The sequence below is a fragment of the Hemiscyllium ocellatum genome, chromosome 47 (assembly GCF_020745735.1).
Source record: "Hemiscyllium ocellatum isolate sHemOce1 chromosome 47, sHemOce1.pat.X.cur, whole genome shotgun sequence".
Lineage (NCBI taxonomy): Eukaryota > Metazoa > Chordata > Chondrichthyes > Orectolobiformes > Hemiscylliidae > Hemiscyllium > Hemiscyllium ocellatum.
This window is the reverse complement of record NC_083447.1, coordinates 18,391,074-18,463,162: the sequence shown is the minus strand read 5'-3', so window position 1 is coordinate 18,463,162 and position 72,089 is coordinate 18,391,074. Positions and strand designations below refer to the sequence as shown.

General features: G+C 42.1%; 1 protein-coding gene across 1 annotated transcript; it reads left to right on the top strand.

Moving 5' to 3' along the window:
* Nucleotides 1–34,117: 34,117 nt before the first annotated feature.
* zgc:154093 (uncharacterized protein LOC777623 homolog) lies at nt 34,118–50,442 on the top strand. Its single transcript, XM_060856059.1, has 2 exons — nt 34,118–34,383; nt 47,879–50,442. Exon 2 carries the CDS (start codon nt 48,133–48,135, stop codon nt 48,868–48,870), a length of 738 nt encoding a protein of 245 aa, XP_060712042.1. The 5' UTR covers nt 34,118–34,383; nt 47,879–48,132; the 3' UTR covers nt 48,871–50,442.
* Nucleotides 50,443–72,089: the final 21,647 nt, after the last annotated feature.

Sequence of the window (72,089 nt, the reverse complement as noted above, 5' to 3'; positions counted from 1 at the left end):
TCTACAGACACCTCTTTCAGCACTCTGAGATCTAGGTCCAGGGGATTTCTCTCGAGTTTATCTTTACTAATATTAATATCTTGCAGTTCCTCATTTATTTTAGTCCCTAGATTCTCCATTATTTCTGGACAAAAGTATTTTCAATACTTTCATATGTCAAAGCAAACACAAAGTATTTGTTTGGTTTCTGTGCCATTTCCTTATTCCCCATCAAATGTTATCTTGAGCCACGTTAGGACAGACAAAAGCTTGGTCAAAGAGGTAATTTCTAAGGATCCTCTTAAAGGAGGAAAGAGGCAGAGAGATTTAGGGAGAGGTATTACAGAGCTTAGGATCTTGCAGCTGAAGGCTTACATATTAATGGTAAAGAAGTGAAAATCAGGGAGGGGCAAATTACACACTTATTCCTCCTTTACAAGCAGAAGCTGAAATGGAAGGGCCCTTCACAAAAAGAAATACAGTGCTGGTCCAAGACAGCAGAAGAGCATCTTCAGAACTGCTTGGAGTCAGTGGACTGGACCGTATTCAAGTATTCAGCGGAAAACCCAGCGAGTATGCCAACATCGTCACAGACTTTATTCATTAATGTATGGAGGCCTGCGTGCCAAAGAAGTTAATCTGGGTGTTCACCAACCGGAAACCTTGGATGAACTGAGAAATCCACTGCCTACTGAAGACCAGGCATGCAGCATTCAAGTCAGACAACCCAGACCTATGCAGAAAATCCAGATATAATCTCCTAAAAAAGTCATCAGGGATGCCAAGAGGCAGTCCGGACCAAGTTAAGAGGCACAAACCAACTATACAGACACCCACCACTTGTGGCAAAGCCTAAAGAACATAATAGGGTACAAAAAGAAGCAGAGCAAGATAGCAGACAAAGACACATCCCTCTCCGATGCACCCAGTGCTTTCTATGCTCGGTTCGAGCAGAATGCCAGTGGCGCAGTGTCACCTGACCTGACAATCCCAGACACACCTGTTCCCACCATCACCACTGCAGACGTCAGATTGGTGTTCCTGAGAATCAACCCAAGAAAAGCAGCGGGCCTGGCTGTGCATTTAGATCCTGTGCAGACCAGCTGATGGAGGTATTTACTGCCATCTTCAACCTCTCCCTCCCACAAGCTGTAATCCCCACCTGCTTTAAGACAGCCACCATCATCCCAATACCGAAGAAAGCATATGTAACATGCCTTAATAACTACCACCTAGTGGCTCTGACCTTCATAATGGTGAAGTGCTTTGAGATGCTGATCATGGCCCACATCAACTCTAGATTCTCAGCCTGCCTTGATCCCTACAATTTGTCTACCGACGCAACAGGTCCATAGCGGATGCCATGTCCTGAGCCTTACACTGATCCTTGGAACATCTGGACAACAAGGACACCTACGTCAGGCTCCTGCTCATCAACTACAGCTCCGCCTTCAAAACCATTAACCCTCTGGACTAATCTCAAAACTCCGAGACTAGGTCTCGGCTCTGCCCTCTGCAACTGGATCCTCAGCTTCCTGACCCATAGACCACAATCAGTGAACGTAGACAACTGTATCTCCTCCACAATAACCCTCAACACAAGAGCCCCAACAAGGATGCGTTCTCAGCCCCCTACTGTACTCTCAGAACTGTGTAGCCGAATTTCAAGCAAACACCATTTCCAGGTTTGCTGACGACACTACAATGGTAGGATGGATATTAGACAACAATGAGTCAGTATACAGAAAAGAGATAGAGAACTTGGTGACATGGTGCAACCTCTCTCAATGTCACCAAAGCAAAAGAACTGATCATTGACTTCAGAAAGAAAGGAGAATATGCCCCCATTTATATCAATGGAGTGGAGGTTGAGAGGTTTGAGGATGTCAAGTTCCTAGGAATGACGATAACTGACAACTTGTCCTGGACTTGCCATGTAGATGCGATGGTCAAGAAAGCACAACAATGCTTCTTCTTCCTCAGGTGGCTTAGTAAATTGGGTATGTCTAAAAAGACCCTCACTAACTCCTACAGATGCACCATAGAAAGCATACTATCCAGGTGTATAATGGCCTGGTACAGCAACTGCTGTGCCAGGGCCATAAGAAACTACCGAAGGTTGTGTGCACAGCCCAGACCATCAAGGATGCCAATCTTCCATCCATGGACTTCATTTACATCTCTCATTGCCATGGAAAGGCTGCCAACATCATCAAAGACCCATCCAATTCCACTAATACCCTCCTACAACTTCTTCCATCAGGCAGAAGATACGGACGCTTTAACTCATGCACCAATATGTTCAAGAGCAGCTTTTCCCTACTGTTATTGGGATGATGAATGGATTCTCTAAACTTCAAATAATGTTGATCTTATCAATGTTGATCTTGCTTCATGCATGTCCTGTGCAGTGTAAACTGTATGCCTCACGCTGTCCCAAGTTTTTTCACTCTTATGATCTGTATGTCCATGCTTACTATGATCTGCCTGTAAAGCTCGCAAACAAAGCTTTTCACTGTTCTTAGGTACACGTGACAATAAATCAAATCAAGATGCTAAAATTTGAGGAACACAGATTGCTCAGGGATTTGTACATCTAGAGGATGTTAAAATAAATTGAAATGGGTGAGGCTTTTGCATGATCAGAAACATTTATGGGTCAGCACACACCGGGGTGATGAAGTTGGATAGCCTAAGCTATAATGTTGGTGAACATCATTGATGCTTAAGAAGATTGGAGACCTGTGCTTACATGAAGGTAATACGAACTTCTGAATCTTATAATTGAATATTACTCACTTAATTTGAGCAACTTTAAATCATATTGAGTGTTATTTATAGTAGATTTGTTGAGGAGTTCAAATTACATTATTTTCTACACTGTTATAATATCCATACCTTAATGCTTCTGTTAAATGACAGTCAGAATCTTATGAATTTTAATGCGTCCGTTAGTAATACTACAGAACAGGATTTCAACACATGATGAAATTGAAAATGTATCTAACAGCTGCACAGCAGGATTTGTATGGAGGCAAAGTGATTTTGGTTTGTTGTGTAATTCAGGAATTAATCTGCTTTTAGCTGACTAGAGCACTTTGCTATCAGTTTGACAATGTTGTGCCTTCAGGAGGGGAGAAGATGAGAAAGGGGAAGCATGTGACCCTTGGGTCAGGGTATGTGGAGAGAACAAACAAATTTATGATCCAGATGTTTTTACCAAAATTGAAAGCACGTGACTGACATATATCAATATAATCAGGAAAAAAAAAGGGGAATACAGAGAAACCTCAATTATCCGAACGAGATGGGCAGGCACTATTTTGTTCAGATAATTGATCATTCGGTTAATTGATTTCCTCTGGGGCTCGGACTTTTCTGTGAAGTCTGCTCCCCGCTCGGGACACAAGGCAAAAGCACACTGCGTGCGAAAACCCACCCTTGTCCGCCCCCACCCCCCTCGCCCCCAACCCTGTCCCCTATCAATTATTGTAAACACCAATTGTTAAAGTTCACTTGAGAATGTAACTTTTTAAAAAAGTTTTGCAATTTACATATGAAAGAGCTGAAACCAACATGGTCATTCTAAAAGATGAGAGACTTAACAAACAATCCTGGTCTTTTTCGGTATATAATTTCAGTTACATCACACTGTAAACTTTTGCTATAAATTTTTGTGTCTTACAATCTTATTTTCCACAACCACATGATGAAAGAGCAGCACTCAGAAAGCTAGTGCTTCCAATTAAACCTGCTGGACTATAACCTGGTGTTGTGTGATTTTTAACTTTGTACACCCCAATCCAACATCGGCATCTACAAATTCTGCAGAGATTGTCATTTTAAAAAACATTTTAGGCAAAAGGATTGTTCTTGGAGGATAAAGTGTAGGACATTTCAAAATATGTGATATTCTGGTATATGCTGTCAAGACACTAATCATTTGTGGTTGTCTCTCGGGTCTTTGCAGACACAACTTGGTCAGGATATATAATACTAAGATGTTCCTTGAATCACTCATTCAGAAGAACAATAATCTACAAGCTGAACTCAAAAGGATTTTCTTTCTTTCAGAAATTTGAGTGATCGGCTGGATAACCCTGCCTCCCAAGCTTCTTAATTTCAATTGAAGACCAGTCACTGTTCATACAGCTCCAGCAGAGGACACAACAAAGCAAGCAGTATCACTGGTCATGCAATTTCTAGAAAGCCTTGTTTAAAACTTATCTCCAATATCCACAAAGACCTTCTAATTAATTCTTTTGAAGAGACCACTCCAGGTATTTCTGCATTTGAAATATATCCATTTTCCACAATGCTTCAAAATCTAAATCCTCCAAGAAATATTAGATATGAAATATTTTTGTAACTGATGGAACGCATTGCTACCAGTGTCCATCAGTGATGGAAGGAATATAGTATATATCTACATCTCCATCACTCATACTTATTTAATTGTTACTCATGATAATTTTAAACTTAAATGTACAATTATTTTAAGCTCTTTAAGAAAAGCTCCATGGTTTATTTGCCATTTAACCTTAATTAGGTTTGATGTTTTATCTCTCACAGCTGGTAAGTAATATACCTTTTCATTATCAAGTCACATGTCATAGTGATGACAACATCCAGATCCCACTGCTGCCACCATAATCTAATATCTTGGAGCCATTTCTTTATAAATAGCCACACTATTAACCCTAATCTGTTGTGTCTTCATCATCTGCTATAGATGCAGTCATGAACTTTTACCTTCAAGATATTTATATCTGATGAAGTAATACATATTTTAGCTACTGTGACATGAAACTAGATATGGGCCATATCGTGTATAGTATAGAAAGGTTCAGTCGACATTTATTAAGGTTCTGATATCTCAATCATGATTTGGAGATGCCGGTGTTGGATTGGAGTATACAAAGTTAAAATTCACACAACACCAGGTTATAGTCCAACAGGTTTAATGGGATGAACTAATTTTCAGACCGCTGCTCCTTCATAAGCCCTTCCTGATGAAGGGCTTATGGTCGAAATGTCAATTCTTCTGCTCCTCGGATGCTGACTGACCTGCTGTGCTTTTCCAGCACCACACTCTCGACTCTGATCTCCAGCATCTGCAGTCCTCACTTTCTTCTGATTACAGAGACTGCCATGTCCAGTCTAATACTCAACAAATTAGTCACAAACCACAGATTGCTTATCTCAACATATCGTGCTGCAAGTGGTCCCAGTAATGTGGAGACTGGGGACTTTTATTAGGTCATATGGTGATGTTATAATGAGCATGACTTTTAAAGCCATATTGCACACTAGCTGTGAGATGTAACACAAGAAGATGATATCCAAAGTTACAGTGATGACATCACTGAACTTATGTTAACTAAAAGCAAGAATGTCAACAAACAATTTCCACTAAAAGCAGAGTCATAGTTAATTAAAATGCCATAATCAACAAAATTCAGTCAAGCGTCCCTTTGAACAACCAGAATATAGTTAGTAATCTGCTATCAAGCCTCCTTCAAAATTAATGCAAGACAATTACAATAGGTTATATTAGAGCAGCATGAATTCCTCTGGATTAAAGGGGCACCACCAGTGTGTATATAACAATTGAGGAGGAAGACAAAAAGCTGAGTGTAGTGATGATTGCAAAGGCAAAATGAAACAAAATACTGGAAATACTCAGTAGGCCCGGCAATATCACACTAGTTTCTTCCATTCCTTCTGACTAACATAGTTTTTGTATTTTTGGTGTTTGTGTTCAATCCATATTCTAAGCTTAGAGTTTATTTGATTTTCAATATTTTGTAGAATGCCTTCTGAATCTGCAGGTTTCATCAACATACTAAATATTTGTGTTCTCAGCTCCAATTTTTATCCTTGAATTATATCTAATTTTCTGAATATTTGTTCTGTGTATAAATTGAAAAATACACAGCCATGTCGCACACCTGTCTTCACTTGGAATGTCTTATTGTCCCTCTGCTAGCCAGATTGTTGCTAATTGTTCCCAATATAGGCTGTGGATATATCTCCCATCTTTACTATTAATGTTATATTTCAGTACTATGTCTGAAACATTTAATGATAAACACAATTGAACTATTCTATTCACTCACAAAATGTGAGCATGCATTTATTGCCTGTCCCTAGTTGCCCTTAAGAAAGTTATGAGTTGCCCTCTTGAATCACCGCTGTCCATTTGGTGTATTACACCATATACTGTTACAGGGGCTGTATGTCTTGAAGATCGTTCTTGAGTTAAATATTCCCTCTCTTTGTTCTTGCTCCAGTTTCTAAATCCAGCCTCGAGATGGAATTTTCCCAGTCTATAAATGTTGTGGGCAATGGTGGGACAGTTAGAAATATATGACAAGAATGAAAAAAAATGAGATTCTCGACATCAAGATATAAAATCTGATTTTCCCCAAAAGCTTTGGACAGACAAAGGAGACTCCATCTCATGAGCAGGCCAAGGGCCTTTTACATTTGTTGACATTTAATTACTATATAAGCTTGCCTATTTACATGCAGATCACTATTTTCCCAGGTAACAGAAAGAAACTAAATGGTGCTAATTCCTGAAATGAAAATCAGAACAGTTACTTGGTGGCTGCAGCTTGCCAACATCTTCACCAGTATCACCACATCATAATCACACATCTCAGAGTCAATTATACGAGTCAATACTTTCAAACTGCACTTTGGATGTTACCGAAACCTTTCCTTGAAATACTGCTTTTAGACAGCTTTGTATTCAGAGAAAATTAACCATCTCCTCGATCAGATCAGGACTCTTAGCTTGCTTCTTAACATTCACTCATTTTGTACTTACTTGAATGCTCACAGCATCCCTGTGTTGCCTTGCTTTTTGCTACTTGCAACTCCATTCAGAGATCACAAGATCACAGTAATTCTGTCTTGTCTTACCTTTTAGGACAGGCAGAAAGTCAGGTAGTTTGTCAGGTTTGCCAGATGAAGGGATGGACATGTTGCTGTGCCAACATATACAGCAGTGCCACATCTACAGCATGTGGAATGGACTATGTTCAGGCCTGCAGGTCAAGTCCAATTAATCTAAGGTAATTGGTAGTTAGTCAAGGAGTTCAATAGAGATCAGTCAGGAGTCTGGTACATCTAACCCTAGTCCTATCGCAGGACTTCCAATCAAGGGAGTGGGCCACAATCAATCTTGGGAATCTATGCACTGAAACTCGAGAGTATTATCAGGAGCCACTGCTATGATGGCAATGTTGGTTAAGTCAAATGTGGAGATAGGATACAGCATGTTGGAATGCAGAGGAGGCAATTGCTGTGGAGACTGACAACTCAATACATAATCATAGGAGATGCTATAATGTGAGAGGACTCCAGGCATCTTGGGGTCATTTACCCTGGGTTTGATGGGAGAGACTTTGCATCACCATATTAAGTGCTACTATCCTGCGGGCCTGGGGCTCGGGGTAAAATGGAGAAGTCAAGTTTTAAACAAAAGAGTCGGACTGGAATGGGTTTTTGCCCAAAACGTCGATTTTATTGCTCCTTGGATGCTGCTTGAACAGCTGTGCTTTCCCAGCACCTCTAATCCAGAATCTGGTTTCCAGCATCTGCAGTCACTGTTTTACCCCTGGAATGTGAAGAGGTAGAAAGGAACATTTCAGGGGGCACTTAGAATAGCATGCAGAACCTGCAACTCACTTTCTGGAGCATTAGCTGTGTTGCCTTCATCTTCATCCAAATCACAAATGCATAATGAGAATGAAAAAAAAGTTGCTAGAACATCCTGGGTGAGGAGAGTAAGTGATTTTATTTGGCTGCAGGAGCAAGGTTCACTTGTGCGTGATGTATAATCACAGCATTTTACATGTATACCTCATATAGTGACTAGTTATATTGAATACAAATCCTGGGCACAAGTAATCCAGCCCATGATATTGATCATCACAAATTAATTCTAGTCCTATCCATGAAACAAAGTAACCTCAGGTGAGCTATCAATTGCCTCCGGCAGACAGCAATTCACAAACATTCGAAGATGTTGTAGTCTGTACAGGGGCCCTTAGCTTCTTTCTCCTCACACTGAACTGTAAATATTTTACAATTAAATGCAATATTGCCTTTCTTGGGCCATACAGGGGTGACTGTGGGGAGAGAAGGTGTCATTGATCCTACCCCATTTACTATCTCCAACTGTATGTGTACAACATAGCTTGTGTACCTGAATAAGGTGTACTGTGTGAAAAGTCCATGTGGAGACAATCCATTGCACTCCTTGTCTGAGTCCTCCATGTCCTACTGTATTGAGTATATGGTAAACTGTCAGTTGTATTTGCTGCAGCTACTGACTGATCACATTTTACTAAGGGGTTGCTTTGATTCTAAAATTCCTCACCCAGGATCATTGAATTGTTAGCAAAGAAAACCAGGTATTGCAGCCAGAATCACTGTTGTTGCCACTATATAACAAGTAGCCATATAAATTGAGGAATTTAAGTGTCCACAAGATTAGGATCAGCAGCAACCTACAGCGGCTGCAGAACATCCTCAAAATGAAGCACTCATATGAGAAGGACCCTTCATGAAGCGATGAAAGTGTAAGATGCCCACAGTTTTTTGCCTTTGATGGCAAATCCTCCACATGAGTCATTATGCTGCCACTAAATAAGGATGCCCGTGATACCAAACCAGAACTTTTTCATCTGCTGGAGCATTCCAGATTCAGGGCACTGTCGACTTTCTCAAATATAGTATTGAGAGTTCCATGTTGCAACACGACTAATTTGTGAAAGGTAAGTGTTTCAATTCGGCAATGTTCAACTCATTCATGATCCTTGCAACTGCATCTTAGACATTTGCGCCATGTATCCTGGAAGCTACTATGAAGCCTCTATCTTCGATAATTCTCAGGTTTCTGCTTCATTGCAAGAGCTGGATACCTTACTAGGATGGCTGCTGGGAAATAACAGCTACCCTCTTCAATCATGGCTAGTGACTCTATTAATGAAATACCTTGTCTGAGGCCACGCATAAATGTAGAGTAGCTATTTCTCTACCATGGACATCAAGTTAATGGGCCTTCTCAAGAGGTTGATGGGCCTTCTCAAGAGGTTCCCATGCAAAACAGGGTTCCTTCCACTCCACTACATTACACACACAGTGCACTATATAATCCTTACATGCTGTGCTCCGGACAACTACAGCAGTTGAAAAGGGATGCAGTAGATGCTGAGGAGCTATGAGAACAACAGCATTCTTCCCTTGAGGAATATGGATGTTAATCATGAGGCACATCACATTAACCATGACAGAGCGCAGCTAGACAGGACTTCATTGACAGGCCTTTCTTATGAAACTAAGTTGGGTGAAGTCATCATTGACTTAATGTCTTGATTCTGAAGAAGTAAGCAGCTTCTGTTTAGTTGCACAGGCTTTTTGGTTTGTTCTTTCTTCACTTTTCCTGTTGTGCAATAAAATTACATGATAATAATTCTTACTTGGATGCCACGGAATGGGTTTTGGCATTACCATGTGATCAGTCTTGATCCTCTCCCACTCAGTCAAGGATTCTCTCCTTGTAGTGGGTGAGAAGACAAATGCCAGCCACCTCATTACTTAATGTAACCCTTTCTACCCTACTGTGGGTCTCCAATGAAACAAAGAGAGGTTGGCCCTGCTGAGAGCATTAGTAAAAGAAAGGTGGTGAGGTGTGCCATCACTGATCTTCTCCACTGTCAATATTTTAGTGGTTAACATTGATCAGAAACTAAACTAAACTAAACTCGCCATGTAACTACTAACACTAAAACCACATCAGAGCTGGAAACTCTGGAATACTCTCCACTTTTCCGGATATGTGCAGCTCCAACTACACTCAAGAATCTCCTCACAATCCAAGGGAAAAAATGCCCCATTCAACACCTTAACATTCATTCCTTCACATCTGACACTGAGTGGCAGTTGTGTGTACCATCCAGAAGATGCACTGCAGCAATTTGCTGAGCCTCATTCAACAGCACCTTGAAATCCTGTGACCACTGCCACCCAGAAACATAAGGGCAATAGGCACATGGGAATACCACCACCTACAGGTTCCCATCCAAACCACACACCAACCTGTTCAGAAATGTATTACCATTCCTTTAGTGTCACTGGGTAAAAATCCTGGAGCTTTTTCCTTAACAGACCTGTAGATGAGCCAATCGGATGGATTGCACAGTCCAAGAAGGCAAGCTCAGCACTTTTTCTCAAGAGTATTTAAAACCGGGCAACGCCTACATCCCATAAAAATAATTTTTAAAATGTCACCCATTGTTCCCACCCACTTCAGTGAAGATGTTGCCCTCAAAAGGACTGTGGTCCTCCAAGGAATTGGCCCTATGCATCTTCTGTGACACCAGTTATACATGTGAAGGCATTGAAAGGAAAGAAAAAGGAATATGATTTAGTATTAATCATATCCCTACACTTAAATCTAAAATATTAAAATATATCACAAAAAAGTGATCTGGTACAGGACTCTGCTTGAAATTCCCTCTCAGTCACAAACATACCCATTGACCATTACCTTTTGCTTCCTGCTATTGGTAAAAAGGGAGGTCTGCAGATGCTGGAGATCAGAGCTAAAAATGTGTTGCTGGTTAAAGCACAGCAGGTTAGGCAGCATCCAAGGAACAGGAAATTCGACGTTTCGGGCCAGTTTCCTGATGAAGGGCTCTGGCCCGAAACGTCGAATTTCCTGTTCCTTGGATGCTGCCTAACCTGCTGTGCTTTAACCAGCAACACATTTTCAGCTTCCTGCTACTGATCAACTTTGGATTAAATTTGTATCTTGCCCTTGGATCCAAAGGGTTCTGACTAGTCTGTCATATGGGACCATGTCAGAAACATTGCTCAAATCCATGTCACTGTACTGGCAAGTCCCATAAGTATTCTAACAGGAACCTAGTTTTCGGAGAATCAGCACTTTTAAATGTCTCCTGGTGGGAACACCTGCACGTAGTTGTTGCGGTGGACAGGTTTTACGTTAAAACGTTTTACTGGATGAGCAAGACCTAATACTGGGCTATAAATAGATGATATGTTTGCTAATCCTCTTACAGATTAAACACTAAATACAAATGGGATTAGTACATGGATGTTCAGTCACAATGGGCATTATCTAAAATGTAACCTAAAGAAATCTCGGGTGCATTCATTTCTAGTTTATTCCAGAGGAATGAAAGACTTGCCATTGTAGACCATCCTTCAGGACTTCACAAAGTGTTTTACAGCCAATTACTTAGTTTTTGAAGTGTACTCACTGTTATAGGAGGTCTTGTGCCAAAGTGGTAGCCTCTGAGCCAGATGCTCTGGGTTCAAGTTACCATGCAGGATTTAATGACCAAAGAGAATGCATTCAGAACACAACCAAATAGATTGAGAATCAAGATTAGATTAGATTCCCTACAGTATGGAAACAGGCCATTTGGACCAACATGTCCACACTGACCCTCCAAAGAGTAACCCACCCAGACCCATTCCCCTACCCTACATTTGCCCCTAACTAATGCACCTAATACAATGGGCAATTTAGCATGACCAATTCACCTGATCTGCTTCACAAAAGTCCTGATGAAGGGTTTATGCCCAAAATGTCAATTCTCCTGCTCCTCAGATATTGCCTGACCTGTTGTGCTTTTCCAGCACCACACTCTCAACACAATTCACCTGACCTGTGCATCTTTGAAATGTAGGAGGAAACCAGAGCAGCCAGAGCAAACCCACGCAAACGTGAGGAGAATGTGCAAACTCCACACAGACAGTCGCCCAAGGCAGGAATCAAACCCAGGTCCCTGGTACTGTGCGGCAGCAGTGCTTACCACTGAGTCACCGTGCCACCCCATGTAAATCAGTAAACTGTGCTAATGACAGGCAGTAAGAGTGGGAAAGATTCCTGGTCAGCCTGTGATGAAAAGAAATTGGAGCCTGTGCTGTCACTATCCTTAACTCTAGACTGTAACGTCATGCATGTAAAAATATATGTTCTCATAGCAATTCAAATGCCTTGAATTGTGGCTGGGGAGAGTGGGGATTGGGGATGGTGTTTATTGGTTGCATTGTTGGCTGAATGGTTGGTGTGGATCAGATTGGCGCCAGCTCCACCAGGATCGATCCTTGTTCAGGCTGTCTTGGATTTGGGATGCTAGTTTGAGACCCAATTTGTTCTCCCTCAAACTAAATGTGAAATTCTACCTTACTGGGATTGCTAACCCCTAGCTTCAACTGAACCTGCTTTGACCAGATGTCCAGACGACACATTCAATACCCAAGCAAGGTTTTGCGCAGCAGGTCAGGCAGCATCCAAAGAGCAGGAGATTTGACGTTTTGGGCATGAGCCCTTCTTCAGCTCTTAATCCTGAAGAAGGGCTCATGCCCGAAACGTCGATTCTCCTGCTCTTTGGATGCCGCCTGACCTGCTGCGCTTTTCCAGCAACACATTTTCAGCTCTGATCTCCAGCATCTGCAGTCCTCACTTTCTCCCCGAGCAAGGTTTTCTCAAATCACCCTTGCTTTGTGTGCACATCCCTTTAAGTCTATGCCCACTTGTCCTTGTTTCTTTTACTAACTGAAACAATTTCACCCTATCTATTCTAACTAGCTCACTCATGATTTTAAAAACCTCAGTCAGATCTAGAGATTGCATATTAATCCTATCTCACTACATATTACTAGATTAAAATAACCTGTTTCCGGGTAGGCTTTGCAATATACTCCTCTAAGAAACATTCTGTGATGCACTCTACAAATGTGTTTTCCATGTCCCCTTGCCTATCTGATTTGTCCAGTAAATATGATAAATAAAATCACCCAAGACAATTGTAGTGACTCTACACCACTGAAGCCAGGCACCAACTTGCAGACACCTCCTCCTTCTGCCCCCTCGACCACAACCTCACCTCCTATCACCATCATCTCCCAGACCATCCACAACCTCATCACCTCAGGGGATCTCTCACCAACAGCCTCCAACCTCATAGCCTGGAAATTGGCACCGCCCGGTTCTATCTCCTACCCAAAATTCACATACCTGACTGCCCCAGTCAACCCATCGTCGCAGCCTGCTCCTGTCCCACTGAACCTATCTCTGCATATCATGACACCGTCCTGTCCCCCTTGGTCAAGGAACTCCCCACCTATGTTTGGGACACCACCCACGTCCTCCACCTCCTCTGTCATGTGCATTTCCCCAGCCCTCAGTTCTTTATCTTCACCATGGACTTCCAGACACTGTACGCATTCATCCGCCATGACGAAGGCCTTCAAGCTCTCAGTTTCTTCCTCTCCCGCTGACCCAACCAGTACCCTTTCACTGACACACTCATTTGGTTGGCTGAACTGGTCCTCATCCTCAACAATTTCTCCTTCGAATCCTTCCATTTCCTCTAAACCAAAGGGATAGTCATGGGCATCCTATGCCTCCATTGCTCTCAATGTAGTCTTTACACTGAGGGGCATGATGCCAACTTGTGGAACATTTCAGAGAACATCTCTGGGACACACGCACTAAAGAACCCCACTGCCCTTTGGCCGAACACTTTAATTTCCCTTCCCACTCCGTCAATGACATGCAAGTCGTGGGCCTCCTCCACCGCCAAACTAGGCAACTAGGCCTAGAGGAAGAACGTCTTATTTTCCGCCTTGGGACCTGCTAACTACATAGGATCAATGTGGATTTCACCTGTTTCCCCATTTCCCCTCCCACAACATTTTCCCAGATCCAACCTTCCAACTCGGAACCGCCCTCTTCAACTGTCCTACCTGTCCATCTTCCTTCCCACCTATCTGCTCCACCCTCCTCTCCAACCTATCATCTTTACCCCCACTTTCATCCACCTATCACATTCCCAGCTACCTCCCCCCCCCCCCATCCCAGCCTCACAGCTCTCCTATTTATCTCTCAACCCCTTTGGGCCACCCCCTCATTCCTGATGAAGAGCTTATGCTTGAAGTGTCGCTTCTCCAGCTACCTGATTGGCTGTGCTTTTCCAGTACCACACTCTTCAACTCTGATCTCCAGAATCTGTAGTTCTCACTTTTTGCTACCTTCTTACACACCTCCAGTACTTTTTGATTTATAATTTGTCTTACACTGATGCATGTCTTTGCGGGCCTTTAAACAAGTCCCATCTGTGACTACTTTCCCTTGATACTTCTTATTTAAACCCAAACAGATCCTAGATCGTGACCCATTGCACATATATCACTACTCACTGATGCCATCTTTATTAACAAAGCTACTCAACCTACTTTTTACTTATTTTTCCAGGATGTCAAATACTCTTGAATATTGAGTGGGAAGTCCTTGGGGCTGTTAACCTGGTCACCTGTTTGGACCAGGTTAACAGCCCCAATCAGAGTTAAAAATCACACAACACCAGGTTATGGTCCAACAGGTTTAATTGGAAGCACACTAGCTTTCGGAGCGTCGCTCCTTCATCAGGTGGTAGTGAAGGGCTCAATCCTAACACAGAATTCATAGCAAAAATTTACAGTGTAATGTAACTAAATTATACATCGAAAAATGTATACACACACACTCTCACACACACAGGCACTCCTGTACACACATACACACATATACACAGACGCGCGCACAGACACCCACACACACCCTTACAGACACACACACTCCCACACTCACACATGCACCCCCTCACAGACTTAAGACACTCTGCACTCACTACACGCACACACATACACTTTCTCACACTCACAACCCCTAACACAGACAGACACACACAGACAGACAAAGAATCACATGCACACATATATTTTGTGGGGTGAATTTGTACTTGCAGCGTTACATTGTACTTTGCTCAAAAACTGCATGCATTCATGTAGAACTCTGAGCTCAAAAACTGCATGAATTCATGTAAAACTCCATTATCTCACTTTTTAGATTAGAATCAATCTAAACATCATGGTATAGACAGAGAACACAGGAGGCTAACACCTTCAACATATTGTCTAGCTATCACCATTGTTAACAACTAACCTGAGAAACCTTTTAAAAAAATGGTTTTGTGATTTACACATGAAATAAGTGAAACTATCATAGTATTCTAATAGATGAAAGGCTTAACAGACAATCAATTTTTCAATGTATAATTTCAATTACATCACACTGTAAATTTTTGCTATAAATTCTGTGTGTTAGGATTGAGCCCTCCACTACCACCTGATGAAGGAGCGTCGCTCTGAAAGCTAGTGTGCTTCCAATCAAACCTGTTGGACTATAACCTGGTGTTGTGTGATTTTTAACTTTGTACACCCCAGCCCAACACAAAGCATCTCCAAATCATGAGCCCCAATCAGGGAACTCATATTCAACTGGCTGACCTGTTATAATCATTACATCCCTCTCCATCCTAGTCAGTCGACAAAAGCCAGTACTTTTTCTTGAAGAGCCTCCTGGAGTGTTTTAACATTGGGTAAGGTTCCTTCAGTTCAGCATCTGACACGGGTGTCACGTAAAGCATGGGAGCTCACCTCTTGGAGCTAGGTTGACAATTGCTCTCTTTTTCCAGCAGCAAAGGTGTTGAGGATTACCTCCATCATGTCCATCTCTGATTCAAAGGGATCAACAACGTTTGACAGAGAGAGTGAATCTACTATGCTGGCAGCATTTCCAAATGTTCCGGGGTGCGGGGCATGTTTTGCTCCTGCACCGTTTGAGAATTGGTTGCTTTCATATGGTCCACATGCTAATTCTAGACCATCGCACCTACCCAAACTTTATAAATTACTGGTCCTGACCTATTCCTGAAGAAGGGCTTATGCCCGAAACATCGAGTCTCCTGCTTCTTTGATGCTGCCTGACCTGCTGCGCTTTTCCAGCAACATATTTTTCAGCTCTGATCTCCACCATCAGCAGTCCTCACTTTCTCTTGTCAACCATGCCTCTTATCCATGTAGAACTATTTCTGTGATTTTTACACCAAACTTCATCCCCTGTATCAACTGTCTCTCTCACTTGGCAGACTCTTCAATCTGGCATTGGAGTTCCTGATGCCTTTTCCCTCTTCCCCTCAGGTCCACGAAGGTCAGACATAACTTTGTTTGGAGGCTTATACCTATAAGCAACTCTGCTGGTGTTACTTTTTTATTTGTTCAGTTTTTTAGTGGCTAGTCAGCATTTATTGCCCATCTCTACTTGCCCTTGAGAAAGTGGTGGTGAGCTGCTTTCTTGAACCTCTGCAGTCCACCTACTGTGTGTTGACCCACAATGTCATTAGGGAGGAAATTCCAGGATTTTGACCAAGTGACAAGAACAGCATACATTTCCACGTCAGGATGGTGAGTAGCTTGGAGCTGAGCTTGAAGGTGGTGGTGTTCCCATAGTTCTGCTGTCCTTGTCCTTCTTGATGGAAGTGGTCGCAAGTTTGGAAGGTGCTGTCTGAGGATCGTTGGTGAATTTCTACAGTGCTTCTTGTAGATAATACACACTGCTGCTACCGAGTATCGATGGTGGAGGGAGTGGATACTTGTGGATGCAGTGCCAATCAAGCGAGCTGGTTCCAGTATTATACATGTTATTCATGGGGTTCCATGTATGGTAGTCCTATTATCAAACAAGAATCGTGAGAGCTTGGTATTTCGCAAGGCTGTAGGCTCTTTCTTCAATACAGCCTTCAAAGTTTAGATTGTTCTTTCTGCCAAGCTATTAGAAGATATGTGGTATGGAGCTGTCCTCATTGGTCAATCCCCATTCGACTTAAAAAAAAATCAAATTCCCTGCTGGTAAACAATAGCCCGTTATCTATGACCAACACTTCTGGGACTCAGCGTGTTGCAAAAGATGCGCACAGTTTTTCTATCATTGTTCCAGTGTTTGACCAATGGACCTTATGCATGTCCAACCACTTTGAGTGGGTGCCTACAATGACTAAAAACATTGACCCCATTAAAGGAATGCATAGTTGACATGCAACCAAGTCTGTGGTTTACCAGGCCATTTCCACAGATGTGGGGGAGCTGCTGACAGTAATTTTTGTCCTTGTTGACACTCTGGGCACTGCCTCACCAACATCTTCATTTTGAAGACCCCTGCTGGCCCTGGTGGAATTCAGCCAGTATTTGTCAGTGACCTTTGCTCAGGACAATCACTGTTGACCCCCATAACAGTATGCTGTCTTCCACAGTGAGCTGATCTCTCCAGGTCCAAAAAGGTTTCAATCCTACTGTGATGGTCCTTTAGTTTCCTCTATTAATAATGTCAGTTTTTTCAGTTTGGAAAGGACTGAGTCCAAAGTCTATTGTTGTTCACTGTGACTCAGAGCATAACAAGAAAATTTAATATCATTACAGACTCTCCCACTCTGCTATCACCAGTCGTGTATCTGTTAATGGGAGTTGGCTCAATGCTTCGCATTTGCTACTCAGCTACGCGATGGTGTTCTAACTTAGAATTATAAGCACTTAGTATTAGAGCCCACCAATGGGCAGCACTACCTTGTCCTCTTCAGGCAGATCAAGTAAGGGTTTATGATCCATGACTAACAGAAATTTCTGTCCACAAAGGTATTGGTGGAATTTCTTGACTCCAGATAAGACTGCCAATTCTTCTTTCTCTATATGGGCATATTTACACTCTGCATTAGCAAAGTCCTGGATACATATGCTAGGGCATTCCTCTCCATTGGCCACCTATGAGCTAATACCACCCTGATGCAGTGCAGGAAGGCATCACATGTCAATACCAGATCTTTCTTGGGATCATAGTATTCCAATGTCTTCACTTCGTTGAAAGCTAGTTTGACCATTTCCGAGGCTGACCCTTTTTTAGGAGTTGATGCAAAGGTGCCAAGATGAATATTAGATTATATATGGACTTGCCATAATAATTTACCAGCTCAAGAAATGACCTACGCTTCTGGACAAACATGGGAGCCGAGCCACCTTTGATCGCCCTCACTTTATCTTTCAATGGGTGTCACCCACTTTTGTAGATTCTTTAGCCCACTTAGGGGTCATAGAAAATGCATGTTTCCCTTCTTAAGTGTACACTTGCCTTGGAAAGATGTCTTAGGACTATATCGAACTTCTGTAAGTGTTCTCATTAGTTTTCTCCATTATCAGGACATCATCTAGATAAATGGAAACCTGAGGTACACCTGCAAAATATTCTGTATCATCCACTGAAAAATTGAACAAGCTGACAAATGGCAGTCTCGTATATTGGTAAAAGACTTTATGGGCATTAATTGTAACATACATCAGGGAATCCTGGTCTAAAAGGAGTTGCAAATAAGCGAAGCTCATGTTCAGCTTTGTGAAGGACAGCCCGCCTGCTAGCTTTGCATATAAACCCTGTATCAAGGGATTGGGTGTATATCCAGCTGTGAAAAATGGTTTGCGATTTGTTAAAATCCCATTCTCGTCACCACTGAAATAACTCCACAGAGGCCGGTATCCTGTCACCAAGTCACCTTTTATTTACATGTGAACAGTCTTTGACGATAGTACTGTTTCATACAGAATAAGGCACCAGAATGTCAGTATATCAGGGAACTCATATTCTATGTTGTCTAGCTGGCTGAACTTGTTAAAGTCACTACAGGGAGTGAATCTAGTTGGGTCACATTCAAGCAGAAGGCTTAGGCACAATGGGCCGAAATATCTCCTTCTGTGTTATTAAATGCTACAAAATAATGACTGGGGAAGCTTTTCTCTAATCATTAATTTTAATCAACTATAAATTCCAAAGTTAATATTTCTCTACCCACCAAATTTCACAAATGTAAAAACTCGCTAGGTCAGCAACTTTGAAAACAAAGAGTTTACAAGCAGTATGTGTGGTCTCTGTGAAAACCAAGTTGTACTTAGTTGACAGAACAAAGCTAAGAGTGCAGGAGGGGTTAATTTTTAAGGGTATGTTTATGTGAAATTATCCATAATAGATGAAAATAAATTATCAACTGTGAACATTTGAGTAATTTTTCACTTTTTTGTAAATAAAAAGAGGCCTGGATAAGGTTCATTAGACATAGTTTTTACAGCCTAAAGTCAAATTACAGATTTCCCACCAATTAAAACACATAGCAGATGGTTTTGATTTCCTCAGATAGGCCTCTCAGGCTGCTATCTGAAATCCTAATTCTACATGAGTAAAGAATTTGTGATTCTCACGTCATTTGGCAACAGAACAATTCAGCATTCTGGCCAAATATGGAACAGAACAGTATGCCTATATCAGGTCAAATCCATGGGTCACAGGAATGCCTCTATGAAAACAGTTTTAACCCTGTCATAATTACACTTAGAATCATAGGATCTCTACAATGCAGAAAGAGGTCATTCAGCCCACCAAGACTTCACCGACCTTCCAAACAGCATCCCTGTAACCCTACATTTACCATAGCTAGTCCACCTAGCCTGCACACTTTAGGGCAGTTTTAGCATGACTAATCCATCTAATCTGCACATCTTAGGACTGTGGGAGGAAACCAGAACACCCAGAGGAAACTCATTGCAGACACGGGGAGAAAACGTGCAAACTCCACAGTCACCAAGGCTGGAATCGAACCTGGGTCACTGGCGCTCTACAATAGCAGTGCTGAACACTGAGCCATCTTTTACCACTTGGGATAAAGTGATTCTGGCTTTCATTTTGCCAAACAATTACTCCATGCTTAAATGCATCAAACCTCCTGATCAAACCTACTGCAGCATTAAGAAACAATACATCGTGTGACTGTGTGGAAATCAGTCTTGCTTTGAATTAGATGGTTTGTGTTGAAGTCTCATGATAAAACTTGAGTATGTAATCCAGGCTGAAGTTCCCAGTGAAGTACTGAAGGAGTACGTGCTGTTTATGATGCTGTCTTTCAGATTAAATTGTAACATAAGACCCCCTGGGGTGAGTGTAAGATTGCATGGTGTTACTTTGAAGAAAAACAGTGTGTCCTAATCAAACACAATCACTAAAAAGGGTTATCTAGTTATGAGTTAGCTATGGCTTAGGAGCAGCCTCCAAATCACAAGGTGATGAATTCAAATTCCATTCCAACATATGGGCACAAAAATTGAAACTCTGTCTGCAAGCTCTGATATGGCGCTAACATGAAACAAAAAGTGCTAAAAAATTCACCAAATCAGGCAGCATCTGTGGAGAGAAATGGAATTAACAGGCAGAACCAACCCCTCCTAAAAAGTGACAGAAGGGGAAAAGAAGGGGGTAGGTTAACATTAAGGAGAACCCGCCACCTTGTCAGGAGTTAGGTTGTGGGTATGAAGGCCATCTCACCTTGCCAACAATTGACACTGTTAAGCATTCAGTTAATAAGAGTCTCTTATTGCCTCTGCTGCAATTAACTCAGTTCCCACAAGGCAAGGGGATTAGCAAACTTTTCAACCATAAAACATAGAGACCTGCTTTTGGGGATGGGTGTGTTTCCATCTTCCGCAATCTAGGAATGATCTATAGCATGGGGTTTGGGTGAAGGTATAAGGGTGGCTGCTGAAAGCCAACCTCTACCCTGTCTGCTGATTACACTCTCCGCACTGGATTCTCTGACCCCCTTGTACCTCCTATATCAGGAGATCCTGCTTTCTGGGTCACTGTGCCACCAACATCACGGGTCACAGTGATTGCCTGCCGCTGGTTGTCAGCTTCAGGCAGGGCAGGGCATTATTGTCTAAGGAAGTGATCCCATTGAGAAAGCTCACTGGGTGACCACTTCTGTACCAGATAAGCAGATGATCTGGTGTCAGGGGCATCCCAGCAGTTATTTACACTTGAAACAAAAAGTGAAAGATTTCAAATTGGGAGTGACCTGATGAGTATGCCAATACATTTTTTATTTATATTTCAGATTTTCAGCATCAGTTTCTGTTTTTAGTTAACTCCAAAATTTTTGCTAATATTTATTGCTCAATCAACACCATGCAAAGCCACTTATCTGGTCATTGTCACTGTGCTATTTGTGGGAGTTTGCTGTGTATAACTTGGCTGCTCTATCATCATGGTGTATACACTTGAGAAGTCTTGAGTTGGATGTAAAGCACACCACATCTGATGGAGAAACTCGAACCTGGTCACTAGTGTAATGATGCTGTGGCTTTAAAAGGTGTATTTTGTCCTAATTTCTTTTAAGAGAGAGATTGAAGAGAGGCCACCGAGCAGTCTGTGATAATGTAAATAGCATGTGAGGCCTTGGGTTTTTTTTTAAAGTTGGAACAATAGAAGCACCCTGGTGGGTGTGACCAGCTCTCACAGACCAGGATTTCTGGGCTTTCTTTAGCTTTTAGATTTTGCAGAGGCTGTTGGAGTTTTGAAGAACATGATGCTATTATTTCCCCTCTTTTGGCTATAGCTAGAAGCTGGGGTTTCTCTTCCAACTGTGGGTGTTGCATGTGAGCAAATCTTACTTATGAATTTGCCTTTTTGCCAAGGAATGTGTTTATGGGATGTTACTATATTGGAACAGTTAATTAGTAATAGTTACTATATCTGTAATTCTGTTAGGTTTTCCAATAGAGTTAAGTATTTCTAAGCTCTTTTTTTTGTATTTTAACTATAGTGTTTGAATAAATTGTGTTTTGCTTAATATTGAGTAGTTTGACCAGTTAAGTTGTATCTAAAACAAAGCACTTTACATTTGCCTTTAAAATAAGAAAAAAATAGGATCTAAGCTACCTTCTTAAAATATTTTGAGTGGATCTTGTCTGGTCCATAACAAACTGGGGGCTTTTGTCAGGATCAAAATTTCTAAGTGCAAGTTGGGGCTAAGATTATTGGACTCAAAGGCAGTGAGTGGTAAGTGTTAGTGTCTTTTGTTTTGGGTGTTCAATTCGGTGTAAACAGGGTGTGCCTTGTGTAGTAATGACTTTTTTAATAACTCAGATTTTCTGGAAATAGAAGAAATCACATCCAGAGTTCTGCAGGAAGTGAGCAAGGCAAAGATTTGGAATTGGCAGACCCAGCTAGAGTTGGGTTTGCCTTCATCCGTGCAAAAAGGGGTCATAATTGCAGCAATAGCTCAATATTTATGATTGCCAGAAACGCCATTGGAATCTTTGGAAATGGCAAAAATTCAATTGCAAATGAAGCAGCTTGAATTAAAGCCAAAAGAAAAGGAACGAATAGCCCTAGCAGAAGAAAGGTAGAAAGAGAGTTGAATTTCAAAAGTTGGCAATTAGAGAGGAAAGTAGACTTAAAAGGGTAGAGGTGAATTAGAACTTAGGCTTAGTGAGGAAGATAGTGATGACAACCAAACCCATCATAGAGATCAGAGTCGAAGAGTGTGGTGCTAGAAAAGCACAGCCAGTCCAGACAGCATCCGATGACCAGGAGAATCGATGTTTCAGACATTCCTGATGAAGAACTTATGCCTGAAATGTTGATTCTCCTGTTCCTCAGATGCTGCCTGACTGGCTGTGCTTTTCCAGCACCACACTCTTCGACTCTGATCTCTAACATCTGTAGTCCTCATTTTCTCCCATCATAGAGAAAGGTGTGGAGGAGACCTTTTTAAATATGTTCAAGTGTTGCCTAAGTTTGATGAGAAGGATGTACAGGCCTTTTTCATTTTATTTGAGCAAGTGGCTAAACAAATGAAATGGCCAGTGAACATGTGAGTGTTGTTGATCCAAGCAAAGTTGGTAGGTGGAGATAGTAAGTTATTTCCAACACTATCGGAGGTATCTGGGAGTATGAGGAGGTGAAGAAAGACATCTTAAGTGCATATGAACTAGCATCAGAAGCCTACAGACAATGTTTCAGGAATCTAATGAGGGAATCGGGTCAAAGATACATTGAGTTTGAAAGGATCAAACAAAGTAATTTTGATAAGGGCATTGAAAATAGATCAAACATGTGATGCTTTTAGAGAAACCATTATTTTGAAGGAGCTCAAAAATTCACTTCCAACTTGTGTCAAAGAGCAGAAAATTAAAACTGAAAGATTAGCAGCAGAAATGGCAAATGATTATGAGTTGGTTCATATGTTAAAGTTTGGCTTCTGACATTAATTTCAATCTGTGAGAGATAGAAGTTGGGGAAAAGGGAAATCCTCCAGTGGTAAGGGAAAAAGAGACCTCATTGAAAGTAGTGAAGATAGTTTACCACAAGGTAAAAAGGCAACCTGTGAGGGGGGATGAGAAGTAAAGAAGCTCAGATGTTTTTACTGCAATAAAGTAGGCCACATGAAATCACAGTGTTGATGGTTTTGAACAAGCACAGGGAAGACGGTTGTGGGAAAACAGGATAAATGAGTGAGTTTTGTTGAAGTGATAAAGGAAAGCACAGTGGAAATTAAAAAGCTGCAGCAGAATGTACAACCTGGTCAGGGTTTTCTTACTAAGTGCCGTATCACTTAAAAATGTATTTGCAAGGGTGAGGTTTACTTGTATGTGCAAGAGGAGCAGGTAAAGAAATTAAAATTTTAAGAGATACGGGAGCATGTCAGTCTTTGATGGTGAGAGATATGGGGATATTTAATGCAGAAGGAATATTGCCAGAAAATGTGGTAATGTATGGAATTCATGTTGAGACGAGAAATATTCCATTATATAAAGTGAGGCTAGAGAGTTCAGTGAAAAGTGCAGAAATGGTGGCAGGAGTAATAAAGAAACTGTTGGTTCCAGGAATACAATTTGTCCTTGGTAATGATATAGCTGGATCACAGTGATATCTTCTGTGGCTGAAAAGCTGGCGGAAGATAAGGCAACTGAGGGTATTGCAGAAAGCATATCCTGGGATTTTTCCTGACTCTGTGGTAACAAAGTCACAAAGCCACAGGTTGAAACTGGAGGAGAAATCAAAGAATATAGATAAGGAAGTTGAAGTATAGATACTATGTTTGATCAAATGGTTGACAAAAAAATCAAGAACAAGCAGAGGACAAAGTGGATATTTTTAATTCAGAGAAATTGACTGGACTGCAACAGAAAGATGAAAAGTTGAACTAAAACAGCTACACTGAAGAAGAATTTGAGTGTATCCCTGAATGTTACTAACTTAAAAATGATATTTTGATGAGGAAATGGAAGTCATCATACCTTCAGGCAGATGAAAAATGGGCAGAAGTTCATCAAATTGTATTACCGGTGCATTATAGAAAAGATGTTGCAGGGAGCCCATGAGTTACCAGTGGGAAGTCATGTAGGAGTGAGGAAAACTCAAGCCAAGATCCAAAAACATTTTTCGTTTTGGCCCAGACTGCATAAGGATGTGGTTGAATTTTGCTGGGCATGTGATAAATGTCAGGTAATTGGAAAATCTCAGGCAGTGATAAAACCAGCACGTTTAACACCTATTCCCAATATTTGAAGAACCTTTTACAATGGTCTTATATGATTGCATAGGACCCCTAGCTAAAACAAAATGTAAGAATCAGTATTTGTTGGCCATAATGAATGTGTTCACTAGCTTTCCAGAGGCCATTCCATTATGCAGTATTATAGATAAAAGGATTGCAGACGAGTTACCGAAATGTTTTACTAGATACAGACTACTCATAGAGATACAATCAGATCAAGGGTCAAATTTTACATCAAAATTATTCAAGGAAATTTTGGATGGCTTAGGAATAAAACAATTCAAATCTACTGTGTACCATCCAGAATTGCAGGCAATATTGGAACAGTGACATCAAACTTTAAAGACCATGTTAAGGGCTTATAGTAAAGACTATCCAGAGGATTGGGATAAAGAAATTCCATTTGTACTTTTTGCAATTAGGGATGTACCTAATGAATCATTTAAATTCAGTCCATTTGAATTTGTTTTTGGGCATGAGGTGAGAGGATCATTGAAATTAATTAAGGAGAGGTTGGTGGGTCAGAGTTCAGACACCACACATTTGAACTATGTGTCAAATTTAGGGAAAGATTAAACAAAGTGGGAGAGTTGGCTGCACAGAATTTTAAAGTAGCACAACATGTGATAAAACAGGAAGCAGACAAGAAATCAAAAATTCAGAAAAAATTCAGAAGTTTGCTGGTGGAGATAAAGTGTTAATGTTACTTCTAGTGGTAGGTGAATCTTTAAAAGCAAGGTTTAGTGAGTCATATAAAATCAAAAGGAAATTGAATAAGGTGAATTATTTGATAAGAACATTTAAAAGAAATAAATCTCATAGAGTGTGTCATGTGAATAAGCTCAAAAGGTATTTTAGTATGGAAGGAAAGCAAAAGAAGAATGTGTTTTACTGGTTACAATACAGAGTGAAGAATCAAGTTCTTATGATTCTGAATTGGACATTCCTCAATTTAAATTGGACAATAAGGATGTTCTCAAAAATTGGAATAAATTACTGAGTTACCTTCCAGAGAAAAATTGAAATGACCTGAAAAAGTTATTACATGGGGAGATATGTGGGAATAAGCTGGGAAGTACTAGTCTAAGTAAGCATGATGCAAATGTAGAAATGCTGTTCCAATTAAGCAATAATCCTATAGACCTAACTTCTCAGCTTGGCACTGATTCAAAAAGACATCGGACGCATGCTCAATGACAATGTAATCAAAATGAATTGCAGAGACTGGAGTTCACCCATAGTAATGGTGTCAAAACCAGATGGTACCCAATCATTGTGTGTGGATTGTCACAAAGGCAATGCAGTTACAAATTCTGATTTATATCCTATTCCATGTTTGGAAGACTGTGAGAAAGTGAAGACTTTTCCAGCACCACACTTTTTGACTCAGACTCTTTCAGAGGGCTACTAAGAATCAACCACATTGCTACGGGTCACCTATCAGCTAAACCAAATAAAAATGACAGATTAAATGGAATCATAGAATAATACAGTACAAAATCATCCTGCTTTCCAGCACTTGGCTCACAGCCTTGAATGTTATGGCATTTCAAGTGCTCATTCAAGTAATTTTAAAGGTTGTGAGGTTTCCCAACTCAACTACCCTCCTAGGCAGTGCATTCCGGATTCCCATCACCGTGTGGGTGAAAAAATGTTTTCTCTAATCCCCTCTGAATTTTCTGCTTTTCACCTTAAAATTGTGCCCTTTTTTATGGACCTTTCAAATAAGGGGAATACCTACTTTCTATAGACCATGCCTATGACCTTCATAATCTTATACATCTCAATCTGAATCCCCCCTCAACCTTCTCTGCTCTAAAGAAAACAAACCAAACTTCTTGCTGTCTTCATAGCTAAAATGTTCCATAATGGGCAATCTCCTCTCTAGCTTCTTCATTTCAATCACTTTCCTCCTATTGTGCAGTGACCAGAACAGCATAAAGAATTGAATCATAGAATCCTACAGTGTGGAAACAGGCCCTTCAGCCCAACACGTCCACACCAACCCTTGGAAGAGTAACCCACCAAAACCCATTCCCCTACCCTATATTTACCCATGACTAATGTACTTAACCTACACATCCCTGAACAATATGGGAAATTTAGCATGGCCAATTCACCTAACCTGCTCATCTTTGGATTGTGGGAGGAAACCAGAGCACAGGGAGAATGTGCAAACTCCACACAGACAGTCGCCCGAGACTGGAATTGAACCTGGGTCCCTGGTGCTTTGTGGCAGCAGTGCTAACCACTGAGCCACCATGCCATCCCATAAATTCTGTGGCATAAGCAAATTTTGTACAGCTCCAACATAAATAACCTCTCAGCTCTTATAATCTATGTCATGACTGATAAAGTCATGTCCCATGGGTGGCACGGTGGCTCAGTGGTTAGCATTGCTGCTTCACAGCACCAGGGACTCAGATTCGATTCCAGCCTAGGCGAATTTCTGTGTGGTGTTTGCATATTCACCCCGTGTCTGCATGGGTATCCTCTGGGTGCTCCGGCTTCCTCCCACAGTCCAAAGATGTGCAGGTTAGGTGAATTGGCTATGCTCAACTGCCCATAGTGTTCAGAGGTAAATGTAGAGTAATAGGTTAAGAGAATAGGTCTGGGTGGGTTACTCTTCGGAGGGTCGGTGTGGACTTGTTGGGTCAAATGGCCTGCTTCCACACTGTAAGGATTCTACGATATGCTTTCTTAACTACATTATTAACCTGTTCTACCACCTCAGGGATCTGTGGAAAACCACTGCTTCTGTTCCTCTGAGTTTCCTTAGTGTCCTGCCATTCATTGAGTACTCCCTTCCCCTGTTGCTTCTTCCAAAGTGCATCACCTCAGATTTATTAGGATTAAATTCCATCTGCCATTGATATACCAATCTGACCACTACTTCTAAATTCCTCTGTAACCTAAGGCCTTCTTCCTCACTGTAAACCTAACAGTCAATCCCTCTGACAAAGCATGGACTGACTATCCCCGATCAAACCTTGCCTTTCTAAGTGGAGATTAATTCTCTCCTTCAGAATTTTCTCCAATTGTTTCCCTACCATTGATGGGAAACTTACTGGTCTGTGACCCTATCATCCCTCTTCGAAAGTGGAATCACATTAGCTGTTCTTCAGTTCTTTGTTAGAAAGCAGTGGCAGAATCAGACAGAGTTAGCATGAATTTATGAAGGGCAAATCATGCTTGAGAAATCTGTTGGAATTCTGCAAAGATGTAACAAGTAGAGTTGACAAGTGGGAGGTAGTCAATATGGTCAATTTGGACTTTCAGAAAGCATTTGACAAAGTCCCACATCAGAAATTATTGTGCAAGATTAAAGTGCATGGGACTGTGGGGAGTGTATTGTGATGAACAGAAAACTAATTGGCAGAGAGGAAACAAAGAGTAGGAATTAATGGGTACTTTTCAAATTGGCAGACAGTAACTATTGGGGTGCCACAGAGATTGGTGCTAGGACCCCAGCTATTCACAATATATATTAATGATTTGGATGAGGGAACAAAATGTAACATCTCAAGTTGGGAGGTCATGTTGCAGCTGTATAGGACATTGGTTAGGCCACTGTTGGAATATTACATGCAATTCTGGTCTCGTTCCTATCAGAAAGATGTTGTGCAACTTGAAAGGGTTCAGAAAAGATTTACAAGGAGATTGCCAGGGTTGGAGGATTTGAGCTATAGGGAGAGGTTGAATAGGCTGGGACTGTTTTCCCTGGAGCGTCAGAGGCTGAGGGATAAACTTCTGGAGGTTTACAAAATAATGAGGGACATGGAAAGGATAAATAGACAAAGTCTTTTATCTGGGGTGGGGGAATCCAGATCTAGAGGGCATAGGTTTAGGGTGAGAGGGAAAGATATAAAAGAGACCTAAGGGACAACTTTTTCATGCAGAGGGTGGTTTGTGTATGGAATGAGCTGCCAGAGGAAGTGGTGGAGGCTAGTACAATTGCAACATTTAAAAGGCATTTGCATGGGTATACGAATAGGAAGGGTTTGGAGGGATATGGGCCAGGTGGTGGCAAGTGGGACTAGATTGGATTGGGATATCTGGTCGGCATGGACGAGTTGGACCTAAGGGTCTGTTTCCACGCTGTACATCTCTATGACTCTATCTCAAAGTTTGCAGTTGATTCCAAGGTTGGTGGTGACCTAGATGCAAAGATCCTTCAGCATGGTCTGGACAGGTTGGCTGAATCAATGGCAGATGCAGTAAAATTTGGATAAATGTAAGGCTATTCACTTTGGAAGCAAAAACAAAAAGGCAGATTATTACATGAATGGCTGTAAATTGGGAGAGGAGAGTGAGCAGCGGGAGTAGTTGCTGGAACATCACTGCAGGTCAGGCAGCCTCCAAGGAGCAGGAAAATCGCCATTTCGGGCCAGAGCCCTTCATCAGGAATGGGGCTGATGAAGGACTCTGGCCTGAAACATTAATTTTCCTGCTCCTCGGATGCTGCCTGACCTGCTGTGCTTTTCCAGCAACACACTCTCAACTCTGATCTCCAGCATCTACAGACCTCACTCTCTCCTAGTATGCAGCAGGACCTGGGTGTCATGGTGCACCAGTCGCCGAAGCTAGGCACGCAGGTGCAGCAGGTGGTAAAGAAGGCAAATGGTATGTTGGTCTTCAATACGTGAGGTTTCTAGTACAGGAGCTGTGTTATTGCAGTGAAACAGAGTTTAGGTGAACCACACCTAGAATATTGTGCACAGTTTTAGTCTCCTATTCTGAGGAAAGATCCTCTTGCTCTCGTGGGAGTGTAGTGAAGGTTTACCAGGCTGATTCCAGGGTTGGCAGGACTGACATATAAGGAGGGATTGACTAGGTTAGGATTGTTTTCACTGGAGTTCAGACAAATAAGGGGGATCTCATAGAGACTTATAACATTATAACAGGAGAGTCCAGGGACAGTATATTCCTGAAAGGGGGAAAAGAAAGGCTGGTAGGTGTAGGGAATACTTGATGACTAAAGACATTGAAGATTTGATTAAGAAAAAGAAGGAAGCATATGTCAGGTATAAACAGGATAGATCGAGTGAATCCTCAGAAGCGTATAAAGGCAGTAGGATTATACTTAAGAGGGAAATCAGGAGGGCACAAAGGGGACATGAGATAGCTTTGGCAAATAGAATTAAGGAGAATCCAAAGGATTTTTAGATTAGATTAGATTAGATTACTTACAGTGTGGAAACAGGCCCTTCAGCCCAACAAGTCCACACCGACCCGCCGAAGCGCAACCCACCCATAACCCTACATATGCCCCTTACCTAACACTACGGGCAATTTAGCATGGCCAATTCACCTGACCCGCACATCTTTGGACTGTGGGAGGAAACCGGAGCACCCGGAGGAAACCCACGCAGACACGGAGAGAACGTGCAAACTCCACACAGTCAGTCGCCTGAGGTGGGAATTGAACCCGGGTCTCTGGCGCTGTGAGGCAGCAGTGCTAATCACTGTGCCACTGTGCCGCCCACAAGTACATTACATTACAAATACATTAAGGACAAAAGGGTAACTAGGGTGAAAATAGAGCCCCTCAAAAATCAGCAAGGTGGCCTTTGGAGCTGCAGAAGATGGGAGAGATAGTAAACGAGTATTTTGCATCAGTGTTTACTGTGAAAAAGGACATGGAAGATATAGAATGTAGGGAAATAGATGGTGACATCTTGAAAAATGTCCATATTACAGAGGAGGAAGTGCTGGATGACTTGAAATGCATAAAAGTGGATAAATCTTCAGGACCTGAACAGGTGTACCCTAGAACTCTGTGGGAAACTATGGAAGTGATTGCTGGGCCTCTTACTGAGATATTTGTATCATTGATAATCACAGGTGAGGTGCCAGAAGACTGGAGGTTGGCTAACATGGTGCCAATATTTAAGAAAGATGGTAAGGACAAGCCAGGGAACTATAGACCGGTGAGCCTGATGTTGATGGTGAGCAAGTTGTTGGAAGGGAATCCTGAGGGACAGGATGTACATGTATTTGGAAAGGCAAGGACTGATTAAGGATATTCAACATGGCTGTGTGCGTGGGAAATCGTGTCTCACAAACTTGATTGAGTTTTTTGAAAAAGTAACAAGGAGGATTGATGATGACAGAGCGGTAGATGTATTTCAGATGGACTTCAGTAAAGAGTTCAACAAGGTTCCCCATGGGAGACTGGTTAGCAAGGTTAGATCTCATGGAACACAAGGAGAACTTGCCATTTGTATACAGAACTGGCTTAAAGATAGAAGACAGAGGGTGGTAGTGGACGGTTGTTTTTCAGACTGAAGGCCTGTGACCAGTGGAGTGCCACAAGGATCAGTGCTGGATCTACTACTTTTCGTCATCTATATAAATGGTTTGGATGTGAGCATAAGAGATATAGTTAGTAAGTTTGCAGATGACATCAAAATTGGAGGTGAAGTGGACAGGGAAGAAGGTTAACTTTGATTACAACGGGATCTTGATCAGATGGGCTAGTGGGCTGAGAAGTGGCAGATGGAGTTTAATTTAGATAAATGCGAGGTGCTGCATTTTTGGAAAGCAAATTTTAGCAGGACTCATACAATTAATGGCAAGGTCCTAGGGAGCGTTACTAAACAAATAGACCTTGGAGTGCAGGTTCATAGCTCCTTGAAAGTAGAGTCACAAGTAAATAGGATAGTGAAGAAGGCATTTGGTATGCTTTTCTTTATTGGTCAGAATACTGAGTACAGACGTTGGGAGGTCATGTTGCAGCTGTACAGGACATTGGTTAGGTCACTTTTGGAACGTTACTTGCAATTCTGGTCTCCTTCCTATTTGGAAGGATGTTGTGCAACTTGAAAGAGTTCAGAAAAGATTTACAAGGATGTTGCCAGGGTTGGAGAATTTGAGCTATAGGGAGAGGTTGAATAGGTTGGGGTTGTTTTCCCTGGAGCGTCGGAGGCTGAGGGGCGACCTTATAGAGGTTTATAAACTCATGAGGGGCATGGATAGGATAACTAGACAAAGTCTTTTCCCTGGGATGGGGGATCCAGAACTAGAGGGCATAGGTTTAGGGTGAGAGGGGAAAGATATAAAAGAGACCAAAGGGGCAACATTTTCACTCAGAGAATGGTGCGTGTGTGGTATGGGCTGCCAGACGAAGTGGTGGAGGTTAGTATAATTGCATCATTTAAAAGACATCTGGATGGATATATGAATAGGAAGGGTTTGGAGGGATATGGGTCAGGTGCGGGCAGGTGGGACTAGATTAGGTTAGGATAGCTGGTCGGCATGGACAAGTTGGATCGAAGGGTCTGTTTCTGTGCTGTACATCTCTATGACTCTATGACTAGACAGCGTAGATTCAGGGAGGATGTTGCCGATTGTGGATGCGTCAGAATCGTGGGTCACAGATTTGGATTCAGGATGGACCATTTAAGTCGGAGATGAGGAGACATTCTTCACCCAAAGCATTGAATGTATTCAAGAAGCAGCTAGGTATAGCACTTGGGACAAATGGGATCAAATGTTATGAGGAGAAAGCAGGATTAGGCTATTGAGTTGGAAATTGGCCATGATCGTGATGAATGGCAGAGCAGGCTTGAAGATCTGAATGGCCTCATCCTGCTCCTATCTTCTATGTTTCTATGTTTCTGTACCTCCCCAGTGGCCAGAGATGAATAAAAATTTGGGTCAGAGCCCATGTAATTTCCTCTATCATCTCCCACAGCAGCCTGGAATCTAACGCATCCAAGATAGGGATTTGGCCACTTTTAAGCTCATCCAAACTTCCCTCTCTCTACATAAATCTGATCAAGAACCTCACAATTTGTTTATTTCTTTCCTAAAGAACTTTAGTGAAAAATGATGGATTTTTACAACTGATGGTAGTGGTGATGGTTAACATTAATAAGACTAGTTTTCAATTCTTGATTTTATGTATTGAATTTAAATTCCACCAGCTGCTATTTGAACCCCTGTTCCCAGAGTCTTAGTCTGGGCCTCAGGAATACTAGTCCAGTGACACTATCACTTTGTAAGCATAACCTCCATGTGACATGCAGCAGTTCAAGAAGAGAGCTCACCATCACTTTCTCAAAGATAATCTGGGTTGGGCTAAAATGCTGGCTTTGCAAATTTTGCTCATATCCCATGAACAAATAAAATGCAATGCTGCAAATACACAGCAGCTTCTGAAAAGGTCAATAATTTAGGCAAAAGACCTGTCCTGAGATCTTGATTTAAATTCCAGTGCTATAGAATCAGTGTTTGTTTTTAGGAACAGAGAGCATGAACAGTTGAGAACACTTTCTGAGATTATGTATTGCTGGTGCAAAGTGAGTTAAGAGAGATGCAGTTGGTGATGAAGGAGCTTAAACAATAACTTCACTCTTCCAAGCCTTCAGCTGATGGAAGTACCATTTCATGCAGACAAAGCTTGTATGTTGGATAAACAGTCTAGTGGTATCAGGGGGCTGAAAGGGTCTGATAACAGGTGGAGTTGAATATCATCAACACAGATCTGGAAATTTACCTCCTAATGTGTCCAAGAACAGGATGTTGTTGAGGAAGGGAAAGGACCCAAACGAGTGGACCCCTGAGGGAAATCCCAAGCTAATAGTGTTGTAGTGAGAAAAGAAGCATTGTTAGAGAAACTTTGATAATGTTTGGATGTGTCCGTGTCGAACCAGATGAGGAAAGTCTCACCTAACTGGACAACAGGAGGGGGAGAAAATGTCTGGTTATTTCAAAGTCCGCGTTGGATCAAGGACTTTGGAAATGGATAGCATTCATTAATCTTCAACATCTTTCCACAATAATGGAACTTCACAACTATCTTCATTCTAGTTAAAGATAATGTTCTAATTGGTAATTATTGTGTTAATTATTAACAGCTTTATTAATCAATAGCTGTACTGATTGGTGGATTTTCTTATTCATAGATTTAAATCATCATGCATATGTTTTCAAACAGAGAAGCTAAGCAATCTTTTTATAAGACAGTGCTGCCATTCAAAATCCACAATATATTTGTTTTTCCTTCATTTTATTTTGTATATTTACCCATACATGCCCTGCTCTTCTTTCCCCTTCTCCTCTCTACTCTTTAGGGATATCTGTATATTGAAGGATTAAAGCAGTGACTATTCATAGGAAAGTCTATGTGTGAATCAAAGAGCAATTTGATAATCCAGAAGAGACAACTATATTCTCCCATTTCTGCTGGTGACACTTTGGAAAGGGTTGCCCTCCCTTTGTAGAGTCATAGAATCATACAGCACAGTAATGGACCCCTTGGTCCAACCAGTCCATGCTAACCATAACCCCAAACTAATCTAGTCCCACTTGCCTGCACTTGGCCCATATCCCTCATCATGTACTTATCTAAGTGTCTTTTAGATGTTGATTGTACCAACATCCACCACTTCCTCTGGAAATCTATTCCATACACACACTGTAAAAGAATTCCCCAAGTCTTATTTAAATCCTTCTCCTCTCACCTAAAAAATATGCCCTCCTAATCTTGAAATCCCTGACCCTAGGGAAAAGACACTTGCCATTCGCCTTATTTATACCCCTCATGATTTTATAAAGCTTTATAAGGTCACCCCTCAACCTCCTATGCTCCAGTGAAAAAAGAAGTAACACTGACTATTGAAAACATAATAAAACTGGTAGGAGGAGGAGGCGACTCGCACACTGCCTGGTCAAACGGCACTGCTGAGATTTAGTCCCAATGTGAGGTAGCATTTTCAGAGCCTCAGGAAGGGACAGCTTGTGGAGAAGCTTAAGCGGTGTTATCATTCTGACGTCAGCTTCCTGAGGTTGGAGCTACATGGTCAGAATCCATCCCCTCCCAATCCCCCTGCCCTCAGCTGTGCCTGCCCTCTGCGCACACTCTCGCACTTCAAAGCATGTGGCAGAGTGACTCAAATTGTTTCTTGACGTTGGACAGATCTTCAGCAGTGAGCTGCCTGCTAGGAATTTAGTGCGCTCCAGAACACGCCTGGAGCTGGAACACATACAGGCATCTTGCGGTCGGCTGGTCGCTCCAGCAATTTTCCCTTCCAACTGCAGTCAAACCAGGTAGAAACAAAACTATTTAGGAACTGAATGCAGACAGTTGGAACAACTTCAGGTAAGCAGATTTCAGTGATCTGTACAGATAGAGATTTTCTTTCGTGTTGTTGGATCCTCTCTTTACGTTGAAAATAAAGATTGCTTGAATTTAGCCTTTAAGTCATGTCCACTTGGAGTCTCCCTTCGTGCTGTTTTAGATGTAGACAGTTATAAAATGTTTCTTGATCGCAGTTCCATCAGTATTTTAGTTCAAGGGTTACAATTGAGTGGAGGCGAAGTTCTCATTTTTGAATGCTGCTCTTTATCAAATGGGAAAGAGGCTGCAAATTATTAATATCCCTCCCGTTCCCGGATTACTTTGGTATTAATGATCCACAATCGTATGACACCAATTCATGTTTATCTGGAATCTCTCAGTTCAAAAACGGTTTGTGCTGGAATGTGAGTTTGTAACGGGGTCAGTGGAGCGCTTAAGATCAGAGTGAACCACAGGACAAATACCGATCGCCTTAAGTAATGAGATTTTAAGAACTGAAAATAAGAGGACAAAATGTAGAAGGAAGTATGGAGATTTAAATTCATTTCGGATTCAGTAAGAAAAATAAGTTGAGGGAAAGCTTGGGTCGAGAAAGGAAAAACTAACAATCTAGCCACTATTTAGGTACTTCTAAGTACCAGCAATCATTTTTCTGCAGCAATTTTATTCAATGACTGATGTGGAAATGCTGCAATTTGCTAAACTCCTGGGCACATTGAGGCCAGGAACTAGGTTTTTTGAAGCTAAGGGCAGAGGGGCACAAATCATCTAGTAATTCGCAATTACCAAATATGTTTCTCTCACTAAACACTTCTGGATTATTTACATGTTAAAAACAGAACACACTGTTAAAATTGCAGTTTTTTTTGCTCAAAGTTCTGGACCACTGGGTTTTTTGCCCTGTACTGCAACCATTTCTCAGCATGTAACAAGGATGAAAGCCTTCGACTACAGGATAATATAGATAGGTTGGTCAAATGGGCAGGGCAAATGGAATGTAATTCTGAAAAGTATGTGGTGATACATTTGGAGAGAACCAATAAGGCAAGGGAATATACACTGAAAAGAGGATCAGAGGGACCTTGGTATGTATTTCCACAAACCCTTGAAGATAGTAGGACAAAAGTAGGCATATAGGAAACTGTCTTTATTGTTGATGCATTGAATACACATGCAGGGAGGTTATGCTGTAGCTACAAAAATGTTAGTTAGGTCAGGGGGCATAGATTTAATGTAAGGGCAGGAAGTTTAGAGGGGATTTGAGGAAGTTTACTTCACCCGAAGGATGAGGGATAGTTAGAACTTACTGCTTGAAAATGTAGTAGAGGTGGAAAACCTCATAACATGTATGTATTTAGATAAACTTTTAAAATGCCATAGCATGGACCAATTGCTAGCAAATTAGGTTAAACTAGATGGGTGTTTAATGACTGGGGTGGACACGATTGACTGAAAGGTATATTTCCATATAGTGAAACTCTGTGACTCTATGACTATGACAGAGGTTCAACACAACTGTTAGGTTTATTGAGATTGGCAGCCAGAGTGGCATTTTGCTTTTAGTCTGGCTGAAGCCTTGCTGTGTGTGGACACAGACTGCTACAATATCTGAGGAATTGTGAAAAATACTGACCTTAGTACAAGGTCTGAATGAAACCCAATATAACAGCAATTCCAGCAGAATTGGGATCTAGCCAAATGCAGGCTTAACTGAAGTCAAATGCATTTATTTATCACCTTTCACATCCTGAAGTGATGCATAGCCAATTAAGCTCTTTTTAAGCATAGGTATTGTTGTTTTGTTTCATTTGTTTGTTCATGGGATGTTGCTAGCTAGCTCAACATTAATTGCTTATCCCTAATTGCCCTTGAGAAGGTGGTGGTGATCTGCCTTCTTGAATCATAACAGTTCAACTGATGTAGGTATATCCACAGTACTGTCAAGAAGGGAGTTCCCAGGGTTTGACCCAGTGTTAGTGGAGGAATAGCAATCACTTTCTAAAACAGAATCCTATGTAGCTTGGAGAGAAACTTGCATATGGGATGTTCCCATGCAACTGCTGTACCCGTTCTTCTAGCTGATAGAGGTCACTGAATTGGAAGTTCTGTTGAAGGAGGCAAGGCAAGTTGCTGCAGTGAATCTTTCATATGGTACACCCCAGATGTGTTGGTTGTGGACAGAGTGAATATTTAAAATTGTTAATGTGGAGCCAGTCAAGTGGGTTGCTTTGTCCTGGATGGTGTTGAACTTTTTGAGTGTTGTTGAGAGCTCACCTAGACAAGTGGTGACTATTCCATCACATTCTTGACTTGTGCCTTGTAGATGGCGGACAGACTTTGGGAGTCAGGGGATAAGTTGCTCATTGCAGAATTCCCCGCCCCTAATTTTCTCTTGTCGCCGCAGTATTTATATGGCTGGTGCAATTCAGTTTCTGTTCAATTATAACTGGGGTTTAAATGGCAGTTAAAAAAGATATTGGTTTAAAATATAAAAAATAAAACAGTTCAGAATTTAAGCATTAACAAATATCTCAACTAAAGATAAAATATTGATACATTCCTTCTATATTTCTGCTAAATTGGTAGCAAACTGGGCTTTCATCAGAAGATACAGATTCGCTTTCCAAGAATCAATCCTAAACTTGACTTTTAAAAGCTTGGAATCTTTGTTTTCAGAATATTGCCATTAATCAGTATTGACTACAGAGATGTAAAAGTGAGTAGGAAGCATGAAGTGTGCCTATATGCTTCCAGCAGTGCATACATGAAACATCTTATTCTCTTGATAATGTCTTGGTGACGTTGCATTAGTCAATGATTGTTAGGTGGGTGAAAATTAGTGTCCTTAGTTATGGCAATAAATATACTTGTTTTCCTCATGAAGAAGAAGTTGAATGGCTGCAGCAGGCTCTGATAGTCCAGGAGGCTAAATCAAGCGAATCATGAATATCAAAGAAAATCTCTTTGAATTATTTCATCTCCAGAATACAGATGTTCTTTCTACTGTAAAAATAGTTTCCAAAAATTGTAGTAATCAACATGAGGGTAGTGTTGCCATAATTTTAATGTGGTATTACAATATCACAAGGCCATTTTATTCATTTATTTAAATGTCAACTACTTTACATTAACCAGCACATCAACACTAATCATTCCTCAGCACCTGACTACACAACCTCCTTCCTCAGTACCTGCCTATGTAATCAACCCCTTGGCCGAACACTTCAACTTCCCTTTCCACTCTGCCAAGCACATGCAAGTCCTGGGCCTCCTCCACCACCAAATCCTAGCCATCTGATGCCTGGAGGTAAAACACATTATCTTCCACCTTGGAACCCTCCAACCACAATTGAATGTCAATTTCACCAGTTTCCTCATCTCCCCTCCGCCCACCTCCCCCCAGGTCCAACCCTCCAACTCGGCACCACCCTCTTGAACTGTCCTACCTGTCCATCTTCCTTCCCACTTATCCACTCCACCTTCCACTCCTACCTATCACCATCAACCTCCACCTGCATCTAACTATCACCTTCCCAGGTACCTTCACCCCAGCCCCAACTCCCCTCCTATTTATCTCTCAGTTCCATTCCTGATGAAGGGCTTATGCCTAAAGCGTCGATTCTCCTGCTCGTCAGATGTGCCTGACCTGTGTCACACTTTCTGAACTAATCATTTAACCATTTGTTATTGTACATTATAACTCCCATGATGTTGACGGTGAGGAATTCAGTGATGGTAATGGCATTGAATGTCAAGGAAAGATTCTCTCTTGTTTGATATGGTCTGGCACAAATGTTATTTGCCACTTATCGGTCCAAGCCTGGATGTTCTCCAACTCTTGCTGTGTATGGACACAGACTGTTTCAGTATCTGAGGAGTTGTGAAAAATACTGACCTTGGTGAGACTATTTGCAAACAACACCACTTCTGACCCCAGATGGAGGGAAAGTTATCAAAGCAGCTAAAGATAGTTGTGTCCAAGTCACTGCCCTGAGGAACTATGGGCTGTCATGGCATGGTGGAACTAGCCTACTTCTGGGTCAGGAGACCTGGATTCAAGTCCTACCTGTTCCACAGGTGTGTAATTATATCGCTGGTCAAGTTGATTAAAAAATATGTACACTGAGGAACTCCTGAAGCTATTTCCCGTGACTGAGTTAATTGATGTCCAACATCCACAACTATTTCACAATGGAGCTAGCTATGACTCTAACCAGTGAACAATGTTCCCCAATTCCCACAAACTTCAGTTTTGGGGCTTCTTGATGCCAGAATCAGTAAAATGCTGCCTTACGCAGAGTTTTATTATGAGTGCCCTGACCTCTACTGGATAAAACCTTAATCCAGCTGCTTCTTTGGGCGATGGTGTGCTTGATTTCAGCAGTCTGAATGGGAGAGAGTACTTAGTATTTAATAGGAAAAACATCCAGTGGGAGATGTGCAATATAGAAACAGCAGCTCTTTTAAATGAACCTATAAACATGCTTTCCTGTCCCCATGTTGGCACAAAGTCAAGACCATGAAGCTAAGAAAAGACGATGGACTAAGTTCCTCTCCTTCCTGAATTCATAGCTATTCTTTTTTATTGAGTGAAAATTCCCAAAGCAGCATGACATGTACTAGTAATTTGACTTGAGCTTGTGAATATTCATATTTAAAGTAAGTTACTCATTTAGTTTTGTTGCTTGATCAGTTTTAATTACTGAAGAGGTCTCCCCTGCATTACTTAGTGTTGTAGATTATGGAACTTCATAATTGGTGGAAATCAATTTGACATTTACACATTCTATTTATAACATAATAAAACATCCCAAAACACTGCTCAGCAGCCTTATAAAGCAAAATCTGATAATGGGCCACATAAGGAGATATTAGGGCTAATTGGTCAGCAGTCAGTTTTAAGGAACATCTTAAAGGAAGAAAGAAATGCTGGGAGGTTTCGGGAAGTAACTCCACTAGTTTAAGCCCTGACAGCTGATGCCAACATGAACCAGAGACAAAAGGTGAGCAGATGACTTACCACCTTTTGGAAGCCCCTATCTTCTCAAAACATTCAGGCAGATAATAGTTCACTCCTATGATTCCTATTAATGCCTCCCAGTCAATTTACCCTAATTTTGCTATTGTTGTCCAATTAGTCAAAATTCTCATTTGCAATAAGAGGCATTTAAGGGAAAAAGAAAATTAAAACTTATTTGTTATCCCAAGTACGTTCCAAGGACACAGAGCAAACATTTCTGTCTCGGCAGAATTTGTTGCATTCACTTTTAAAAATTCATTATACTGGTGAAATGCCATGCAGTTCCACTCTCATTTACATGGCTCCCAATTGTGGTCCATTAAGTATATTATGTATTTAACATCTTTATTATGAGGCCAGCTGCATAAACCACCCCCTTCTTTAAAAATAATCATTTAATCTTCTTTCCAATAAAACAGATATACGGCTTCAACTGATTACTGTGCCAGCAAACATTTCGGCCTCTGCCATTACACAGATGACAATGGTGCAGGATGACTTGTTATAAATTTCTAAAGGTAAAAGCTGCAGAGCCTTCAGTTCATAGGTGAACAGTGAGTCAAGGTAATCACCTGCTCCATGTACAGTATGAAATGACATCAGACAGCATGAAATGGTGTGACATGTTAGCACAGGTAAAGAGCTGGTGAGCCATAGAGTAGAGATAAATACATCATATTCATGTTGTCACCTCACTATTTTCAATTACTTGGATGAAAGGACTAAATGTGGGTACATTTTATGATGACACGAAGACATGTGGAAAATACTTTGTCAAAAAGACATAACCTCTCCAAATCCCTCTATCATTTCTTTAAATTAATGGGCAAAATTTGGCAGATGGAGTATAATGTGGGGACATGTGAAAGGCTAAGGAACTAAGTCTAATTATCTTCAGCTGCTCCATCGGTGACCTTCCCTCCATCAGAAGGACAGAAGTGGAGATGTTCGCCGTTGATTGCTCAATGTTTGGCATCATTTGCCACTCCTCAGATACTGAAGCAGTCCATATTCAAATATATTGAGACCTGGAATTGTTTGAACGCAGACTGAAAGCCAGCAAGCAACATTCACGCTACACAAATGTCAGGCAATGACCATCTCCATTAAAGGAGAATCTAACCAGTGCCTCTTAGCATTCAATGGTATTACCATTACTGAGTCCCTGATTATCAACATCCTGGGGGTTACCATTGACCAGAAACTGAACTATGGCTACAAGAGCAGGTCACGGGATAGAAATCAGACAGTGAGCAAATCTCTTCCTGACTCCACAAAACCCATCCACCACTGGCAATGTGATGGAATAATCCCCACTTGCTTGGATGGGTGCAGGTCCAACAGCACTCAAAAAGCATTCAAGACAAGGCAGCTGGCTAAATTGGCGCCACATCCACAAACATTCACTCCCATTCTTTCCACTACTGACAGTCAGTGGCAGAAATGTGTACAACCTGCAAGATGCACTGCAGAAACTCATTAAGGATTGTTAGAATGGACAGAACAGATGGAATGTTAGTGTTTATTGCTGGGGAATCAAATATAAAACATTTTTTATTCAAAGGTGACGAACATTAGGAGGCACATTGTGATTATCCCCAGTTTAATCTGAGTTGAGTGTGGGAATTGGTGATGAATTATAGCAGAATTACATAAATCACATCCTTAATTGGATTAATTGAGCTTTAAGTCCAAAATATGGTCAAGGTGAACTTGATGTAGAGACAGGTTTATAAAGAAGGCCCCTGTCCTCTTAGGTATCTGTAGGTAGTCCATTCGTGTGGCCAGCACTTTTAGAAACTTTGACTCTTGTTTCTGCTAAGCTGTAAATATATTGCCCTCCTTGCTTCTCACTTTATTCTACCTGTGTTTGTAGTAATTGGAACAATGTCAGCCAATCAGAGAATATGAATTTCCTGATTGGGGTGTTTAACCTGGTGCAATCAGGGAGTCCTGCCTAACAGATATAAATAGGAGTGAAAGAAGTTCTGTTCACTCCAGGAGCCAGCTCTGAGCTAGCTGGATCAGTGCTGTGGACTATGCATGTGTAACTAAAGGGTGACAGGTCTGGCCTTTGTGGAGTTATTTAAGTATTTAAGCAAAAGGAATTGGAATCAACCTGTGATATGAGGGACTGATATGTAAGATTCTATAATCCACACTTTTAGCAGAAGTATTGATTAACTTATTTTAAATTAATTATCAAGATAGTAAAATAAGAGATGGAATCATTTTGTACAAAGATGTAAATCCACTTGCTATTATTATTGTGCAGCAATTTTCTGCCCAGTCCTGTTTAACATGTTGCCTGAAACTTTAATTCATTCTTTACCAGAGCCACAGATTTGGATCGTTCTTTAACCAAATCAATCTTCACATCCTGTCCAAACTTAATTGGAAACTTTCATGTAATTAAATCATGGAATCATGCTATACCATAGAATGACACAAAAAAACCTGCAGATATTGGAATCTGAGGTATACAAGCAGGAGACTGGAAGAACACAGCAAGCCAGGCAGCATCAGGAGGTGGAATCATCAACGTTGATTCCTGCTACAGCTTGGCTTGCTGTGTTCTTCCAGCCTCCTGCTTGTACACCATAGAATGAGGCCATTCATTCTATTCAGTTTGTGGTGGACCTTTTGAAGAGCAATCAATTTAGCCTGACTTCCTCCTCTTTCCACGTATCATTGCAACTTTTACTCATATCGATATTTATCCCTCTTGCCTTTTGAAAGCTACCACTTAATCTGTATCCACCACCTGACAAGGCAGTGCTTTTTCTAACGATAAAGAACTTTTACCTACTTTTGCATTCGATTTCTTACGTCTGCGTACTCTGGTCCCTATTAGCCATTGGAAACAGTTTCTTTCTATTTTGTAATTATCTAAGCAATCAGATTACTGCTTCTAAATTTATCTTATCTTTTGCTGTCTTCAACCTTGTTGCTTTACTGCACAATATAACTTGATCCTTCATTTAATGGTTTTCAATTGTCAGAGGAAATGGTAGATGCAGGTACAATTAGAACATTTAAAAGACATTTGGACAGGTACGTGAATAGGAAAGGTTTAAAGGGAAATGGACTAAATGCAGGCAAATGAGACTAGTTTAGTTTGCGAAGCCTGGTCAGCATAGACGATTTGGACCAAAGGATATGTTTCAGTGCTGTGTGACTCTGTAACAAGGCGGGGTGTTACACATGAAAACAACTTAGTTAAAAAGCTTGCTCAAAATCATGAAGGGTCTGTTCCCAATAATGAAGGAATGGAGAACAATAGAGCAAAGTTTTAAAATAATTGGTACAAGAAGCAAAAGTGACAAAGGGAAAACATTTTTTCCACTCAGCAAGTAATTAGGATCTGGAATATGTTGCCTACTAGCATGATGTATGCAGATTCATGAAAAGTATTGTCAAGGGAATTAGACTGTTATCTGAAAAGAATGTGCATGGTTACGTGGGGGAAGGAGGAAAAAGGGCAGTAAATGAATTGCTCATTTAAACAGCTGGTACAGTAATGGCAGGCTGTATGGCTTCCTCCTGTGCTGTAACAATTCTGTGATTAAATACAATGGCCAGGTTTTATAATATTTATTTATTTAATGCCTTTAGAATATTTCAGAAATTTCAAAATTTCTTTGTAACTAATTAAGTTGTGACAGGCAAAGAGCAGCCATTTTGCAACAGCAATGAAATAAATGACCAAATCCTTCTGGATTGGCAACATGGTTAGTTTATTAGTTAGACCTTTTCCCTCACAGTTCAGCTTGGATATAATTTTTCACTAATGCATTCTGGTCAGATAGGAAGAAAAACAAGGCATTTGGGACTTAAGTGAATTACCAAACTGTAAGATTTAACTATTAAAGCAAAGAAAAGATGAAGCATGGAAAAAGTATGTGAATTAGAGTAAAATTATAAATCAAGGTCAGTTAGGATAGTGAACAATGAACAAGAAAAGGAAGGGAAAAAATAAGATATAAGGTTGAAATTTAGAAGTTATTAACCTAAGAAGAATTTACCACATGCAGGAATCTTTTTCAAATCAATCTGATCAGAGATGTTATGACATACCTCTGTAGCAGGCGGTACCTGAACCCAGCCCTCTATCTACCAGTAGGGACAGTACCACTGCACCCTCATGCAGGAATGAATCCCACAGTTCAAAAGTATGCACTTGTTGGATTTATTGGTGTTGCATTAACAATTACTTAAGTACTTGCTGTTAGATACCAGCCGCTACTTTTGGTGGCAAGTTTTAGAATGGTTAGTGAGGCTTTTGAGGCACTGTTGTATGTTTTAACCTCTGAGCAAGGAGATCTAGGTTCAAGTGCCAGCATCTCCAGAAGTATGTCATAACACGTCCAAACAGGTTGATCAAAAAAAAAAGCTGATAGCAGTTAGTGTGCAAATCCAGTATCATTCTTATCAAATCACACAGTATGGAAACAGACCCTTCAGTCCAACTCGTCTCTGCCGACTAGGTTTCCCAGACTTTACCAGTCTCATATGGCTACATTTGACCCATATCCATCTAAACCTTTCCTATTCATGTCCCTGTCCAAATGTCTTTTAAATGTTGTAATTGTATCCACCTCTACCACTTCCTCTAGCAGTTCATTCCATACACTCACCACCCTCTGTTGAAAATGTTGCCCCTCAGATACTTTTTAAATCTTTTCCTCTCATCTTAAACATATGCCCTCTACTACAAATCTAGTTTTTAAAATGAACAAGAAGATTAAGGATGAGATTATGCTTGTGCAAGGTAAATCAAACAGCTTGTTCTGGAGACTTGCAACTTGTAGCATATCTCTTTATCCATAAAACCCTCTGGCTGTCTTGCACATTAATAATAGTGTATGTCATAAATTACCCAATATTTTTATGGATTGCTATGGCCCATTCTGTCTTTCATATTGTTTTAGAGATGAATGTTGGCCAGGACATCAGAAGGGCTTGCTTTAATTGAGGCCATGAAATATTTTAGGCATTTTCTGAAAAGTTAGACTCTGTTTAATGTCTCATTTTAAAGGCATCTCTGATAAGGCAACACTCCCTCAGTTCAAGTGAAGCCTCCTGCTTTGGTTGTATCAGCATCACAGACTAGTTCTATGTTTTACCAACATTTCTGAGTGTGGTTAGCACTGGCTCAACCAGGCTGGTCTGGGCATGGCAGTTTGTTATGAGTCTTGAGTCTTTCTTTTTGTTCTTATTCATTAATGAGGTGTGTGTGTCACTGTCTGGGCCAACATTTATTGCCTGTCTCTAGTTGTCCCTTGATAAAGAGGTGGTGAGCTGCAGCCTTGTACTGCGGTAGTCCATTTCTGATACAGAAGCAAGTGTCTTCAAAGCCAAACATAGAATACCTATGCTTGAAGCTTCAAATTGGTTTGTGCAATCCCCAACCAGTTAAATGGAAGTTCATCCAAATTGTTGCATCCTTTCACAAAGGAGCGCTGATACATTTATTGGTTATCTAAAGCATCTTCGTTGTTCCCAGTGTTTATTGTGAATCAGCTTCTCAGGGATTTGTAACCTGGGAGAAGTTAAATGTTCAATATCTCTGCAGACTGTGGGTTTCAATATAATTCCCATCTCTTGATATCAATCCAAGGGAATTTCCAGATGATTTCTGATGAGCAGTTTATACACTAATAATTATTTTAAAATATTCTTTCTGTAACTTTTTCTTTTCCCCGAGTGTCTCATATTTTGGGCTGGCTCTCAACTCAAAAAAAAATGGGTAGGGTTGAAATATTCAAACTTTAAAGATCTAACTATCCCAGCAAGATCCAGGTTGAACAGAGGGAGGAAAAGGGACAGACAAACCAATTGATCCTGTGCCCCAATCTTTTTTGCCCGCCCCTGTCAAAATTCAGCATTTTGAGTGTCTCTCTCGCCCTCTCTATTAAAGTGTATTAGTTCTGATTTTGGTTTCTGACTTTATTTTGAATCTTTACCACTTTTTTAAAAAATTAGTTTCCTCTTCTGCTTTCTGCTATGGCACCTTTCCCAGTCACTCTATATGCTCCATCCTATTTTGTGATCAGCATCACCATTACTGTAATAAAAGTATTTCATTGAAAAAAGTGTTTAATATTAACCATAAAGTTAAACATTCATGACAAACTATCCATTCATTGCACACCCTTGAATAGCCCTGATTCATTTCAAAGAAAGGGAAATAATAACTGAGTGGGATCAAATCATTTGGAGAATTCTTTTATTCATCTGACCTACTTTGCTTCATAACCTGTACTGATGTTGGATTTGTATAAACTAGCCTTTCCTTTCAGAAATAGCTTTATGGTTGAATGATGTATGCTGTTGAAAAACTGGGCCATTTTCCAAGCTAAATGAAACCATCACCTTGGGTATGAACTATGGGGTATATTTTATGGTGATTTTGAATTGTCTCCTTTAGGAAGGCCAATAAATCAATCACTCTGGGAATGTGGGCCTTCTGCCAACAAACAGTTAGAGAATCTTTGGGAACTAAAATTCAAACTGTTGATTGTAGCGGGCCCATAGCCAGGCAATAATGGTTTCCAGGCCACCTTATACTTAGTTTTCAACACATATCTGTCATGTTTTAAACAATGCTGATCCACAAAAACACAGATTATGCTGAATAGGTTTGATACTTTAGGTAATCTAGCGTTTCAGTGTATAAATTAGATGTTGCGTTTCAAATATTATCACAGTGATGGCATTTCAAAGCACTTCATTGGTTGTGAAATGTATCCTTGCATTCCTTTCTCCTGCATGAACTCATCAAACATCAGCATAAGAGTGTCTGTTGAAGAAGGCATTTTACACAATGTTGACTCCCAACTGGTAGTTTATGGCAGTAAGAATGTTTGGAAACATTATTCATCATATCTAGCTTCCAATAAGGGAGAGCTGAGACCCCATATGTCTACTTCTCCCCAGGAGGATTTGTGATTCCATTATGTATATACTTAATACCCTTTAAGTACTTGGGTCTGAAGTTTCTTATTAATGTTAAAATCATGTTGTCTCCAGAGTTGCAGTGGCAGTGCCCCTACCTCTGGGCCATAAAGTCCATGATCAAGCTCCAACTGCTTTAATACTAAAAGGTTCAGAAAATGTCAATTGGAAAAGATAGACCCTGGAGTTAACCCTCTCTTCACTCTAAGGATTTGCTTTCAGCAATCATAAAGGTGGATTTATATATGCAAAGTTATGTTTGTGTTTCTCTGCTTTCTCTTGCCCTGCACTATTGCTGTAACAGTGTGTGTGGACAGATAGTAAGAAAGGGGAGAATATACTCCAGAATGTTTGCATAAACATGTAAATGTGATGTCAAAACCTTGAGTTTGAAGAAGGGTGTTCCAGGCAACACTGACCAACTTGGTACCGCTCCAAGGTTTGGGTGAAGCAGTACAGGTCTTATTTGTGAATGATGGCAAGTCAATACTTTTGCATCATTTTTGATAAAATTCTCCTCAGTAATTTGGCGGTATCTTCACAATTGATCGATAACAATGGAATCTTTTCAGGACTAAAACTGGCAGTGGTCTTGTTTACTGTTTGAATTCAACTGAATTTTTGACACTTGGCCTGCAGTAGAATGTTTAAATCAAATAAATAATGGGAATAATTGCAGTATTTTACTCATGGAAATAGAATTTACTTCAAGTTCAGCAGAAATGATTTACAAGGGTCCATTCAAAATTTTCAACCTTCATATTAATGGACAAGAGCACTGTGGGTGGAGGATTTCAGGAGCTTTGGCACTGAGGTCAAGCAAGTTCCTTGAAAGAGCAATAAAACATGAATTAATGTGTGTTATTTCCCTACAGTCTTTATTGTTGTGTCGATCCTTTGCTGGGAGAGTTAAGGAACAACCCCTTGCTTGTTTTCTTTATTATTGACAGCAATAGTATTTTGTGGAAATTGAATTCATTTTGAGTGTCCAGAATTTCATCTCCCACAGCTTTCAGGTGTCACTGACACCACTAGGATTCTGACTCATGAAATTGCGCTCATTAGTGTCACCAGAGTTGACAATGTAGAGACTGGATGTCTAAATTTTTCTTTACCATTCTTTAGTCATGCATCTTTCCTACATCTATATAATCTCCTCCAGCTCTACAAATCTTCTAAATGTGTAAAATTCCTTCAGCTGTGATAATTCTTCAACTCCACCAGGTCTGTAATCCTCCCAATTCTCCATAACTTCCTCTCGCTCAACACCCTTCCTTATCCCTATACTTTCCTCCAGTCTGGAGACCTCCCTATCTCTGCCACTATCTCCAACATGAAGGCATATGATGGAGCAATCTTCTGATTTGGTTCAAGTCCTTCAAATTCGGACTGTCGGCCCAGTGAATAACCACTCATAACAGGTTAAGTAGTGAAGAAAAGCCAACTGAGCTGAAATCTTATAGAGGATTAAACATTTCTAGTTAACAATGTAAAACTAGTGCAATAAATATTTAATTCTTCATTTGTTTGTGTTTTCAGGCTTCGATGTGTAAGGAGGTGACAGATGCTATATAGTTCCTGCATCTTGCCTTTGCAACTGTGGAATCCGAGGTATAACCAAGATCAGTGACGTTGCTGTCAATGTGACAATTATCTTGAACTGTGTTGCCAACATTTGAATGAAACGGGAGCTGTTTGAGATGCTTTGCTGAAGAGAAATCAAGAACTGTTTTCTAGCATTTGGGCTATTCTATCAATTGAGGACTCGTTTAGCTTGAGAAACCCGGTGCAACATGCCTGCCAAAACCCCCATGTATCTAAAGACTTCGACTCCAAAGCGGGGTAAGAAGATGAGATTGCGCGATGTTCTGTCTAGTGACATGATCAGTCCACCCTTGGGCGATTTCCGTCACAGTGCCCACATTGGGAAGGATGGTGAAAGTGACATGTTTGGGGACATCTCCTTCTTACAGGGCAAGTATGATGTCCTTCCAAACCTCAACCAGAAGCCAACTTCTCAAAGTACAGGACAAGGACTGGATGAAGAATATAACTATGAGCAAGGTTTTAACAATGGAGCAGGTGACTATCCTACGCTGCTGAAGAATGCTGTCTCTCTTCCGGCATTCGGTGGCACTCACAAAAGCCAGGACCAGGAACAAGCTCCTCCAAAGCCTCCTAGGCTCCACCTGGAGGAAGGCACAGATCAACGGGCACTGTCAGTCAGCTGTACAACAGAATGTTTCCACAGTGCTGAAGAAGTGTTTGCCATCCCAACCAACAAAACAGGGTCTTCAGTTTCTTTATTGGCAGAGTCCAACACTTCCTCAGAATGTTCAGTCATTGGCAATGAGCAGCTGGATGGAAAGAGAGCCTTAATCTTCAACAGCGAGATGTCACTCAATAATGAGACCCTTTTCCCTTCTGACACATGCCTGAGTGGATCTGAATCTTCCCTTGGCTTGAATCTTGATTTAGGGCCATCTATACTGGATGATGTCCTCAGAATTATGGATGAATACAAGATCTAGTACTTTAAAGAAAGCTAATAAACTAATGGTGGAAGGCTGCTGAAAGAATGACAAAGAGATTAGGAAATGTCCAAACATGATTATATCATGTTGACTGCTGACAGTTCAGGGAAATGCTTACTCTTGGACTGAGAGAAAACATTAGAAACTGCTCCCCTTGTCTAATCACGGACATACCGCTTGCTAAACTGGAACTGCTAAAAGGAATGTCACGTTAACTTAATTTGACATGGAGTATAACTATTACTTTATCTTCTTTAACTTCAACAAACTTCCTTCAATCCTGGGTGATATCAGAATTATATACAACACTGCGAGGTAGAAATGTTAAACTATTGTTTGAAAACCCTGTTAAATTCTTGAACTTGTGACTGTAAAAATGTTTTCATTCTTTGTAGGATTATATAATAGTTTAGAATTCAGAAATATATACAATATGTAACAATTGAAACAACAATGAAATGATTAGTGAACTAGATGAATTAGTTGAGGTTTTACGACAATCTGATGGCTACATGGTCCCCATTATTAATGTCAGCCCTTTACCCCAGGGCTACAAAGCTATATAATGTAAGTAGAAATTTACTCCCTTCTATACAACCTCCTCCAGCCATTATAAACCTCCCACTCTCTGGAACCTCTTCTAGCCTCACTAAAACTCCCAAATCTCAGTAACACCCTTCAATCCCAGTAACGCTCCTAAATCTGTGAACTGTTCAGACTTCTATAACTTTTCCAAATCCCTGTAACCATCTCTAGTCCCAACAACCTTTTCAAAGCATCTCCAATCATGGCCTACCATGCATCTCCAATTTCTTTTCCTGCACCATTAGCTGTCTTTATTTCAGCTGCCTGAGGGGGACCCTAGCCTTTCTCTTTAACCTTTTCCATCTCTCTACCTTTTAGTTTAGAAATTTCCTGGCCACCCACTCAAAACTCAAACTGTCCGGTGCAAAACTGAACAGATTGTCCCTTGAGTCCAAACCATCTAATGTCCACATAAAACTGTTTGCTTAGGTATCAGATTGTCCATTAGTTGATTGTCAGGGAGGTGTTAGTTTCACTTTTTCCCTCATTTCATATGCCATATCTATCCTTGTAAACAGCCATCTCCCTGGCCTCTGTAGTTACTATTAAAGTACTTTCACAGTGAGTTAGATGAGGCCAATTAAGCAGGGAGCTTGGTTGCTGCAATGTTTCTGTCATCTTGTCTCCTGTGAGGGTCTCTGTGTAAAGGTAAATACAGTCTTACTGGCAATCAGGCCAGGCTGATCCAATCTGTATCGCAAAGTTTTTCACAGATTTGGGAATGTGGAGCACTGGAATGTCTCTGGTTATTAAATGGGAGAATGTTGTGTGCCTAATGCTGTTGATCTTTCCTTTTAAATAGATCCATTAATCAGTGTATGTCCTTGAGTAGGATCTATCACAAAACTGCCATCACTATGCAAGGAATGTATTGTACAAACATGCTTTTAGCTTTCTGTCGAATGGAATTTTATCTTTTTTGTTTGCATTTCTAATGTTAAAATATTCAATTGGTTATTCTTATTAAAGCAATTCTCATTTGTCTGACTGTCTCGGAATATGTTGTGATTTACTGAGCTATGAATTATCCATCTTTTCCTACCCGTTATCCCTTGTTATACTGGAAAAGTACCTGGGTTACCCAAGGGTCACAAGGTTAGATGGTATGATATTCCTGGTCTTGCATTACTGAAGAATGTTTACAGTGTATGCCGAGGTTAGGAAAAGATTCACTTTATTTAAGAAACATCTTATTGTGGCTCCAACTTTCTGCAAGGCTACAAGAGGGAGCTGGATCATATGACATTGTACCTGTGAAGAAATACCTTGCGATTCATTAGCAAATCAGGGCTGAACTTTCCCACAAATTGGAGAGTTTGGGAATCCTAGCAACTTTTCTCAACAGTTGTACACGGCTCACCTCATTAGGTGTGCACCTTGACTCTACTGTACTGTTCATGTTCAACCTTATGCTAAGCAGGGGCGGCCATACTTACCAGTGTCAGGACCTTGCACCACTGATGCCATAATTGCCAATTAGGTCAGCCTTCTGTTTGTGGTCCAGTGGAACGAAGAGTAGTGCTGCAGGAAGGTTAATGACACAACAGTAGGTGCCATCATCCTCTCCTTGCTGCCTCACCCTCACTCTAACTCTACCTTTGTGCACACTTTGCCAATCTCAGTATTGCATGCAGCATCTTCCCTCAATAGCTGTCAACCACTGCCTCCCTCCAAAACCACTAACTCTTCCTGCCCTTTGTCCCTCTTCACTGAACTGAGAGAACTGTTCCCCTTGAACTTGTAGACATGGCAGTTTGCTTGACACACATCCAGTGTGTTTGTCATGTAAGCTGCTGACACATGCTATAGGTATAACATTGACATAGCACAGTGCCACACATCAATTGTCAGCACCCTTGTCCGTGCATTGCAGGTATTTATTGTCAAACTGCCTGGTTTTCTGCCTGTGCTGAAAGACAAAGCAGGCAGAGATAACCATGAACATCTAAATAAATGCAAAGTGAATGTGTGCTAAAAAAGCAAGCGAAGAGTCCGAAGATTAATCCTGTGCCGATGCATGAGATGGATCTGTGTTCCTTAATGTAATGCAACCTGGCAGTAGCATTGTAATGTAAGGTGTTGGAAATTGTATTATTTGAAGGTGCCAGTGTTGGACTGGGGTGAACAAAGTTAAAAATCACACAACACCAGGTTATAGTTCAACAGGTTTATTTGGAAGCACTAGCTTTCATCAGGTGCTTGTGAAGCAGAATCATAAGACAAACTTTACAGCAACAGGATTGCAGTGTCATGGAATGTAATATTAAACAAATTTAGGTTAAGTCTTCCATCTTTTAGAATGATCATGTTCGTAATTGTATAAGTTAATCCGAGATGTGCCATGATGATGCAGTGAGGCTGGTGCTGCATTGATACTACCTTCTGTTGATTGAAGCATGCCCTTGGAGCATGCCTTGAGATGTTGGTCAACAGAGAAAGACCCAGAGAAGATTCCAGTGAGATTGCTCACTGGTGATATTCTCATTTAGAGAGCCCACTTGGGAATCCAAAGACCTGAATGGTCTATTGGGGTGGGAAATGGCCAAATAGTAACTGTAATTTGCACTGCATGCTGTTGTGTTGCAGAGCTAGTCAGAAGCAAATCCATCGTGATGACTTACACAAGTAATTGTTAGACACCCCACTTCAGCTGGATATCAGGCTAAACACTTAAAGCACACTCATTAACAAATCTAAGGGCAGAATTACAATGCTGAGTAAGTAGGCAACTATGCAAAATGTCCCAGTTGTCACACGTTAGACCTTTGCCTAACCAATAAACTGCAAATAAGTTATTAGACTTAATTGCAGAGTGAAGGATTTATTTAATAGGAGCTATAAATGTGGGCTGCCCTCTGTTGCATTGAAGACTTGATCATAAATTTGAACCCAACTGTAGTTCTGATTGCATGGAGGAACTAAATCTGTGGGTGTCATCATGTTCAGGAGCTGCTGGAAACGTTCTGCATTCCGGCCCTGACAATAAGCTTCATATTTTTTAAGATTGCTTAAAATCCTTAAGGTGTTTTGCCATCATTAATTGGTTCCTGCTTTCCACACAAATGACACCAATGGAATTGAGATTAACATTGCTGAGTGGATTAGTCTGAGAACGCAGCTGCTGAGAAACATGCATCAACAGCAAATGCTTGATTTGTGTTAGGTCTAGACTAGACTTGTTGCAAGTTGCAAATATCTGGGCCAAATGGCCTCCTTCTCTGCTATAAGTGTCTGTGAGGCTGTGAGTAGTGAACTAATGACTACTCAGGTTCCAGGCTGAAACCTCATCAGAAACCTTGACTGCTATACATGTTGGTTGCTGGGGCCTAACAGTGCTTATTTATCCCCCGCACCCATGTCATGTGTGTGCAGGTGTTTCCACAGTGAAAAACAACAAGTGTGTAAGTTTTTATTTATGTACCACCACGAGGAAGAAAGGAAACACCCGAGTGGCCAGTAACAAGCAGTGCCCTTCCCAAAGGGCAATGCTGTGTAATCAAACAGTGAAGTGGAGGGCAAGGGTTAAATAAAAGTGAAGATTAGTGTGGTGCTGGCAATGCACAGCAGGTCAGGCAGCATCCGAGGAGCAGGAAAATCGACATTTCGGGCAAAAGTCCTTCATCAGGAAAGGATTAAATAAAAACAGAGTTGGAGGGGGAAATAATACACTCCACTCCCTGCAATGCCCACCTTTCTCTGAAAATCTCGAGGGTGTTGCAGGACACAATGTGCTCCTTCTCCAGGGACACCCGGGCTCTGACAATATATTTTGTAACCAACCTATTCAGAAATATTATTACACACCTCTGGAGCAGTTGGAATTTGAACCCAGGGTTTTTATTCTGATCATCCTATTCAATAGCATCTACAAGCGTTAACCAGAATAACATTGTGACCTCTCACATCACCATCAAAATCCTGTAGCTTGAATGTAACAGAGCCGATCCTCTGGAATTGAGATCGCATTGTGCCACTGATGGCTCTCGAAAGGGATCATTTAGGCCTATGTTTTCTGGTGTCATCATGTCCAGAGCTAATCTCAATTAGGGGTTTAATTCCAACTTGAGATAATATTTTCCACCTGAAGATCATATGTTTAATGAAACCTGATGTCAAACTATGTCTCCCACAACCTGACAAAGGGTCTTATTACCACTGACAGTAAAACACTCCTTCAACACTTGTAAATAAAACAAGGTGGCTTCTTTAATCAGAGAGTAGTAGGGGCGTGGAATGTACTGTTTGCAACAGTAGTTAGACTCACCAACTTTAAGGACATTTAAATGGTCATTGGATAAACATATGGATGAAAATGGAATAGTGTAGGATAGATGGACATCTGATTGCTTCCACAGATCAGTGCAACATCGAGGGCCAAAAGGCCTGTACTGCGCTGTAACGCAGTTCAAACAGTTCAGTTCATTTTTGTAAAGATAGGAAAAATTACACTTGATTGGACACCACCTGAAGTTTTTTTCCAGTTTTTAACTCTTATTTAGAGCTTAGTACTTCCCTTTTAATGTAGGTCTGCCAAGTTTAAGCCAGCTAATTCCACAAATGCTTAATCTTAGGTTTGTGTGATTTAGACTACCATCCCACTGTAGAAAAGGCTGCTGAGAATGTAATCATTCTTCCAATAGATTGCTTATCTTTCAAAAAGACTTTGCTGTTCTGTAAACACTGAGATATTTTAAGAGTCTGGGATTTCTTTCTCCAAAAAATACACTACCCCACTTGAGAAAGTATATAAATATTAGGGTTTATTTCAGTTGTAACCAAAAAAAATTAAAACTCATTTTACAATTTTATTAACAGTCATTAACAATTGGTACATTTTAAATGGACAAGTTCACTATCAAAAGATGCAGACTCTATGGGCCAAATGGCCTAATTCTGCTCCTATATCTTATGGTGTAATGTAATATCGAATCTAATAGAATTCAACTTGATGTTATTTATAACTATTCAAGAATACGTTAGAAGATCTAGGATTACCTAAGAATAGCTAAAAAATAAAATATCTGACAATGTGTAAGCATAAGAAAATCCATCAACTTTTAAGGTTTTACCTTACCTCCTGGTGGAGAAAATATCATTTGTGAAGTGTTACCTGAAGATCCCTCATACCTTTGAAATTTCAGTGAAAGGCTTTTAATTTTCCTATTATTTTGACACCCTGCTGCCTTGCAAATGTGGGTGTTAACCCTCTGTATGCAATCCTCCCACTGTCATATGATGTTGTATCATCAAACATTGTTCCTTCATTACTCGGTGAAGGTCTCTGTACGAAGGCAGAGACGAGCTGTATTTCTTTCTCTCAGAGGATCATTAGTTTGTGGAAATCTCTTCTGCAGAAAACAATAGAGGCTGAGTCATGGCTGAGTTGGACAGATTTAAGGGAATCATTAGTAATGACAGACAGACAGAAAAGTGAAGTTAAGGCCACAGTCAGATCAGCCATAATCGATTTATTGAAGAGGAAGCTCAAGGAACTGGCTGGCCCACTCCTGCTCCTATTTTTGTGATGATCTCATGTTTGTTCATTTCTGGTCTCCCTGCTACAGGAAAGATGTTGTGAAACTTGAAAGAACTCAGAAAGGAGTTATTAGAATGCTACCAGGGTTGAGCCAGAGGGAGAGGCTGAGTAGGCTGGGACTTTTTTCCCTGGAGCATTGGAGGCTGAGGGGTGATCCTATAGAAGTTTATAAAGTCATAAGGGGCATATATAGAATGAATAGTCAGGATTTTTCCCCAGAGTCCAGAATGAGAGGGAATAGGTTTAACGTGAGAGAAGAAAGATGTAAAATGGACCTAAGGGGCAATATTTTCATGCATTATGTGGTGCATGTACGGAATGAGTTGCCAGAGGAAGTGGTGGAGGCTGATACAATTACAACATTTAAATGCATCTGGATGGGTATATGAATAGGAAGTGTTTATAGGGATATGGGCCAAATCCTGGCAAATAGGACTAGATTACGGTAGGATATCTGGTCAGCATGGATGGCTTAGATTGAAGGGTCTGTTTCTGTGCTGTACATCTCCAAGTCCATGGCTCTATGGTTCCCTCATACAGTAGCCTGTTCAGCTATGCATCTTCACCAGTGCATGTGAATAGGGGTATATGGACCTAAAGTGACAGATTGAGTGTCAAATCAAGGATGAACACCAACTAATATCACAATCTCATTCAGCATGTTTCTGGGTCTACAGGTTACTACTCTTCACATTGTACTCATCAACAGCAAACTCTCCAGAAGTGGCTTAATCATAATTTACCCCAGCTGACTTCTGTAAAGCCAGAGCCTAGTTATCCAATTCAATGTAGCAAATGTTTGAGGCCACTATCCTTCAGCAATGCTGCTTGTGGACCTAACACTGTCCAGACCACGTGTGAGAACTTCCCTGCTCTTCTTTGGAGAGATATTGTGGGATCATTTTCTACACAGCCTTTGTCTAGCATCTCCTTCAGACAACAACATCTCAAATTGTGTTTCATTTGTGTATCAATCTGGATTATAATCACAAATCTCTGCAGTGGTATCTTGACCAACTCAGAGATAAGAGCGTTACCCTTATGTTTTTGTTTGGTTCTCAGGATATGAGCATTGCTGGCCAAGGCCAGGATTTATTTTTCTATTTACTTTTCTCCAGCAACATACTTTATTCAGAAAATTTGTAACAGTACAATCAAATTCAACAATTCTCCATACCACACATTCCATTCTTCAGTGTCTCAATACAATTGCAATACTCTTAACATTTGCAATGCCCATTCCATGTCGCCATACAGCCTGAGGGGCAAACCCATTTCATTTAAAATTTATCAAAAGAAGGTAAGAACATAAGAAGTTTGGTTTGGGGAGGGGGTGGTGGGGTATTTGTATCTCTCAGAGTGAGGCCAATCAACCGAAAGACACCAATTGTGAGGTGAAAGGAGAACTCAGGTAATGGAGCCACAGAGAGACAGGAGTCGGGGAGGTGGAGATTCAGGGAGTGTCAGGTTGGAGGAGGTGACAGAGACACAGACCATAATAAATGCACATTGATTCTGTTCAGGCAGCCCTTGTATTGTTTGGGAAATCATAGCTTTTTGAAAAAGATTGTACTGGGCATGTTTTTTTTCTGTTCAATCAAGTAATTTTTCACTCCAGTGAAAGAGAGGAATTTTCTTTTGTTGTTCTTAGAGAGTTTGTAGCTCACCACTCCCACCCCTTCCCACAGAGCAGGCAACAGATTGCTAGTTATGCCTATTCCTTTCATAGTGATGTAAGCATGGAAACATACCCTTTGGACCAACTTGTCCATGTGGACCAGATATCCTACATTAATCTAGTGTCATTTGCCAACAATTGGCCTATATTCCTCTAAACACTTCCTGTTCATATACTCATCCAGATGCCTTTTAAATGTGGTAATTGTACCAGTGTCCACAACTTCCCCTGAACAGGCAAAAGTGAGGACTGCAGACGCTGGAGATTAGAGTCGAGAGTGCGGTGCTGGAAAAGCACAGCAGGTCAGGCAGCATCTGAGGAGCAGGAAAATCAATGAAGGGCTTTTTCCCGAAACGACGGTCCTTTTCCAGCACCACACTCTTGACTCCAATTTCCTCTGACAGCTCATTCTATACACGCACCACCCAATGCGAGAAAAAGTTACCCCCCCAGGTCCCTTTTAAATCTTTCCCCTCTCACCTTAAACCTATGCCTTCCAGTTTTGGAATCCCCAGCCCTGGGAGAAAGACCCTGACTATTCACCCCAGCCATGCCCCTCATGATTTTATAAACTTCAATTGGGTTACCCCTCAGTCTCTGATGCTCCAGGAAAAAATGCCAAAGCTTGTCCAACCTCTACCTGTAGCCCAAACTCTCCAATTCCAGCATCATCCTTGTAAATCTTTTCTGAGCCCTTTCAATAGACAATAAACAATAGGTGCATGAGTAGGTCATTCTGCCCTTCGTGCCTGCACCACCATTCAATATGATCATGGCTGATCATCCTTTATCAGTATCCTGTTCCTGCCTTATCTCCATAACCCTTGATTCCACTATCCTTGAGAGCTCTATCAAACTCTTTCTTAAATGAATCCAGATACTGGGCCTCCACTGCCCTCTGGGGAAGAGCATTCCACACAGCTATCACTCTCTGGGTGAAGAAGTTTCTCCTCATCTCTGTCCTAAATGGTCTACCCTGTATTTTTAAGCTGTGTCCTCTGGTTCGGCACTCACCCATCAGCGGAAACATGTTTCCTGCCTCCAGAGTGTCCACTCCTTTAATAATCTTATATGTCTCAATCAGATCCCCTCTCGGTCTTCTAAACTCAAGGGTATACAAGCATAATCGCTCTAGTCTTTCAGCATAAGGTAGTCCCGCCATTCCAGGAATTGACCTCGTGAAACTACGCTGCACTCCCTCAATAGCCAGAATGTCTTTCCTCAAATTTGGAGACCAGAACTGCACACAGTACTCCAGATATGGTCTCACCAGGGCCCTGTACAGCTGCAAAAGAACCTCTTTGCTTCTATACTCAATCCCTCTTGTTATGAAGGCCAGCATGCTATTAGCCTTCTTCACTACCTGCTGTACCTGCATGCTTACCTTCATTGACTGGTGTACAAGAACACCCAGATCTCTTTGTGCTGCCCCTTTACCTAAATTGATTCCATTGAGGTAGTAATCTGCTTTCCTGTTCTTGCCACCAAAGTGGATAACCATACATTTATCCACATTAAACTGCATCTGCCATGCATCTGACCACTCACCTAACCTGTCCAGGTCACCCTGCAATCTCCTAACATCCTCCTCACATTTCACCCTGCCACCCAGCTTAGTATCATCAGCAAATTTGCTAATGTTATTACTAATACATCTTCTAAATCATTAATATATATTGTAAAAAGCTGCGGTCCCAGCACTGATCTCTGTGGTACCCCACTGGTCACTGTCTGCCATTCCGAAATGGAGCTGTTTGTCACTACTCTTTGTTTCCTGTCAGCCAACCAACTTTCAATCCAAGTTAGTACTTTGCCCCCAATACCATGCGCCCTAATTTTGCTCACTAAACTCCTATGTGGGACTTTATCAAAAGTTTTCTGAAAGTCCAGGTACACGACATCTACGGGATCTCCCTTGTCCAACTTTAGAGTTACATCCTCAAAAAATTCCAGAAGATTAGTCAAGCATGATTTCCCCTTCATAAATCCATACTGACCTATCCTGTTACTACTATCCAGATGTGTCATAATTTCATCCTTTATAATAGACTCCAGCATCTTTCCCACCACTGAGGTCAAACTAACTGGTCTATAATTTCCTGATTTCTCTCTCCCACCTTTCTTAAAAAGTGGTACAGCATTAGCCACCCTCAAATCCACAGGAACTGATCCTGAATCTATCGAACTCTGGAAAATAATCACCAACGCATCCACGATTTCTTGAGCCACCTCCTTCAGTACCCTGAGATGTAGACCATCAGGCCCCGGGGACTTATCAACCTTCAGACCTAACAGTCTCTCCAACACCAATTCCTGGCAAATATAAATTCCCTTCAGTTCAGGTCCTTCAGCCACTGTTACCTCTGGGAGATTGCTTGTGTCTTCCCCAGTGAACACAGATCTGAAATACCAATTCAATTCTTCTGCCATTTCTTTGTTCCCCATAATATACTCCTCTGTTTCTGACTTCAAGGGCCCAATTTTAGTCTTAACCATTTTTTTGCCTTTCACATACCTAAAAAAGCTTTTACTATCCTCCTTTATATTTTTGGCCAGTTTACCTTCGTACCTCATTTTTTCTCTGCGTATTTCTAGATTAGATTACTTACAGTGTGGAAACAGGCCCTTCGGCCCAACAAGTCCACACCGACCCGCCGAAGCGCAACCCACCCACACCCCTACCTATACCCCTTACCTAACACTACGGGCAATTTAGCATGGCCAATTCACCTGACCCGCACATCTTTGGACTGTGGGAGGAAACCGGAGCACCCGGAGGAAACCCACGCAGACACGGGGAGAACGTGCAAACTCCAACACCCTTCTTAGTAATCCTCTGTTGTTCTTTAAAAGCTTCCCAGTCCTCCGTTTTCCCACTTATCTTTGCTTTGTTATACTTTTTCTCTTTTAACTTTATATGTTTCTTAACTTCCCTCATCAGCCATGGCCACCCATGCCTCCTCCTAGGATCTTTATTCCTTTTTGGAATGAACTGATCCTGCATCTTCTGCATTATACACAGAAATATCTGTCATTGTTCCTCCACTGTCATCCCTGCTAAGGTATTGCACCATTGAACTTTGGCCAGCTCCTCCCTCATAGCTCCATAGTTCCCTTTATTCAACTGAAATATTGTCACTTCCGATTATACCCTCTCCCTCTCAAATTGCAGATTGAAGCTTATTGTATTATGGTCACTACTTTCCAATGGTTCCTTCACTTCGAGGTCCCTGATCAATTCTGGTTCGTTGCACAATACCAGATCCAGAATTGCCTTCTCCCTGGTCGGCTCCAGCACCAGCTGCTCTAAGAATCCATCTTGGAGGCACTCCACAAAGTCTCTTTCTTGAGGTCCAATACCATCCTGATTCTCCCAGTCTATCTGCATGTTGAAATCCCCCATAACAACTGTAGTAACATTTTTGCGACAGGCCAATTTCAGCTCCTGATTCAACTTACACCCGACATCCAGACTACTGTTTGGGGGCCTGTAGATAACTCCCAAGATCTTTCAAGTTTAACAACATCTTTACTATAGCAGGGAGACCAGAATTGAACACAATATTCTAAAAGTGGCCTCACCAACGTCCTATACAGTCACACCATGGCATCTCAACTCCTATACTCAATGTACTGACCAATGAATGCAAGCATGCCAAAAGCCTTCTTTACCAGATGTCTACCTGCAACTCCATTTTCAAGGAACTATGCACCTGCACCTCTAGGTACCTTTGTTCAGACACACTCCCCAGGGCCCTACCATTAACTATATAAGCCCTGCCCTGATTTGCCTTACCAAAATGCAACACCTCACATTTAACTAAATTAAACACTATCTGCTGCCCCTCAGCCCATTGGCTCATCCGATCAAAGTCCCATTATACTCTGAGATAACCTTCTTCACTGTCCAGTAAACCACCAATTTTGATGTCATCTGCAAACTTACTAACCATACCCCCTGTACTCACATCCAAATCATTTATATAAATGAAAAACGCAATGGCCCCAGCACCAATCTTTGCAGAACACCATGGTCACAGGCCTCCAGTCTGAAAAACAACCCTCCACCACCACCCTCTGTCTCCTACCTTCAAGCCAATTTTGTAAACCCTGGATTCCATGTGATCTGACCTTGCTAACCAGTTTACCATGCGGAACCTTGTTGAATGCCTTGCTGAAGTCCATACAGCCGACATCCACCTCTCTGCCTTCATCAATCTTCTTTGTCACTTCTTCAAAAAGATTCAATCAAGTTAGTATTTAATGTTCACATTACATGATGTTTGTAGATTAGAGATTGAAGTACTCGCAATCAGTTCTGAGATATAGCTTGTTCAGGTGTAACGCACGTTTCGCCAACGTGAATTGGCTACAATGCGATTAACGAATTGTGGATGCCTTTTGCGTAACATGAACTTTCTACTGAATGGGTCTAGTAGTTTTCCATTAGCAATCTTCTACAGCGCGATTTTCTATAGCATAATTTTCTGTAGCATGGGGTTGCTGAAGAACACAACTGTCGCATTTTTGCAGAATGACCTGTAATTCCTATATCTCTCCCGTTCTCAAACATTTTGTTTTGAAAGGCAACGAATGGGATGAAACCAAATCTTTAAAAGGCAAAATCTCCCAATAAAATTGTCATCATGTTGTCAGTGGTAAGACTTTACTTCTCTGCTAGATTGGAAATGTTGCAGCAAACATTTAACAACTTTACATTGTTTATCTTCAGATCAATGACACATAAACTGTACTTTAATATTTGTTTTCTCCAATTCCTTTGGATGTTTTTGCTTTGATTCAAAAGCATTTCCAAATGATTATTATATAACTGTGGAAAAATAGAAGTGAAAAGGTTGATTTTCACAGGGGTACAAAGCTTCAAACTACTCGTACTAAGAAGAATTTAAATGAAACTGGTGTTTCTCAGTTTGAGAGATCCAGACCATACCCTCAAGGTTGAAGCTTACCTTTTGGGAATCAAACATTTTCATGCTTTTTCCAATTCTATATGTAGTTTGTAAATCATTTTGAAAGGTTTATTTTTCATTCAGTAATAAAGATTTATATATGAATCATAAAGTGCACATAGACTGTATGTTGTATCAGAGAAAATGTTACAACATTTCATTTTCATTAACACAGAAGCCATGGTAGTCCACTGGATATGGATTTATATAGACCTCCAGAATCCCATCCAAATGAATATTGCTCATTCCCTTCTGCAATGGTTCTTGTCTGACTATTCAGGGGAGTTCAACCATAACACCTGTACATCCCAACATTCACGCCTTCATGAACCCCTATTTGTCGGCTGCTCCCTAAGACAGCAGCTGTAAGGACAATTGTAATGCTGTGGCCACTATCTCAAACAAGGCCACCTTCCTCAGAGACTAAGAACACATATGGGCTAACTGGTGCTCAAGGGGTCAAACGATTTACTCCTTCTCCTAACTTGTATATTCATATGTTTGGTGAAAGGAAGGAGAACTTAAAATATTGTCTCCATGGAAAAGGTGCTGGAAAACTATTTGACTTGAAAGCCAACAAATCCCCTGGATCAAACAGCATGCATCATAGGGCTTTCAAAGAAGTGGCAGCAGAGATAATAGAGGCATTTGAACAAAATAGGCCACTCAGCCCTTCAAGCCTGCCCAGCATGCTGATCTGATTTTAACCTCAGCTCTACATTAGGTATATTCCCAAGAATCGTTTATCCCCTTGGTAAACAATAATCTACCTACCTCTACCGTAACAATATTTAAAGAATCTCCATCCACATGGTGGCTCAGCAGTTAACACTGCTGCCTCACAGAACCAGGGACCTGGATTCAATTCCGGCCATGGGTGACTATTTGTGTGGGATTGCATATTCTCCCCATGTCTGTGTGGGTTTCTGGTTTCTTCCCACAGTCCAAAGATGTGCACACTAGGTGGATTGGCCATGCTTAATCGTGTCTAAGGATGTGCAAGCTAGGTGGATTAGCCATGGGGTATGTAGAGATGGGGTGGGGGACAGGATCTGGATGGGATGGTCTACAGAGGGTCGGAGTAGGCTGAATGGCCTTCTTCTACATAATAGGGTATTTTATGATCCACCATCTTTTGAGGAAGTGAATTCTAAAGACTCTTAACCCTCTGAGAGAAAAAAATACTATTTCCTTATCTGTCTTAAATGGGCAACTCTATTTTTTAAAATATGACCTGAGTTCAAGGCATTGGTTATCTTCTTAAATATTTTAAACTCTGGAAAGGTCTGAATAGATTGGAAAGTAGTAAATGAAAGGAGAGACAAAATGGTGGAAACCATAGGCCATTTAGCCTAATGTCTTCTTGATTGAAATTATTAGGATTCATTGCTAAAGGTGTAATAGCCTGGCAATTAGAAAATCAGAAATTAGAATTGCACAATTGAGCAAAGACCACATCGTTTCATGAAAGATAAATTGTGTTTCACCAATTTTTTCGAGTTTTGTTGAAAATAACAAGCAAAGAGAATGAAAAGGAAGTGTATTTGGAATTTGAAAACGTATTTGAGAAAGTGCCACTAGATAAGTGTGCACTTCTAGTAGGAAGTAGCTAGGAAAACGTTGGTTTATATGCAAAAGATAGAGTGGAGGGTGGGGTTCAGGGTCGACTGGGGGGGGGGGGAGGGGCGGGGGTGGCAGTGGCAGTAAAAGGTAGGTAGACAAAGAATCCAAAGAGAGACAAGAACAGTTAGAAAGACAAGGGAGTTGATAACGATCTGGCTTGGAGGGTGAGTAGCTGTTAGTGGGAAATGTTAGTGGCTAACAATAGGTAGTGTGCAATGACTATATGATAACAAGGCCTGGTGTGTGAGGTAGGGGGCTGGGACATGAGGGAGTTCAAGCCCTAAAATTATTGAACTTGATATTGGGACTGGAGGGCTGCTGGGTCCCCTAGCTTGTGCTGAGCATCGTTGGAGCACTGCAGCAAGTCTGAGACAGAGATATTGGCCAGCAAACGTGTTAGTGTGTTAAAGTGACATGCAATTGGAAGCTCAGGGTCTTTTTTGTCAACAGAATGTAGATGTTCTGCAAAGGGGTCACCCAGTCTATGTTTCATTTCCCCAATGTAGAGGAGACCACATAGTGAGCAGTGAATGCAGTAGACTAGATTGTGTGCAGTGCAGGTAAAGAATTGCTACACCTAAAAGGTATGTTTAAGCCCTTGGATACTGAGGAGGGAGGAGGTAAATGAGCAGGACTGGAACAAGGAATGTTCCACATACCTCACAAAGAGACAGGCACAAGTGGGGCCCACGCGGGTTTCCATGGTCACCAGACAAAATGAGGTCAGTGACTGTCATTGATATAATGGCCTGATGTGCCATGGTGGGATCATGATCTAGGGGGAGACAGAAGGAGATATCTAAGAGCTGGTACTCAGCCTTTGCAATGTAGAGGTCAGTAAGCCAGACACCAAGAGCACCACCCTTATCGGCAGGCTTAATAACAAAGTCAAGGTTGCATTTAAGCATATGGAGTGCAGTCAGTTCGGAGGGAGATAGATTGGATTGGGTGAGGGGGGTGGCAGAGAAACTGAGGCAATCAATGTCACATCATCAGTTCTCAATGAACAGGTCAAGTGCAGGTAGAAGGCCAGAGGGAGGGGTTCAGCTGGAGGGAGAGTGTTAGAGCTGGGCGAAAGGGTCTGTGGAATGGGAAGAAGACTCTTGTCCAAAGAAATGGGCACAGAGGCGAAGATAATGAAGATTCTCAGGGGATTTGACAAGGTAAATGCAGAGAGAGGTTGTTGCCCTGAATGGGTGAGTCCAGGCCCAAAAGGTATTATCTCAGAATAAAGGGTTGCACATTTAAGTCAGATAAGCATGATGTTTTTCCTCTTTTTGGGTACTGAATTTGTAGAATTGTTCACCACAGAGGACTGTCAAGGCTGAGTTTTTAAGTAGGCAAAAACAATGCTGGAAACCAGATTCTAGATTAGTGGTGCTGGAAAAGCACAGCAGTTCAGACAGCATCCGAGGAGCAGTAAAATTGATGTTTCGGGCAAAAGCCCCTCATCTGATATACAGGCAGAGAGCCTGAAGGGTGCAGAGATAAATGAGAGGAAGGTGGGGGTGGGGAGAAAGTAGCATAGAATACAATAGGTGAGTGGGGGAGGGGATAAAGGTGATAGGTCAGGGGGGAGGGTGGAGTGGATAGGTGGAAAAGAAGATTGGCAGGTAGGACAAGTCACGGGGACAGTGCTGAGCTGGAAGTTTGGAGCTGGGGTGAGGTGGGGGAAGGGGAAATGAGGAAACTGTTGAAGTTCACATTGATGCCCTGGGGTTGAAGTGTTCCGAGGCGGTACATGAGGCGTTCTTCAAGTTTGTTTCAGGACATGGTTGAAGAGCTTCAGGGCAGAGGAAATGACCTGGGAGTTGCAGTGGGAGAGGGACTCCCTGAAATTCTTGTAGAGAGAGGAGGAAAACTTCTTCAAAGCAGGCATCCTTGCAAGAGGACTCGCAGTAAGGTTAAAATCAACGAGGTAAAAACAATGACTGCAGATGCTGGAAACCAGATTCTGGATTAGTGGTGCTGGAAAAGCACAGCAGTTCAGACAGCATCCGAGGAGCAGTAAAATTGATGTTTCGGGCAAAAGCCCTTCATCAGGAATACAGGCAGAGAGCCTGAAGGGTGGAGAGATAAATGAGAGGAGGGTGGGGGTGGGGAGAAAGTAGCATAGAGTACAATAGGTGAGTGGGGTTTTAGTATATTCAAGGTCAAAAAAGAGTTTGCAGATGATGCACAATATGGGAATATTTGAACCATCCAGTTTGGCAGGAAGAATACGGAAGCAGTATATTGTTTAATGCAAAGACATGGCAGAACTCAGTGGATCTGAGTGGCAGATACTTGAATCACAAAATGTTACCATACAGATACAAACAGGTAATTGGGAATGTAAGTAGAATGTTAGTGTTCAGTACAAAAGAGAATAGATTAAAATGTTAGGGACATTTTACTCCACTTGTACAGGGCTTTGATTAGATTACTTACAGTGTGGAAACAGGCCCTTCGGCCCAACACCAACCCCTTACCTAACAATATGGACAATTTAGCATGGCCAATTCACCTGACCTGCATATATTTGGATTGTGGAAGGAAACCGGAGCAAACCTGCGCAGACACAGGGAGAACGTGCAAACTCCACACAGTCAGTTGCCTGAGGCAGGAACTGAACCTGGGTCTCTGGCACTGTGAATGTGTTGCTGGTCAAAGCACAGCAGGCCAGGCAGCATCTCAGGAATAGAGAATTCGACGTTTCGAGCATAAACCCTTCATCAGGAATAAGAGAAAGTAGCCAAGCAGGCTAAGATAAAAGGTAGGGAGGAGGGACTAGGGGAGGGGCGATGGAGGTGGGATAGGTGGAAGGAGGTCAAGGTGAGGGTGATAGGCCGGAGTGGGGTGGGGGCGGAGAGGTCAGGAAGAGGATTGCAGGTTAGGAGGGCGGTGCTGAGTTGAGGGAACCGACTGAGACAAGGTGGGGGGAGGGGAAATGAGGAAACTGGAGAAATCTGAATTCATACCTTGTGGTTGGAGGGTTCCCAGGCGGAAGATGAGGCGCTCCTCCTCCAGCCGTCGTGTTGTTATGTTCTGCCGGTGGAGGAGTCCAAGGACCTGCATGTCCTCGGTGGAGTGGGAGGGAGAGTTAAAGTGTTGAGCCACGGGGTGGTTGGGTTGGTTGGTTCGGGCGGCCCGGAGGTGTTCTCTGAAGCGTTCCGCAAGTAAGCGGCCTGTCTCACCAATATAGAGGAGGCCACATCGGGTGCAGCGGATGCGATAGATGATGTGTGTGGAGGTACAGGTGAACTTACATAGAACATAGAACATAGAAGGATACAGCGCAGTACAGGCCCTTCGGCCCTCGATGTTGCGCCGACCGAATCCTACCTAACCTATACTAGCCCAATAACTTCCAAATGCCTATCCAATGCCCGCTTAAATGACCATAAAGAAGGAGAGTTCACCACAGATACGGGCAGGGCATTCCATGAACTCACAACCCGCTGTGTGAAGAATCTACCCCTAACATCTGTCCTATACCTACCACCCCTTAATTTAAAGCTATGTCCCCTAGTAACACCTGACTCCATTAGCGGTAAAAGGTTCTTAGTATCTACCCTATCTAAACCTCTAATCATCTTATACACTTCTATCAGATCTCCCCTAAACCTTCTCTTCTCCAATGAGAACAGCCCCAAGTGCCTCAGCCTTTCCTCATAAGATTTTCCTACCATTCCAGGCAACATCCTGGTAAACCTCCTCTGCACTCGTTCTAAAGCTTCCACATCCTTCCTATAGTATGGCGACCAAAACTGCACACAATACCCCAGATGAGGCCTCACCAGAGTCTCATACAACTGCAACATGACCTCAGGACTCCGGAACTCAATTCCTCTGCCAATAAAGCCCAGTACACCATATGCCTTCCTCACAGCACTATTTACCTGGGTGGCAACTTTCAGAGATCTGTGTACATGGACACCAAGATCCCTCTGCTCATCCACACTACCAAGTAGCCTACCATTAGCCCAGTGATCCATCATCTTGTTATTCCTACCAAAGTGAACGACTTCGCACTTAGCTACATTGAATTCCATTTGCCACATTTCCGCCCAGCTCTGCAACTTATCTATATCCCGCTGTAACCTACCACTTCCTTCCTCACTATCCACAACTCCACCGACTTTCGTGTCATCCGCAAACTTGCTTACCCAGCTTTCAAGTCCTTCCTCTAGATCATTTATAAAGATAACAAAAAGCAATGGTCCCAAAACAGATCCTTGTGGTACACCGCTAGTAACTGCGCTCCAAGATGAACATAATCCATCAACTACTACCCTCTGTCTCCTTCCAGCCAGCCAATTCCTAATCCAAACCTCTAATGTATCCTCAATGCCATACCTCCGAAGTTTTAGCATTAGCCTACCATGGGGAACCTTATCGAACGCCTTACTAAAATCCATATACACAACATCTACTGCTTTACCCTCATCCACTTCCTTAGTCACCTTCTCAAAGAACTCAATAAGGTTTGTGAGGCACGACCTGCCCTTCACAAAACCATGCTGGCTATCCCTGATCACGTTATTCCTACCCAGATGTTCATAAATCTTATCCCTTACCATTCTCTCTAAGACTTTGCCCACCACTGAAGTCAGACTCACTGGCCTATAGTTACTAGGGCTATCCCTACTCCCTTTCTTGAACAATGGGACCACATTCGCTATCCTCCAGTCCTCTGGTACTATTCCCGTTGACAATGACGACATAAAAATCCAGGCCAATGGCTCTGCTATCTCCTCCCTAGCTTCCCATAGGATCCTGGGGTAAATGCCATCAGGCCCAGGAGACTTATCTATATTCATCCTTTCCAATATTCCCAAAACCTCTTCCCTGCATATTTCCAGGGCATCCATTCTAATTATTTGTGATTCCATATTCACATCAGCAACAGTGTCCTGTTCCTGAGTGAATACTGATGAAAAGTACTGATTTAATGTCTCTCCAATCTCCTCCGCCTCCACACACAACTTCCCACTACTATCCTTGACTGGACCGATACCTACCCTAGTCATCCTTTTATTCTTGACATACCTATAGAAAGCCTTTGGGTTTTCCCTAATCCTACCAGCTAAAGACTTTTCATGTCCCCTTCTCGCTTCTCTTAGCTCCCTCTTTAGCTCCTTCCTGGCTACCTTATAACTCTCAATCGCCCCTACTGAACCTTCACGCCTCATCTTTACATATGCCGCCTTCTTCCCTTTCACAAGGGACTCCAATTCCTTACTAAACCACGGCTGCCTCACAAGGCCCTTTACACCATGCCTGACTGGTACATACCTATCGAGGACACGCAGTAACTGCTCCTTGAACAATCCCCACATCTCATTAGTGTTCTTCTCTTGAAGCCTGTTTTTCCAATCCACACATCCTAAGTCATGCCTCACTGCATCATAATTTCCCTGCCCCCAGCTATAGCTCTTGCCCTGCGGCGCACGATTATCCCTCTCCATCACTAAAGTAAAAGTCACCGAGTTGTGGTCACTGTCCCCGAAGTGCTCACCTACCTCCAAGTCTAACACCTGGCCTGGTTCATTACCTAGAACCAAATCCAATATAGCCTCCCCTCTTGTTGGCCTGTCGACATATTGTGTCAGGAAACCCTCCTGCACACATTGTACAAACACCGACCCATCTAATGAACTCGAGCTATAGCTCTCCCAGTCAATATCTGGGAAGTTAAAGTCCCCCATAACAACCACCCTGCTACCTTCACTCTTTTCCTGAATCATCCTCGCAATATTATCCTCTACTTCTCTAGGACTATTAGGAGGCCTGTAGAAAACACCTAACAGGGTGACCTCACCTTTCCTATTTCTAACCTCAGCCCAAACTACCTCAGATGGCAAGTCCTCTTCTATCGTCCATTCCACTGCTGTGATACTGTCTTTGACAAGTAATGCCACGCCTCCCCCTTTTTTACCCCCATGTCTGATCCTACTAAAACATTTGAACCCTGGAACGTGCAACAGCCATTCTTGTCCCTGTTCTACCCACGTCTCTGTAATGGCCACAACATCGAAGTCCCAGGTACCAACCCACGCTGCAAGTTCACCTCCCTTATTCCTTATACTTCTGGCATTGAAGTATACACACTTCAATCCACCTTTCTGGTTACAGGCACCCTCCTTAGAGATCGCTGCATTATTCCTAACCTCCCTACACTCAAGGTCCTGTACCCTAAAGCTACAGTCCTGGTTCCCATGCCCCCGCGGAGTTAGTTTAAACCCTCCCAAAGAGCACTAGCAAACCTCCCCCCAAGGATACTGGTGCCCCTCAGGTTCAGGTGTAGCCCATCCTTTTTATAGAGGTCCCACCTTCCCCAGAAAGGACCCCAGTTGTCCAGAAACCGGAATCCCTCCCTCCTGCACCATCCCTGTAGCCACGCATTTAACTGCTCTCTCTCCCTATTCCTCGACTCTCTATCACGTGGCACGGGTAACAAACCAGAGACTACAACTCTGTTTGTTCTAACTCTGAGCTTCCAACCTAGCTCCCTGAAAGCCTGTCTGACATCCTCACCCCTCTTCCTACCTATATCGTTGGTGCCAACGTGGACCACGATCTGGGGCTGCTCCCCCTCCCCCTTAAGGACCCGGAAAACACGATCAGCGACATCACGTACCCTTGCACCTGGGAGGCAACATACCAAACGTGAGTCCCTGTCGCCCCCACAAAACCGTCTGTCTGTACCCCTCACTATTGAGTCCCCAAGAACTATTGCTCTACCTTTCTCCACCCTACCCTTCTGAGCAACGGGGCCAGGCTCCGTGCCAGAGGCCTGAACCTCGTTGGTTGCCCCTGGTAAGTCATCCCCCCCACAAGTATCCAAAACGGTATACTTGTTCTTGAGGGGAATGACCGCAGGGGGTCCCTGCACTGGCTTCCTCCTCCCACTCCCCCTCACTGTCACCCATCTATCTTGAACTTGTGGCGGATATGGAAGGATCCCTTGGGGCCTTGGAGGGAAGTGAGTGTGGAGGTGTGGGCGCAAGTTTTACATTTCCTGCGGTTGCAGGGGAAGGTGCCGGGGGTGGAGGTTGGGTTGGTGGGGGGTGTGGATCTGACGAGGGAGTCACGAAGGGAGTGGTCCTTGCGGAACGCTGATAGGGGAGGAGAGGGAAATATATCCTTGGTGGTGGGGTCCGTTTGGAGGTGGCGGAAATGGCGGCGGATGATACGTTGTATGCGGAGGTTGGTGGGGTGGTAGGTGAGAACCAGTGGGGTTCTGTCTTGGTGGCGGTTGGAGGAGTGGGGCTCAAGGGCGGAGAAGCGGGAAGTGGAGGAGATGCGGTGGAGGGCATCGTCGATCACGTCTGGGGGGAATCTGCGGTCCTTGAAGAAGGAGGCCATCTGGGCTGTGCGGTGTTGGAATTGGTCCTCCTGGGAGCAGATGCGGCGGAGACGAAGGAATTGGGAATATGGGATGGCGTTTTTACAGGGGGCAGGGTGGGAGGAGGTGTAGTCCAGGTAGCTGTGGGAGTCAGTCAGTTTGTAATAGATGTCTGTGTTGAGTCGGTCGCCCGAGATAGAAATGGAAAGGTCTAGGAAGGGGAGGGAGGAGTCTGAGACAGTCCAGGTGAATTTCAGGTCGGGATGGAAGGTGTTAGTAAAGTTGATGAACTGTTCAACCTCCTCGTGGGAGCACGAGGCAGCGCCGATACAGTCATCGATGTAGCGGAGGAAAAGGTTGGGGGGTGGTGCCAGTGTAGTTGCGGAAGATGAACTGTTCCACATATCCTACGAAGAGGCAGGCATAGCTGGGGCCCATGCGGGTGCCCATGGCAACTCCTTTAGTTTGGAGGAAGTGGGAGGATTGAAAAGAGAAGTTATTCAGGGTGAGGACCAGTTCAGTCAGTCGAAGGAGGGTGTCAGTGGAAGGGTACTGGTTGGTGCGGCGGGAAGGGAAGAAGCGGAGGGCTTTGAGTCCTTCGTGATGGGGGATGGAGGTGTACAGGGACTGGATGTCCAGAGTGAAAATAAGGCGTTGGGGACCGGGGAAGCGAAAATCCTGGAGGAGGTGGAGGGCGTGGGTGGTGTCCCGAACGTAGGTGGGGAGTTCTTGGACTAAAGGGGACAGGACCGCGTCGAGGTATTGGGAGATGAGTTCGGTGGGGCAGGAGCAGGCTGAGACAGTTTCCTCATTTCCCCTCCCCCTTTCTCCAGTTTCCTCATTTCCCCTCCCCCCACCTTGTCTCAGTCGGTTCCCTCAACTCAGCACCGCCCTCCTAACCTGCAATCCTCTTCCTGACCTCTCCGCCCCCACCCCACTCCGGCCTATCACCCTCACCTTGACCTCCTTCCACCTATCCCACCTCCATCGCCCCTCCCCCTAGTCCCTCCTCCCTACCTTTTATCTTAGCCTGCTTGGCTACTTTCTCTTATTCCTGATGAAGGGCTTATGCTCAAAACGTCGAATTCTCTATTCCTGAGATGCTGCCTAGCCTGCTGTGCTTTGACCAGCAACACATTTGCAGCTGTGATCTCCAGCATCTGCAGACTTCATTTTTTACTCTGGCACTGTGAGGCAGCAGTGCTAACCACTGTGCCACCATGCCACCCAAAGACCACAGGTTTGGAAAGACCACAGGTTTTTGGTTGTAGAATCATAGAGCTCAGGAGGGGCTCTTCTGTCGTGATTGTAATGAGGTCAGTCAGCCTGACCTCTTAGAGTATGAGTCCCCTAATTAGGGCTGTTAATGTGGTCCAATCAGTGAGTCCTGGCTGACATAAAAAGATTGAGTGTCAGGGTTACTGACTCTTTGGTGTTTGATTCCGTATGAGGGAATACTATAGTCGAAGACTCTCCATATGCAAATAAAGGGTG

Excerpts from the sequence above, each read along its gene's own strand:
- zgc:154093 (XM_060856059.1), top strand. The coding sequence starts at position 48,133 with ATGCCTGCCAAAACCCCCATGTATCTAAAGACTTCGACTCCAAAGCGG.